Source organism: Epinephelus lanceolatus, chromosome 6, assembly GCF_041903045.1.
Source record: "Epinephelus lanceolatus isolate andai-2023 chromosome 6, ASM4190304v1, whole genome shotgun sequence".
In the NCBI taxonomy this organism is placed as follows: domain Eukaryota; kingdom Metazoa; phylum Chordata; class Actinopteri; order Perciformes; family Serranidae; genus Epinephelus; species Epinephelus lanceolatus.
The window spans coordinates 33033744-33105832 of record NC_135739.1 but is presented as its reverse complement, the minus strand read 5'-3'; the positions used below and the strand labels follow the sequence as shown (position 1 = coordinate 33105832).

General features: G+C 41.8%; 1 protein-coding gene across 1 annotated transcript; it reads left to right on the top strand.

The window, feature by feature from the left end:
- Window positions 1–40710: 40710 nt before the first annotated feature.
- On the top strand, window positions 40711–68987 carry LOC117253817 (desmoglein-2-like protein). Its single transcript, XM_078168987.1, has 14 exons — window positions 40711–40878; window positions 44720–44848; window positions 49282–49437; window positions 51346–51487; window positions 55200–55369; window positions 55504–55638; window positions 56634–56819; window positions 57385–57851; window positions 59570–59712; window positions 59921–60142; window positions 60842–61096; window positions 61493–61614; window positions 63085–63387; window positions 66163–68987. Exons 1-14 carry the CDS (start codon window positions 40831–40833, stop codon window positions 67042–67044), a joined length of 3360 nt encoding a protein of 1119 aa, XP_078025113.1. The 5' UTR covers window positions 40711–40830; the 3' UTR covers window positions 67045–68987.
- Window positions 68988–72089: the final 3102 nt, after the last annotated feature.

Sequence of the window (72089 nt, the reverse complement as noted above, 5' to 3'; positions counted from 1 at the left end):
ATCGAACCGTTGGTATTCATTCCTTTTCACCTGCTGTTAGCCCTAGTTAGCATATAGTGCAAATGAGTCTCCGTGGAGTCACTGAAAGTAATTGCCTCATTTATCCAGACATCCGTTTCACTTTGATATTGAAATCTTTTCTCACATTAATATGTAAACAGATGCATACGCACATGCTTAGGCTCACACACACACACACACACACACACACACACACACATAATCCCCCATGTCTCTCTTTTGCTTGTTGAGCATTAATCCAGTAAAAGCTCACATTAGATGTCAGACCAGTGCGTCCAGTAATGTCTCTCCCCAGTGGGCATCTAACTCTTTATTTGTTCACATCATTATTGTTGATTTTTTCCTTTCAGCATCGCTTTTTATATTTCTTTGTCTTGGCTGGTAACATCTTTTCAATAGACGAGACGAGTAGTGAGATAGAGGCAGCTTCTGCTACTTATATACATGAGTTATATGCAAACAGGGGTAGAGACAGAGGGTACTTCTACAGTTACCACTGGGTATGTGAAGAGATTGTGGTGATGCTCAACTAATTAAAAAAAAAAAAAAAAAGATTTAATGTGATAAAAACAATATAATCCACATACTGCACTGAGTCAGCTGAACATGAAAGCTACAGTACATATTGCCATTAAGACTATTTTATTAAGATAAAAAAAAAAAAGTTAGGAGGCGAGTAGAGAAGTCTCCAGAGGTCAGAGGAGAATGGCCAGACTGGTTTACGCTGATAGAAAGGCAACAGTAACTCAAATAACCACTCATTACAACCAAGGTCTGAAGAAGACCATCTCTGAACCAACAACACGTTGAACTTGGAAGCAGATGGGCTACTGCAGCAGAAACCAAACCGGTTGCCACTCCTGTCAGCTAAGAACAGGAAACTGAGGCTACAATTGGCACAGGCTCACCAAACTTGCACAATAGAAGTTTAGGAAAACGTTTCCTGGTCTGATGAGTCTCAATTTCTGCTGCCACATTCAGATGGTAGGGTCAGAATTTAGCATACACAACATGACAGCATGGATTCATCCTGCCTTGTATCAACGGTTCAGGCTGGTGGTGGTGGTGTAATGGTGTGGAGGATATTATCTTGGCACACTTTGGGCCCCTTAGTACCAACTGAGCATCCTTTAAACACCACAGCCTACCTGAGTATTGTTGCTGACCGTGTCCATCCCGTTATGACCACAGTGTACCCATCTTCTGATACTACTGATACCTGATAGCATGTCATAAAGCTCAAATCATCTCAAACTGGTTTCTTGAACATGACAATGAGTTCACTGTACTCCAGTGGCCTCCACAGTCACCAGATCTCAGTCCAATAGAGCACCTTTGGGATGTGGTGGAACGGGAGATTCACATCATGGATGTGCAGCTGACAAATCTGCAGCAACTGTGTGATGCTATCATGTCAATATGGACCAAAATCTCTGAGGATTGTTTCCAGCACCTTGTTGAATCTATGCCATAAAGAATTAAGGCAGTTCTGAAGGCAAAAGGGGTCCAACCCGGTACTAGCAAGGTGTACCTAAATTAGCCGTACAGTATATTCCCATTTTATGTTCCTCAGATGTATTTGTGCCATTTTTATTTGATTTGTATGTGCTGCTGTTGTTTAGTAGAATTTTTGTACATTATCCTTTTTGTCATCAAAATGAATAAATAACTTGATGAATAATTAAATATATAAATACATTACTAAATAGAAATAAATAGAAATAAAACTCTTCTTTGAGCTTTTTGGGGGGCATTTATTTTTTCTTTAGTTTAGTTTAGTTTAATTTGTTTCTTTTCTTTTCTGTAAACTTCACTGATCAGTTACAAGAAATCCAAATGAGTGGACTAGTCATCTTCTGACTGTGTTTTATTTGAGTATACTTGTACTGTGTTAATCACTGTATTAATGGGAAGAATAGCAGCAGCAAAAGAAAACAATCTACAACAATATACAATACTTTACAATCAAATGAACATGACTACCACTTTCTTAAGGCTACAGAGGGGTATATTTAATCCGAAATACAATGTAGAATTTAAGGTGTTAACACCTGTATGGCAATATTAAATGTCTTTCTTAGTTTGAGCACTTTACGCTTGTAGCACAGAGCTTTATTTGAACAGTGTGTCCTCCATGACATTCACAGTTCTGTGTTTCTCATGATCAGTAAGTCTGCTTAATGTTGGAGGGTCTCATTACCCACTTCCACTTCCCGCTGGTTGGTTTGGGATGGCACTCCTCCTTGAAGAGGATGTAGGGGGTGCTTTGGGAAAGGCTGAGACACTTTAAGTAGCAGTGGTATACCACTGCAAGCATGATCAAACCAATCTAAATATTGACAGTTAAAGTGTATGAAAAAATACCATTATAATATCTAGTGTTAATGGGATAGTTGGACATTTTGGCAAATTCGCCTATTGCCGTAATCCCTATAGTCATATGAGTAGGTACATTACCTTTAATTGTCAGTGCCGGCAGTTTTGAGATCGGTGGGACAGAGCTGCCCGCTGAAATGGAGGTGAACGGTACAGGTCCCTCTCTCTCCCTCAAAACTAATCAAATACACCATCAAATGATTCCAAAACGCTCTAGTGGACAACACATGGCTTGCGCATTCCCCATGCTATGAAATAATAATGTATAATTAAGTAACATTATGACACATGAAGCAAATACTCGGAACTACATTCTTGAGTAAACCACTGGGTGGAGTGACACAGTGCGTACCTGAGACAGTGCCGTAGTTATTGCTTGCAGCCTTGCATTTGCTGTATCGTCAGCTGGATGCAGCAGAAAATTTGAGTGTTGTTGTAAATCATGGTTTACAACAAGCCGAAGACATGGAGCAGAGTGAAGTTTCACGTAGTACCAACCAAAAATACGGACAGGATGAAACAATGGCTATTTGTGCTAGACATCGACCCCAACACGCCTGTGGAAACGGTCCGGAAAATGTTTGTGTGCTCCTGCCATTTTTTACCAGAGGACTACGCTGAAAGGATGGAGCGCAGAAGCTCAGGAATGGTTCAAACTCCTTTCTTGAGAGACACTGTCATGCCATCTGTCGGCATCACTAAACGAGCAGACGTGGTAAGTGATCGTTGTGTATTTTGCTCAGCAGTCCCTCTGCTGTAATACCTCCATGTTGAGTAACATTAGCCTACAACCCAAGCATGGTAAATAAGGCTAAAATGCAAATGTTGTTGTGGTTATGTTATGGATAAGTGCTTGCCCAGAGCATATAGTGAAGTGACTGGCATTATTTCTCATTGTTGGGAATATGTTGTTGTTCCTTCAGGAGTTGTGGTGATTTATGAGTGTGGAGTTAGCATGTTCTCCCCGTGTTCCCGTGATTATTTTGAGGCGTACTCTCGTCCCATCCCACCATCAACATATGTATGTAACATACAGTCACTGGCCACTTTGTTAGGTACACCTGTGTAATCTAATGCAATCCAGTAGAACGACTATACCATGATTTTCCCCCCGAAGCTTATAAATTTTCAGTTATTGTTGACATTGTCTAGAAAGTGATGATTCTACTTTGTTTATTATTGAGGTCATTGTGAATGGTGGTGGTGTACTGGGGTGGCCTCCTAATTTTGTCTAATTGAGGGGGACAAATATTAGGAACACTTTTTAATATATTGCACTCCAGTACACCAACACCACACACTACGACCTCAATAATAAAGTAGAATAATCACCTTTCTGACAATGTCAACAAAAACTGTAAAAGCTTTGTAAACGTAGAATGTGTGGCAGAGCTGTTGTATTGGACTGTATTAGATTGCACAGGTGTACCTAATAAAGTGGCCAATAAGCCCCACATTTACACCACCAATCCATGGCGGCTCTGGGTCTCCCCTCAGCCCTCTCTCTTCTTGCTCTCTCTTCTTCCAAAACCTGTAACTCTTCCTCTGTATATTCTGGCTTCTTCTCAACAAACTTGTTGTTTTGATGACGGGAGTAACTGCACTAAACATACGCTGTTTGAAATCACTCTGCCCAGCAAGTACTGTATGTCTGGAATGTAGTTCCGGCTGTGCATTTGGCTTCAAAACAAGTCTGTCTCGTAATATTACATTATTATTTCATAGCGTGGGGAATGTGTAAGCTACAAGTTATCCACAAGAGCGTTTTGGAGTCATTTGATGGTGTATTTGATTAGTTTTGAGGGAGAGAGGGACCTGTACCGTTCACCTCCATTTTGTGCGCTGAGCAGCAGGCAGCTCTGCCCCACCGATCTCAGAACAGGCACTGATAATTAAAGGTAATGTACCTACTCATACTATGACTATAGGGATTACGGCAATAGGCAAATTTGCCAAAATGTCAAACTATCCCTTTAAATATAGCAAATTATGTTAAATTCCCTCCAGTTTAAATTAAATTAAAATCTATGGGAGGGGTGATAAAGAGTTAAGGTATATCAGACAAAAAAAGGTTTAGGAACGACTGCTATACGTCATGAAGGTAAAAAAAGGACAAAAAGGTGAGTGGGGTTTGGGGTTGGTGCATGCAGGTTTGGGTCTAAGAAGATACACCAGGGATTTTTTGCTGATGCATACAGTTTGCATCAACTTCAATTATCTCTCTTATCTCCACTTTAAGTGTGAGTATAGTGTTAGCTGGCTCATTTACATTTCACACAGATGTTGCATTCACCGAACCTTGGAACATATTTTGATATGGAATTAGTGAGAATGGAACGTACATGGCTGAACATCTGAACACAGCACATTTAACTCGGAAATTTTCAGCAGTTACGTGTCAGTTGATTCGCTTTCTGAATATTGATAGAAAATGGATGCTATTTCACCCCAGTGTCCTCTATGGTCGAGTTCAGCTGATATGAGATGATGAAATTTCACATCGAGGCTTATAATGGTGGCCATGCCTATCATCATAACTGGAATTCCTCGGGGGCAAATACTGAGAGTGTGTGGTTGTGCTGCCAGGTGTAATTGTATGTAAGTTCTGCTGCAAAGGAGCATGTGTGCTCAGCAAAGCTTCCCTGATTTAAAGGTTATCTTAATATGAAGATAACATCAAATAATCAACATTTTGCAATTTTTCCAGTGTGCATACTCTACTCCTTAAAATCATTTTGCAGAGTCAGGTGATAAGGGAGTAATTTGTGGTTCCCTGGGCAGTGTGGCCTATCCAGCTACTGCTCCTGATATGATGCTTTAATTTGCCTCTAAATGAAATGAATCATTTTGCTTTGCAGCTGTTCCTGAGCCACTCTACCATCTCCTGTCCCCATTTTCTTTCCCACATGCTCTTATTTGTTTTGCAAACCAAATGGAGCCAGCCAAGTGATCAATGCACTCTTCCTTTAACTTTTTTATTCACAACATCTGCTGCTGGATTCTGGGGGCTTTTGGCAGGTCATTTGGCTGGAAAAATATTCAGTGTCTCCATTGCCGCAAGCTCCTGGAAGAACCTCGACACCCCTTAGTTGTATTATTCATTCATTTTCCAAACCTACTTCTTCCTGTTCAGGGTCACATAGAGCAGGAGGCACATCCCAGCATGCACTGGGTGGGAGGAGGAGATACGCATGCAGGTGCCCAATTCGACACTCAAGGCTCAATTTCACACCTATGTGCAATCTTTTATTTCTTATTAATATATTATTGATGTCCAATAATTCAAGTTGGCACTGGGCAATTGTGAAATATTCTGGCCTGTGAAGGTTTTGTCAGAGCTGCTCCACGCCTCTGCCCAGTCACCCTTGTAATGAAAACAAACACAGCCTCAAGGTGTTACTTATGAGACCAGATTTATAAAGCAAGGTCAGACCAGAGAAGAGAAAACAACAGTCTATAAAAAGTGATATCAGTATTCATGTTTCCTCTGGCTCATCTTTGAATCATTCTAATATTACAGGCATACAGGTGCGTTCTTATTTCAATTTGCTCATCTTCCAAGAAAACACTAGATTTTCCTGAACTTCTCTGCTTTATTTATTATTTCTCAGGATTAGTTAGACAAAAAGCCTCCAGGCGTGCAGGGTCATGCCATGTGCTGGCACCTCACACCCGACATCATCACCTCACAAACGCTCATTGCATGAAACGGATACCTCGTAAAACAGCTGAGCTTGTGCAGCTTGTGAAAAATCCCAGATAACAAGCAGTAGCTCTCGGATATTAAGCGAGTGGTGCTGTGTATCAGCTGGACAGTTAAATCTGACTCTTTCACTCTCCTCCTCCAGAGACATTTAATGGCCCTGATAAGAGGGATTCAGCTCTTTAGGGATTCCTACAGATAGCGGTTTTCACTTCCATTTAGCTGGTATTAATTACATTTAAGTGTCTGCCTTATACTACAGTAATAACTGTATGTAAGCTGGAATCAGAGAGGCGTAACATCCATTTAAAGCAGCTAACTGGTATGGAACAACCTCTATTTAATACTTATGCCTCTATATGACCTACGTAAGCAAACAAGACCATCAGCCAGAATAGTGGCTATTTCTATGTAGTTAAAAGGATCAGGTGGAGATTTTTCTTTTTTTCTTTTACATTATTTTGTAACTACGTCTGATACTGGGGCAGGATCGACAAAAAGGAAAGAAAAATGACCAAAAGGAAAAAAGCTAAAAGCAACAGTGGCAAAGCGTGGGCAAAGCATGAGTCAACCTCAGTTGGTCATTTTAACAGATGGAGAGAATTGCAGGATTTGAAAGGATTCAAAACTGATCCTGAATTGACACTCTTTCTCCTAGACAGGTATGTTATATGTCTGTTTGATCTATGAATCGCATTAGTTGTGGGCCTACATGTGTTTGTTTCACCATAGTCATATTCAATACATTCTCACTCCAACCTCAGCACATATTGACATATTGACATATGGACTTTCCATGTCCAGATACAACATGCAGTGTACCCTAGGCACATTGCTGACATTCTGGGACACCGTATCAAGTTCTGCTGTTACATGCATTGTCTTATTTCAAAATACACTTCCGTTTCCACAGGAAATGTAACATTTACTTTGCTCTGCAGCTAGGCAGTGATCGGGTTCCTCTGCCAGGTCCGCTCTCCGCCAATGCCTTGGATGGTCATCTCCTGGGGACCGTAACTCACCAGACGGTGCCCATCCGCATGGTCCTGTCCGGGAACCACCATGAGATCCTACAGTTCCACATCCTGCCCTCCCCACCATCTGCTCCTCCTTGGCTTCCCCTGGCTTCGTAGACACAACCCGCACATAGACTGGGCCACTGGGTTGATCCTGGGGTGGAGTCCGTCCTGCCATCAAGTCTGTCTGAGGCAGGCCTCCACACCACAGCCACCTGCCAGTTTGAGCTCCACGCCTGACTTGTCAGGGGTTCCCGTCGAGTACCTGGACTTCGGGGAGGTCTTCAGCAAGGCCAAAGCCACCTCTCTGCCCCTGCATAGACCCTACAACCGTGTTATTGACCTGCAGCCGGGCACCACTCCACCCAGGGACCGCCTGTGCTCCCTGTCCACCCCGGAGAGAAAGGCCATGGAGCAGTACATTAATGACGCTCTGGCAGCAGGCATCATCCGTCCGTTCTCATTTCCAGCTGGGGCAGGTTTCTTCTTCGTGGAGAAGAAGGACAAGTCACTCCGCCCCTGAATCGACTACCATGGGTTAAATGACATCACCATCAAGAACTGGTACCCCCTGCCTCTCATCTCGTCGGCTTTTGAACTCCTGGAGGGGGCCACCGTGTTCACCAAGCTCGGCCTACGCAACGCCTACCACCGGATCCGAAAGGGGGATGAATGGAAGACAGCATTCAACACTCCCACCGGCCACTATGAATGCTTGGTGATGCCCTTCAGCCTCACCAACGCCCCTGCTGTCTTCCAGGCTCTGCTCTGAGATATGCTGAACAAGTTTGTCGTTGTCTATCTGGATGACACCCTGATCTTCTCCCGTTCCAGAGATGAGCATGTGCACCATGTCCAGGCAGTCCTCCAGCGTCTCCTGGAGAACTCAATCTTCCTCAAGGCTGAGAAGTGTGAGTTCCACGCCCAGTCCATCTCCTTCCTGGGATATGTCATGGGGAAGAGATTCATCCAAATGGACCCTGCCAAAGTCTCTGTCATCACTGCTTGGCCTGCTCTGGACTCACACAAGCAACTCCAGTGTTTCCTGGGCTTCGCTAACTTTTATCGAAGGTTCATCAGGGGCTACAGCACAGTGATAGCCCCGCTCACGGCCCTCACCTCTTCCAAGGTGCCTTTCCGGTGGACCTCTGCCACAGCCAAAGCCTTCCAAGCCCTGAAAGCTCGGTTCGCCTCAGCCCCCATCCTTCAGATGCCTGACCCAGAGAGACAGTTCATGGTCGAAGTGGATGCCTTCGACACTGGGGTTGGGGCTGTTCTGTCCTAGAGGGCCGCCTCAGACCAGAAGCTGCACCCCTGCGTCTTCTTCTCCAGACGCCTGACCCCACCTGTCATCCAGGGATCCAGCATACCAAGGAGGTCATCCAACAACGCTTTTGGTGGGCCTCCCTGGATGAGGACACCTGGGTGTTTGTCAATGCCTGCTCAACCTGTAACCAGCACAAGCCATCCCACCAGGCCCCTGCTGGTCTCCTGCACCCTTTGCCTGTACCTCATCGCCCCTGGTCCCACATCTCTTTGGACTTTGTTACCGGTCTGCCACTGTCCAGTGGCAACACCACCATCCTGACGATGGTGGACTGGTTCAGCAAAATGGTCCACTTCGTGCCTCTGCCCAAGCTCCCGTCTGCCAAGGAGACAGCCTACCTACTCCTTACCCATGTAGTTCATCTCCATGGCATCCCTAGGGATGTAGTCTCCGACCGGGGCCCCCAGTTTGCCTGTCCTTACATGTTCCACCCCCAATCCAATGGCCAGAACAAGCGCATGAACCAGGAGATGGAGATAACTCTTTGCTGCATGACATCACAACACCCGTCATCCTGGTCCGAACAGCTCCTGTGGGTAGAATATGCCCATAATACCCTGACCAACTCTGCCACAGGCCTGTCTCTCTATCAATGTACCTACGGGTTCCAGCCACCCCTGTTCCTGGCCCTTGAGAGAGAGACAACTTGCCCGTCCGTCCAGGCTTTCATCCACCGTTGCCACAGGTCCTGGACTCGAGCCAGAGCTGTCCTCCTCTGAGCCACAGGTGGCTATGCACCGCATCCAACCGTACCGACCCTTGACAGCGCTAGCTCGAGCAAAATCTTTCAACCCATTCTCATCCAAATTCAACAAATACTGCAGCTTCGTCAGTGGACCTAAACATCAAAATATAACACTCTAGGTACCCATTCTGCATTGGGTTTTGGAAGTTCACAGACAGCATCTCAATTGTCACTTGTTATCTGCATTGTGTCTTTTCAAAATTAATTTCCAATTTCAGAGAAAATGTACAGTTTCTACTCTTTACATGCATACAGTCTTTTTCAAAATAAACTGACTACATAGGTAATGCACTTCATTTTTACATTTATTTCCTCAGGTTAATGTCATGTCATGTCATGTCATGTAATATACGTCATGTGACATATGTCAAATGACATACATCACTAGTGTAGAATACACACATGCTAGCATACTATGTTGTTATTAAAATAATTATATCGACTTTGAGTTCAGACTAGTAACAAAACAGCGGGCTGCAGGGTAAAAGTCCTGTGTTTGTTTGAACCATTCACTCCCATCCGCCCTATACAGGCTGTCTGCTCCTTACACTATAGTAGTCGCTGGTGGGGTCAGAAAAAGCCACTGCCTGGTGCATATCATATTGCTGCGAAAAGTGTCTCTGTACATGGGTAGCTGACACCGCAATCACTGACAAAGTGTCAGTATTTGATGAGTTGGGGTTGAGGCCAGCGGCATCAGAATTAGCTGCCACCTCGTGTGTATCATACTGCTGTGAAAGCTACCTCTGTACATCAGTATCTGGTGCAAAAATCTCTGACAAAGCAGGGGTATTTGACGAGTTGGGAGTGAGAACTAGCTGGATCTTTATTTTGTTCTGTGCAAAGTGGTGGTGCTCATGGAAACAGTATCGCTTTTGTCCACAGGGGCCGCCAAAATAAAGACAAAATGAAAGTTCTTTGTGGTTGCTTTAATCACAGCAAGACGATATCCTCACAGGTGCTTCACTGAGCCTGGCTTTTCAGTAACTGATGATTTTTCTGCTTTCATTCAGATTGGAAAGGTAATTTTGTCCTTTTTTATGCATTCATAATCCAAAGGGAAACTCTTTCTCATTATATCTAAGAATAGCATTTCATTTTACCTTTTTAATTAAAGGGTTGTTTCAAAGGAATTAATCAGAGTCTTACCTGCATGTTACTGCAAGGCAGTGGCTCTGCTCGAGTCATGCTGACAGAAGAACAATTTAAGACAAATAATACTCGTCATCTTGATCTTCTGTCTGTCAAATATAAAATACATACTCTTGGACAGAGTCAAATGAAATAATCTAAATTTAGATACATTTGTTCTGTCTGCCTGGTGCTAAAACAAAAGCATACATATATTTTTGGGCTATATCCTAGGTTAATGTGGCCATTGTCAATTTATGAAATTCCGATATCCGTAGTGGAGAAAATTGAAAGGTCGGTTAGCTCCCATATTAGGAAGTGGTTGGGTGCTCCTAGGTGCCTAAGTAGTGTTGCATTGTATGGAAAAGGGATACTTCAGCTGCCAGTATCTAGTTTAACAGAGGAATTTAAATGTACCAAGGTCAGGACAGAGCTCTTGTTATCTGGGAGTAAGGACGTGGTAGTTAGGAGTGTGGTTCCAAATCCAACCAAGGGGAGAAAGTGGAACCCAAGATCGGCAGTTCAGGAGGCAGAGGCAGCTCTTAGGCATGCAGAGATTGTAGGTAATGTTCAGTTTGGCCAGGGAGGCCTGGGGCTTGGCTCAGGCAAACCGGTATGGAATAAAGCAGGTCTCAAAGATAAAAGAAAGCTGGTTGTAGAACAGATACGTAGACAGGAAGAGATGCTAAGGGGTGTAAAGGTAGTGGCCCAGGCTAAGCAGGGACAGTGGTTGAATTGGGAAAGTGTAGAGAAGAGGAAGCTTAGTTGGAGGGACCTGTGGAGTATGGAGGAGAATCGTATTAGATTCCTGGTAGGGGCTACATACGATGTGTTACCAACCCCCCAGAACCTAAAACTGTGGGTAAATGAGGACCCATCATGCCCATTGTGTTCACGTACCGCAACCTTAAAGCATATTTTGTCAGACTGTAAAGTTAGCTTGTCACAAGGCCAATATACATGGCGACATAACCAGGTGTTGAAATGTTTAGCTGCAGGCATCGAAGGGAAACGAAGACAGGTGAATTCAGAAGGTGTTAAGGATAGGAGTTTAGTAATTCAGTTTGTCCGTGAGGGAGAGAAACACAGAAGAGATAAGTTAGTGAGGAGGCAAGGGTGTGGCCGCCTAGAAGGTGCTTGTGACTGGGAAATGCAAGTAGATTTAGGGGGAAAGCTTGTTGTTCCTCAGGAAATAGTCTGTACCAGGCAGAGGCCTGACTTAGTGTTGTGGTCAGTGAGTCAACGGATAGTTTATTTCATTGAGCTGACAGTTCCTTGGGAAGACTCAGTGGAAGAAGCCTATGAAAGAAAAAGGAAGGGTAGGTGAAAATAAGCGTTAGCTTTAGCCTATGCCTTTTCGGTTTGGTTATTTTCTAGTTATACTGATATTTTCTGTTAAACTGTGTATTTTAATGACCTGACCGAAATAAACATTTTCATTAATTTTCACTCAAAAAAGCTTAGATATGCAGACTTAGGAGCAGAAGCTGAGCAGCGAGGATGGAAGACTAGGATTTGTCCAGTGGAAGTGGGGTGTAGGGGATTCATAGCAAGATCAGCTGTCTCGCTCCTGGGGGAACTTGGAGTGCGGGGACAGAGTTTGAGGAAGACAGTGAGGGAAATGTCAGATGAAGCAATTAAATGTAGCCAGTTTATCTATAAGAGAAGAAATAATGTCAGTTGGGGGCCAGCAGGGGGAACTACTAAACAGGGCACATAACTCCTTGAGATCAGGTGGAGAGATCCACTTCCTCTCAGGAGGAAATCCAGGAAGAGGAAGTATTTAAGTGTGGGAGTGGCCTATTTGAATCCATTTTGTTTGAGGCCATGCGGCAAGGTGAGTGTGCTTGCTGATCCTGTAAGTTCATTTAGCTCCTTTAACTTTAGCTTATATTGTAGTTATGCTATGTAGCGTGTGAAATAGAGTATGGTGAATGTGCTAGGAAAGGTAGTATCAGCCCTGTTTCTACCTGGAGCTCGCATGATCGGAGCCTGGGTTTGGTTGAAGATGGCAGTGCTGTTTGGGTTGAGAAAGCCATGTGTAAGTAGGGAGGAAGTCCAGGAAGAGGAAGGTTATTTAAGTGTGGGAGTGGCCTATTTGAATCCATTTTGTTTGAGGCCATGCGGCAAGGTGAGTGTGTTTGCTGATCTTGTAAGTTTATTTAGCTCCTTTAACTTTAGCTTATATTGTAGTTATGCTATGTAGCGTGTGAAATAGAGTATGGTGAATGTGCAAGGAAAGGTAGTATCAGCCCTGCTTTTACCTAGAGCTCGCATGATCGGAGCCTGGGTTTGGTTGAAGGTGGTAGTGCTGTTTGGGCTGAGAAAGCCATGTGTAAGTAAGGTAAAGGAGGTTATTGGGTTGGTGCAGGGAGGGGAGCAGTGAGACCTGGCATTAGGGGAGTGTCTCTGGGACGCTAGAGATCACTGTCTAGCCTCCTGGAGGTGTCGTGGGACCAACTAGAGGAAACACTGGTGAAAGGAGGTTCCCACCCGATGACCCCAAAGACATGCTAGTTATCACTGCTCATTAGTTTGTATAGTTAAGGCTTGCCATATTAGCTTATCATAGGGCTTAGGTTTTTCACTGAGTGTTGATCCTTTCTCTAGAGCACAAACTTCTTGTGTTTATTTGAACTTTAAACCAAATTTAAGAGTCTGGAGCCATGCAGGCTCTACTTAAAGGGCGGAGGCTAAATACTAATGTCAGCTCACTAGTGTCATGCTCACAAAGACGATGCTTATATGCTGATGGTTAGCAGTTGTAATGTTTACCATGTTTGCCATCATAGTATAGCATGTTAGCATGCTAACACTGAACATCTCAATTTACAAACTGTCATAATGTAGAAAAGGAATAGTATGAAATTTGGGGAAATAAGGTTGTTAGCTTACTTGCTGAGATTTAAATAAAGATTCATATTAAGATTTTTCTTCTCATTTAACTCAAATAAGCATATTTCCCAAAATGTCAAACAATTTCTTTTAGTAAAATTTGTAATATAAAGTTTGCTCCCACCTCTTGCAGAGAGAGTGTAATGTAAGAACTGGCCTCAGGTGGGACTGTATTTTGTAAGCAAGCAGAGTAGAGACAGTCAGAAATTAGGGATACAAAAACACACCTACACAAGCTGACAGAAAGACAGATGCCCAAACAGACATTTCTAGGAAGGATAAACATAGGCCTGGCATCCTGAGCAGATGGAAACTGACAAGGTTTGACATGAACCCACAGATGACATTGACTCTGCAGGATTCTGCTCATTTGTCAGCTGCAGTCCGGCCTGGACATCTCCGGCTAACCTGAGGTGAATATAAGGAGGACCCCCACTCTGCTGAGAGGCAGCTCCTGCTGGGCAACATCCCACCAACAGCTCCAGTCTTATCTAATCTTCTCCATGGATGAGCAGAAGATTGGGATAAAATAAATGTTTCAGGGTGGAAATGATGAGGAGGTTCTATTGTTGATGGTGAGCTCAGTTTGCTCTGGGTGAAACGGTTACTTTTACTTTGTCACCTCCTGTGACCACAAAGATTCAGTATAAAAGGGTATTATCATGGGATTTAGGCTCATGAAAGTGTATTTGAAAAGAGTTTTCAATAGTTATTTAATTTTTTTATACGAGGGGAAATTCAATTTTTCTTTCATGTTGTCAATTACACAAAGGTCTGAACACACACATGCACAAACTGGACCTATACATGCGCTAAGTGGAGACATGTCAGAGTGGGCTGCCCATGACGGGCCCTCCGAGCGGTTGGGAGGTTCGGTTCCTTGCTCACCGGCAGTGCCAGGAGGTGAACTGGCACCTCTCCAGCTACCAGTCCACGCTCCATATTTTGGTCCGGACAGGGACTTGAACAGGTGACCCTCCGGTTCCAACCCAAGTCCCTATGGACTGAGCTACTGCTGCCCCTACATCTGGACATGTAGTTTTTTCATTTAAAGGGCCATTCCAACAAAAATAGAGACTACAACATAGAGTCCTGTAAAACTTAAATTAATCACCCTGGCTATTAATTGAAGTATTGTGGTACACTATTTATGTAATATTCTTCTACATTGCTCTAATTTATCTTAAAAGGGCCCATGCGAGCTTCAAATCCATCTGTGTTGATCAGGCTTGCTAATGCTACACTGTAGCTGCTACATTATGGATGAGAAAACCAAAGTGGGGGCCACGGTTAGCCATGGTACTGCTATTAACAATGTATGCCAAAATAATGTATATTACCATGCACAGAGTTAACAAAAAAAGAGTTCCTCTTTAGGCTCCATTACATTAGTATGAATTAATTGCATGATCTGTAAATATTTGTTGCTGTGAACACATTAATGGTGGCACAGTGATGCAGAGGTTAGCATTGTTGCCACAAAGCAAGAGGGTTCCTGGATGGGGGGTTCAATCCCTGGGATGGGGGAGCCCATCTGTGCAGAGTTTGCATGTCCTCCTCATGTCAGTTTGGATTTTCCCTGTGTACCCTGGCTTCCTCCCACAAACCAAAGACATACAGGTTAACTGGCTACTCTAAATTGTCCGTAGGTGTGAATGTGAGCATGAATGGTTGTCTGTCTCTATGTGTTAGTCCTGTGATAGTCTGGTGGCCTGTCCAGGATGTACCCAGCCTCTCACCCAGTGTCATATGGGATAGGCTCCAATGCCCTGCGACCCCAAACAGGATAAGTGGTTATGCAAAATGAATGAATGCACCAAAATAATGTGAATGACACCTTTCAAATGAACATTTAACAAGAGGTTGATCTGTGACACCACCACAAAGGTGAGGGGTTTGTCAGAAAAATACAAACATAAATTTTCAGTGCTCCAATGTCTCTAACCCAATATAATGGAAATTCAGTTTTTAGTACCACACTACTAAAATATTACATTTTAAACTTCAGCAACATGCCTTTCCAGGAATAACGCCTCAGTAGTTACTCTGTTAATCAATAGACCTAGCTGTGAACAGTTTCCATTGACTTTGTGTCACAAAAATATTTCTGTGAAATCTGATGAGTGTGCTTTGATTATTCAGAGTAACAAGGCACACTGTAAAGACATGCTGGTACCTGGGGAAGAAATGAAAATTTCTAGTGGACACTTAAATCTCAGGAATGTATTTCTCTAAATCTAAATCTAAATCAGATAAAATCAAAACGTCTTCTAATGGCATGTCTGGATGCCACCAGTGTAAGAAAACTGTTATTTTGGTGAACTGATTTGAACCAAACATAAAGTACAGTATAAACCAGAGTCTGGAGTGTTTTCCTCGGTCGTAAGGAGAAGGGAATGTAAGTGAAATTGAGGCTACCTTGACATACTGCCCCATCCTCCCATTCCTCCGAAGGATTTCAATTGAGATTTACTGTAAAATCCCATTTCTACCAAAAGAAAAGCTCTCTCTATTCCAGTGATCTCTCTGTTCTTAAGTGATGGATGGTGTGCTGGTGTTTACTCTGAGGGGAGGCACAGAAAGCCGAGAGAAGGGTCATAAAGTTTACCTGTTTGTTTTTTTTATTTATTTTTTTAAATCTGTGAGCTGTAATGCTTTTGGTTTTCAAAGACAGTCATCGGTACCACTGGGATGAAGAAAGCGCATTGATCAGAAGCAGGAAAGGGACTGGGCTAAATTGAAACAGACTGAAAAAAATCTCCTGTAATTATAACTGTGTTCAATTAGCCTTAACAAGATTGCTAAAGGGACCAGGTGCTTTGTGGTTCAAGCAAGAGGAGCTCAAGCGTGACGGTTGTTTCTGCACATACTGTAGATTGCACTTAGAGCTGCATGTTTAAAGACACCTCGGTATCAGAGGAAAAACACTGGGGCAGGATCTTTTAGCCTGGAGCTTGACAGCAGTCTGTCACTAGAAAACCTGGACTAGTAAGCGTTTCACTCAGCTGACAGTGATCTTTAGTGAGTGAGCAAGAGGAACACATGTATTGCAGCACTGTCTGAGCTCTGAGGATGAGCTGAAGCTCTCCAGAAAGCTGCGGGGTATTGAGCGTGTTGTGGAGCGTGATATTAGGGCCAGCACCTCCCACCGAGAGGTCTACGAGCCATGACGACCTGCAAGCATCACCAGTCCAGCAGCAGCTATGATAGACAGAGTCTCTTGGCCGGAACAAGACATGGGATAGGATAGTGGAGAGTTAGAGCTGCTGTCTGAACAGATAGCCTTTTTAATTCTGAATTATGTTTACATGAAACCATTCTGGATTTGGGAATTATATTCACTGGCTACACTCTGTGTCAGGAAAGTTTAAAAAGAAACTCTTCCACACTGGAGGAGGTCAGAGTTGTGCCTATGGAACTTTTAACATGGATGTAAGAGGAGCTATTGCACGTATAAGTCCTTATTCTCACCAGGTATGTTGGTTCCAGTTAAGTGGCAGTTCCTCTTATCACACTGGGTGTGTTGTGAATTGCGTACTTTTTCTTTTTACCTTTAGTAGGTACTGCAGCTGCCCTTAATAAGCACGTACTGTTGTATGCAGTGTGCTCATAATCGGGACATACCACTTTCTCATAACATTACGCCCTGAACTTTGACCCTTTTATATTCATTACCTTGAAGATAAAACACCACTTCGGAGTTCGCCAGAGACGAAGATCAACCCCGAGAGATCTGCTGTTGTTACTTTGCCATGTTTAACTATAAAGTTAAAACTGTACAGATTCCAACATATTATAAATGCTACAGGGAAATTACATCTGCAGTTCTGTCATTGTTATTTTTATGGTTATGTCCTTTTGTTGTTTGTAATATTTAGGATTATTTTGTTTACTGATGCGCTGATGCATCATTTTGACTTCTGACAGCTGTCAATCAAGTGTCAATGCATTGTCAAGCTGTCATGTGTTTGCAGCTTAGTCAATGTGATGTATTGCCCGCTGCACAAAGGATTGTGGGTAAGAATAGCAAGAAAAGCATGCTGGCTTCCATACTGCAAAACTGGAGCAGATGGAGTAGAGCGTCCTGGTATTTTTGGCATAATGCATTTGACATACTATGTAGTGGGACATAATCTTTTACTGGTATACAGTATTGTATGGTAGTATGGGTACTGAAATGCACGGACTGTGGTGAGCAGCAGCAGTCTAATTTGTGCCTCAAACTAACCATCACAATGGGGCAATAGACATTAACAGCCCACAAGACGCCACACACGTTGTCTTCAGTCTCTCTTGAATTGTGAAATTTTGGATTCATCCATGAAGACACTTCTCCAAAATGCTAGGTGCAATTGAAGGCGAGCATTTGCTCACTCATGTCTGTTACAGTGACAGGCTTGCTGTCAAATCAAGACCCTGCTGAGGACGATGGACACACAGATAAGCTCCCCTGAAACGATTTCTGATAGTTTGTGCAGAAATTCTTTGGTTAAGCAAACCAACAGTTGCATCAGCTGTTCGGATGGCTGATCTCAGAAGATCTTGCAGGTGAATAAAGCTGGATGTGGAGGTCCTGGGCTGGTGTGATCACACAATGATCTGCAGTTGTGAGGCCGCTTGGATGTACTGCCAAATTCTCATTCTCATGACACTGGTGACATTCAGTTCACAGACTCTGGTGGACATTTCTAAGGTCAACATGCTAATTGCATGCAGCCTCCAAACTTTTAAGATTTGTGGCATTTTGTAGTGTGATGAAGCTGCACGTTTCAGAGTTGCCTTATATTGTGATTGGCCCACGGCACACCTGTGTAACAATCATGCTGTTTAAGCAGTGTTGTGATATGTCACACATGTCAGGTGAATGGATTATTTTGGCAAAGTGCTCATCAAAACCGATTAAACAAATCTGTTATAAACTTTGTATGCACAGGAAAGTCTTAAAGCTTTTCTTTATAAAAAATGAGAGCAAAAACAAAAGTGTTGTGTTTATTCATTCGTTTATTTTTTGGTCAGTCTACAACTGCTTTCACAGGCTGAAAAGTACTTGTCATGACGAGTAAATAGATCTTGATGTGTGTAGCGTCATGGTAGAAATCAAGCTAGATTTTAACCCCTAAGTGATCACCCCTGGACTAACTTTAGGAGCAGCACAATCATCTGCCAGACAGAAGACAGACAGGGTTATTGTCTGTGACATCATCAACTCTGCCCTCCTCTTTGTCAAGAGTAGTTTTCACTCCAAACCAAATTGGTTGTCTCAGGCAGTGATAGTGCTGTATTTTGAGTAGGAAACACAATTATGCGCATTTTTGTCACAGTCATTTCTAATAATGTTATTTCCCTGTAACCCTCAGTAATGAAATAACTGCTTGCAGTTCAGTTGATCTCAATGCATTTAATAATGCCACAGGCTATGTTCTGCTAATCAAATGATGTTTTCACTCCAGAAATATAATTTATTTTCTGTTTCTGCCCTCTCTCGTTTCTTACTCACCCTCCTGTCCGTGCCATTTTCTCCACGCAGCACCTGTCTGTTATAGCGGATACGTCTTTAATCTTAGTCAATCACCTGCTGACAGACTGAGGACCAATCTATCACACAAACCTACAGAGACAGAGAGACAATAAACATACCTAAAGTGGGTGTGCGACAAGACATTTGTCCATTTAAAAGGTCACATGTTTCAAATTTCCTTGACAACCAAATGAAAGCTGTTAACCCTAGTTCAAAGCAAGGATGATATTTCATAGATGACAATTCTGTGACTTTCTGTGACGAGGTGATGAAGAACCAGGTTGAATATTCTGCAGTAGATGACTAGATAGATTACAGGTGTGCGTCTTGGAGCAGGTAAGTATGCTGGAAGCAATCAGGGAGCTGGGAAAGGGGACAGAGTGTCACACCCACATCACAGACACATACAAACACATCCACACACACAGAAATATATGGAAGCACAGGACACACAAGGGAAGGGGAAACACATGAAATAAATAGAGGCATAGCCACGGCCATTACACAGTACTATAACAATAAAAAATTAGACTCTGTATATCCTTTGTATTTAATCTTTTAATTATTGCCGTAGGTACGTCTCAAGGTTGTTTCCTCTTACACACCATTTATACTCTTATTTATACCGTTTTCAGTTTCTAGCTTTTCGTAACCCTTCTTAACTTTATTTTACCTGAGAGTCTCGTTTTTATTTGGATTCAAAATGCTGCATGTCCAACTAAGTCACACACATCCATCTCCAGGGTTAGGGTTAAATATGGTGAGATAAGGAGCTAGGATTTTCCATTACAGGGTTCTCACGTGGCAGGTTCAAAACTAGAAGCTGCCATCCCAATCCAGGCCTTTCACGCAGGGTTAAGGTTAGAGGGGTAGGGAATCAAGAATTTTAATTCTGTCACTGGGAGCCCTTAGGGTTTATAGTACCTAATTTCGATATCCAGATTCTTTCTGCTCTCCCACTTCGGGCCACACTCCATCTTGGGTTACTTTATTACACTTTGGCTTCAACAGAATTCCAGCCATGTGTGAGAGTGTGTATTTGTCTTTTTCAAAATATGTCTATGTTCGATGAATCTAACTGAATTTGTGCTGCAGTTTTGCACACGTATTGTACACTACAGTGTTTAAATGTTAATAATTAGACACAAATTGTAAGTCACAGTTTTTAGAGTGAGGGCTCCCATGATATTTAGTCTAAAAAACTTTGTTGTTATGTTGATTTTGCTATCAGGATTGGTGCTGAAAATAATCTCAGTGACTTTAAGGTTATGGGTTCCACAGTGGTTTGACCTTGGCTTTGACCAGGTAATCTTTCAGATTACTATTTTTTCTGAAAGCTGCAATGATGCCGTGGTCCTGCAACAGTTCAGTTCCTCTTGTGAAATTAGATCACTTCGAGAAGTTTCACTGCTGATGGACAGTATGTGTAATATAAGGCAAGACAGAATACGTTGTCTCTGGTCTTGTCTGCTGAAATGTTTTAAAGCATTTTCTAAGTAAAGAACTAGAGTACCATCTAGTGGTGAAAGCTGAAAAAACACCAGTGGCCTGTTTGAAATCGTATGTAGGGTGCATACTCTGTGGAATCTAATTGTAATTTAACCAGTCAGGTGTAAATGTACTTGGATGGTACCTTGTTTTGTTAAGTAGAGAACGAGTGTCTACTCCATATATTTCTTTTTTAAAAAGACCAAATAAATAATTGCTTTTGAGTTACACTTTCTTTCTGCAAATCGAATGCACAGTTATGGCCATGAAATTTGCTCCTGCATATGCAGACATTTTCATGGCTGAATGGGAAACCTAAGCTTCAGCAGCATGCATAAATATGTTGGGGTTTTTTAATGATTCTGTGAATGACCTAGGCCCTGAGCCCAACATTCAGATCATCAAAATACTAATTATTATGAGGTAATTATGTTTGTTTTTTTCTATTGTGGTGAGATGTTGTAAAATTTGAATGATCTTTTGGGTGCCACATGACCACACGACAGTATGATGCTCAGGTTATTTTTCTTTCTTCCTCTTCTTCTTCTTCTCATTATTATTGTTGTTAATAATAATAATATTTCACACACACAAAACCACATAATCTGGAGGAGCAGTAGCTCAATCCATAGGGACTTGGTTTGGACACCGAAGGGTGAACAGTCCCCGTACAGACCAATCATGGAGCAGGTGCCAGATCACCTCTTGGGCACTGGCAAGGTGCCCTTGAGCAAGACACTGAACCCCTAACTGCTCGGGGCGCATGTCCAAGGCAGCCCCCCCGCTCTGACATCTCTCTATTTATTAGGTCCTGTTTTGTGCATGTCACGTGTGTCTGTGTGTGTTTCGGGCCTGTGTGTGTGTGTGTATATGTATATGTCAACGGAGTGAAAAAAAATTGAATATCCTTTCAGGGATGAATATCTTTTTCTTTTCTTCTTCTTCAGTTCAAGTACTTTATGAATGTTAACTATTTATCTACTAACTACACACTCAACTTATTAGTAGCATACAAATTAAATGAATAAAAGTGATGATGAATGAACACAATGACAGCGATGAACAATTTATGGATGAAGAAGGACCACATATACCAAATAAAATCAGTGCTGGATGTCTCTTCAGTAGCTGAGAGTTTGGGAAGCATAAGAAAAGATTTTTGAAGCATTTCAATATACATTCTATTTTGACTGGAGAGTTCCAAAGACCAGCAGAAAAGGTGCGCTGGAGAGAACAGGAAGCCTCAAGCAGTCTCTGGTCTGCTTGGCTTGGTCCCACATGGCTACTCTGCTTGGGCCAATGCATCTCTCACAGCCTGCAGCATAATGCTAACATCTTTATAGAATATATGGTGCTCATGTTTCTGAGTTTAAGGCCTTCTCAACTATGTTGAACCACAGATAAGGAACAGGAAGTTTTACACTATGTGTTGTTGTCAAAGTTCCTTCCAAGTCATGAAGAGTCTGAAAAGGTGCTCTCACTTTCAAAGTCTGTTTTTAAAGTTGGACTGAAAAAGATACACTTTTTGAGAGAGCTAAAACATTTTTTCTGGTTATGTGAATATGGATCAAACATGAATCTGGCTGAGCAGGAAGTTTGGAGTATTTTTTCACCTCTGCACCACCCAGATGCCATGCAAATTTTCTAAAGTTAACTCTCTAGGGTTGCATGTCCCAACTTGCTGAGGGCACCAACAGAAACTCACTGACACAGGCAAACACTTTGATTTACTCACAACACATCTCATCTCACAACAGATCATCAATCATGGTCAGACAAACTTGCAGTTTACACCACACCCTGCTACACTGTTTTCTGTCAACTACTGCAGTGCAACACACACACACACACACACACACACACACACACACACACACACTTAATTGCAAGGTCGAAACTTATGTTGGTAGGAAGACATGAGTTTGTTCCATCATCTGGGATATTTATAGATATATACTGAACAGTTTGATGATGATCACAAGATGTCAAAGTTAAAAATACAAGGAAGAGGTGGTGAGTAACAATGCTTCAAGATAAATCCTTCTTGGAATAAAAACAATCTGATGCACATGTTTTAAAGCTGAAACTGTAGCAGTTAAAAGGGGATGTTGTGAACAAATAATATTCATCAAACTGCCTGGTTTTTAAACTGAATATGGTGATTAACTGTCTGTGTGCCTCCTCACCTAATTTAATAACAATTTGGTAATCCAAATTCTTTCTACAAAAGCATAAATGCTCATGATAATAGGCTCAGAATCTAAGACAATGCCTAACAAAGTGCTGTGAAAAATAAGTACAGAAACAGCGTATTGTTAGCTCCAACAAATTTAAAATACTTAACATACTTATAAGATTCAGTGTTTCTGTTACACAGGCTAGACACAGCACTGAAGGACTGTTTCCAGAACCGAACTCCACAAACTAGAATTAAATAGATATGACCTTAGTCAAGAAAGTCAGTGAGGGTATTGTAAAACCAGAGTAAAGTACTCCAGACGCCCCCCTCCCCAGTAATGCTTTGAGATTTATAATCCCTCTAGCATGTTCAGGGTCTAACTCGTGGCCTCCTACCAGTTGGATGTACCCAGAACACCACCAACAGTGGGAAACCAGGAAACATCCTAATCAGATGCTTGAACCACATCAACTGGCCCCTTTCGAGGCAAAGGAGCAGCGGCTCTACTCCAAGCTTCCGCTGGATGTCTGAGCTCCTTACCCTGTCTCTAAGGCTGAGCCCAGCACAGGGATGTTATTAATGCTAGCTCAGCAGAATAAACTGTCTGTCATGACAAAAGCACTGAGAGCAATTTCTTGACTCTGGTGAGTCTCTTTACAGCCTAAAATCCTGAGAAGTTTAGCGTTCAACAACAAACGATTGTTTTGATTTTTTGGTTGTTTTTCTGAGTGAATAATTTTCAAACTTTGTTTTCCTGGTGCAGATGTTTTTAGTTGCTTCTGGTGCACTGAAATGTATGTGAATGTGTTTAGCTGAATCAGCTCTATGTATTGTGTTTGAGATTCATTCAGATTACGATGATGGCAAAGGGAATATTGACTACTCTATAGAAGGCATCGGTGCAAACCAACATCCCTTCCATGTGTTTGTAGTCGACCAAGGTGCTTGACAGAGAGCTCATCGATGCGAGTGATGACCCATTCTGTTCTATTCTACTGTACTTTTTGACTTTGATGCAACTTTTCCCTTTATGAGATGCAGTAATTGGTACTTTCCATATTTGGCAGCCATTTCCAGGGGTTAAAGCAAGAATAAAGTTTGTGCCTGAAATGTGAAGCACGGAAGATTTGTGTGCCTGAAATCTGAAATCTTTTCTGGAGCAGGGGGCTTGGTGTTGCGGTCACAAAATGAAGAAATAGAAATGTATGTGTTGCAAAGGAACGTGTTTCTTATCAAAATGAACAAAAAGATCATAGCTTGAGTAGTGACTTTTCAGATTAAACTTTTATAGCATAATAAGTTTATAAATAAAGATTAAACTTTCAGTGGTTACCAGACTTTTTGACTTACAGCTCCTACATCTATTTTTTGCCTTAGTGCTATTTATTTTTAGAAGCTAAATCATTTAGACTGTTTGCAAAATCGTATCAAGCTTGATGTGAATTAAACAGGTAGTTACGTCTAAGTTTCGTCTCTGGGCAAGCATATCATTGAAATGGATCATATAATGTTGTGATGGTGACTTTAAAACTTCAGCATAGAGGACTTTTATTGCAACTTTCGTTTCTGTCTGGTTTCTGTTACCTTACCTTCAAAATTACCGCTGGCTTACCGGAGCCTCTCCTGCTCCGTTTGGCGCTCTGTGTCTCAATGTGACATGATGTGAAAGCATGCACAGGCGTCAGTGTTGACTGGCTATCACTTGTACCATGTAACCAATCAGAGGGGGTTGTAGGTGGGACATTGTTACAAAGCCCAGTGCAGTGGGGACTGCAGGCAGGGAGGGAGACAGCTGTATCAGAGCCAAAGGAGCGAGTTTTAAAATACATTTATTTGATCGGTTATTGATGAAAAAACGTCCGATGCCAATTATGGTAAACAGTAGGTTGTGTTTACTCACACACTGTGCGCCTAAATCATTTTCCCGGTTCGCATATATATATATTTTTAGGGGCAAATGCAAGTGAAATGCTTGCACTGCAGAGCCCTTCTGCCCGTGCCAGACAGAAACTTCGCCACGCTGGAAATCCGGTGCTGTGCCCGAGAACTTTAACCCCTGCATCCATCAAATTGAATGATCCCTCAACCAAGGGGCCAGTAAAGATACTGAGAAGTGCTTTTGTCAGCTTACCCAGGATAGGAAATCTGACATTGTCCCCATGGTTCTTCATGGATATGATGACACTCCACCAGTCAACATCAAGCCGGGCTTCTTCCTCAATACAGGTCTGGACATGAGCTATCAGGTCCCCATCTATTTGGTATGCTTGTACCTCCTCATCCAGCAGACCAATCTCTTCTGGTTGTACAACATTAGGCAAAGCCTTGCCTAATGTTGTGAAGGCTGTGCTGACCGATTCATTTTGAATCAAAGATGGGGTCAATGCAGACAGTGGAGTGCAATGCAGAATGGTGGAGTTATTCTGGGGAAGATTTTTCGAAATAAACTTCATGTATCCTTCCCTGAGCAAGGTGTACACATTTACAACCTATTCCTTCCCGTCAACGAGAGCCTCATTCATTGCAGAGTAGGAGTATCTCCCGACAAACAGCCGTTTGTCAGGGAGCTGCAGGTCTCTTCTCCAGACATCCATCTTCAGTAACTCTGTAGCACCCAGTGGGATGGCCTCAGGCTTCAAAAATTTCGAAAGCAATTCTCTGACCAGGACCACCATCTCAGTAAATTGATTCCTGAAGCTTTTTCAGGAATCCCTGAAAGGTTGGAAGGATACCTGTAAAACACACAAACAAATTAGTAGTGATTATTTTAATTTATATAAAAAGTAAACACTGCATAACAGAAATATGTAATACCCCTCTCAAAAATGTAGCAGCCAACAGTCACAATCACTTTTAACTTATTTTTTCTAACTTTTTCCAGCCTATCAACAGAAATATTAAAAAGATGTAATGTCTCAGTTTGTCCAGAAGGGGTGCTCATTTGACTAACATGGATCAGTGAAATTCTTTCCCAATTCAGGCCTAGTCCACACGAGCACGGGTATTTTTAAAACCAAACTTTTTTGGCCTCCAGTTTTAAAAAAATCTGTGTCCATACGAGCAGTGTAATAAAAATACCTCCATCCAAATGACATCACAAATTCCACTATCAAGCAATGTAATACACATGCCAAAGCAGTAGGTGGCGATATAACTCCTAACTGTAAGGCCATTGTAGCCAATCAGAAGGCAGTAAAACGTAATTACCGGACCCCCTCCCATCTGCCCCCCCCCCACACCCTATCAGCCTCCCTACCCACTGCATTACGCTTTTTTAAAAAAAAATAAAGAATCTGAATTTAAACTCAATTTGTCTGACTTACATTTATCTCTTTCATATCATGAATGCATAGATCTATGCTTTTGATGTGATATGCAGCCTGCCTGACTACATACAGAGGCCCTGGACCTGCTGCGCTCAGAGGTGGAGCAGCGTTTTGATCAGGAAGGACTCCGCGTAGCTGCAGGGCGAGAGCAGGCAGTTCTTGAGGCGGCTCGGGGGAAACGAGTGGATGTGGGTTCCCCGGAACTGACCCCCTTTCCACCAGAGCAGCTAATAGAGCTTAGATCGGGCCCAAAAAAAAAACCAGCCCGACTCGGCCCGAGCCCGTGCACGTTATGTCCGGGACCGGCCCAGCCCATCCAATTAACTGTAATTATGGGCCCGAGCCCGATTAAAACCGACATTTTTCAATAAGTTGGCTGTTATAATTAAGAGTATTAAACCACAATTCTTGTTATTTGAATGACAGAAATATAGGATCTTAATGAATGGTGCAACACAGAAGCATGATTATGTAATAAAACAGGTGTTTATTTTGGGATCCAAGTGGTGAAGGGCTGTGCATGCACAATGTTCCAACAGGGGACAGCCCTCCATTCCGAAACCCTGCCGTTCCAAACAACCCCCACTCCGAAATTGATTTTCAAGTCCATATCGAGATTTCTGCATCAAACACTGCCGCCCGCTCTCCGTCCGCACTTGCACAATTCTGAAACTCGTTGTACTACAAAAGCTTGAAATGAACGTTCAACTCATTGTTTTTTATTGAAAATATGTCACTGTCTTCATTTCTTATGTATAATTTCTCTAGCAGCAAACACATTTAAAGGAGACACTTGTCAAGTCTTTGTACGCGCGCTGTCCGTGGTACTGAAATCCCCGCTGCAGCTGCCACTCCTGCTGACAGCAGACCGGGGGAGAAAAAAAAGACATTTCTTTGCTCTGTGCTTTCAGAAAATAGTCCCACTGTGTTTGCAGGGCATATCAGGCTGTGTGATTATGCACAAAGATTGGTTTAACACCTTGGAGCAATTTCATACAATTGCGGTCATTTAACATGATAAACTCATTTCAGTTCAACATGGTCATTTGCTTAGAAGATTCAGCTGAAGCATAATGAGTGTTACATGTCATTAAGATGAAGTATTTGCTTGTTTTGTGGTTAATTATGCGCATGATCCGTTTGACCCCATCATGCAGACGGGCAAAAGGATCAATGCGCAGTCTCCATTTCCTTTCTGATTGCGTCCGTTTCGTTCATTCAAACTTTGTAAACACTGTTGGGATTTGTAGGGGACATATGTATGCTGCTCACTACAAAATGTGTTTACTATAAATAAATGCATCTCTGTGCAGAGAGAGCTTAAAATCTTCATCAGTAGGTCAACATGAGAGAAGGTCCACTTTTGGAAATAGATGAAAGCCCAGAGTTAGGAGTGCAGACCTTTCGTTTTTTCATTTAAGGTTACAAATAATGCTGTTATGTTCCTTAAATGGCTTGATTTAGTTATCAAAGTTTAATTTTCTTAACAATAAAGATGTCGTGTTCATCCATTCTAGTTCTCTTATAACTGCATGTTATTATAAAATTACTTCAAATCAAATCCTTAATCATTGATAAGTGTGCGTGCTTCCCCCGCCCCTCCTAACAAAAATCCCGCCCCCCCTCAGAAAATAGTTCCGACGTCTATGATGATACAGCCACAAAGTGCTGATATGCTGCTAAATAGCAGCAGTATTTTGTTTAGGTCCATCCTCAAATTGTCTCTCGCACACACTGGATCGGGTAATAACACTGCTGTTTTCTGTTTACGTCGCACACTGTGACGTCATACAATGGAGATGAGACAAAATAACTCCGGTTACCCTGTCCACACATGACTGCTGACACCGGACTTTTCCAAAAAGTTCACCCTGGACTCCGATTACAAATAACTCCGGTTACAGAGGCCCAAAACTGCGGTTACGTGTGGATGAAAGGCCAAACCGTGAGCAAAGAGTCACGGTTTTATAAATAGCCGGGTTGGTGTGGACAGCCCCTCAGTCATAAACATAAAAACCCATCAGGTTTTCTGTCAGGTGTGTGCATAAATTGCCTCTAACTTATGACATATTCTAAATTTACAGATGTTGCTACATGATGAGTCACTAGTTCTACATTTGTTTCAATTAACTTTTAATTAGTGATGCTTTAATTATTTAATTTAGCTTAATTTAATATTTACTGTTTTCAATCACAATCTTTGTTTTGTTTTCCTGATGGAGAGTCTTTTTTCTAAATTATCTTTATTGTTGTTATCTTTCAATTTTTCGAAATGAAATAAACTCAAACTCAAGATACCTCTGAACAATTTGATCGGTTATCAATGAAAAAACGTCCGATGCCGATTATGGTAAACAGTAGGTTGTGTTTACTCACACACTGTGCGCCTAAATCATTTTCCCGGTTCGCACATATTTTTAGGGGCAAATGCGAGTGAAATGCTCGCACTGCAGAGCACTTCTGCCCGTGCCGGACAGAAACTTCGCACGCCGGAAATCCAGTGCTGTGCCGGAGAACTTTAACCCCTGCATTTCCTACAGATTAATATCATAGGCTATTATGTTTGTAAATGTACCTGCTAAGACAGATGATGAAGCCATTTGAGTTTTCTGTTTCAGCTGTCAGGTGTTGATAGGCACAAAGATAGCAGTTATGCAGATGAAAACATTTTCATATGATTCAAGGTTGTAGATGAGAACAACAATGCTCCTGTGTTTGGATTCACCAGGCCGGGGGAGGTGAATGAGCTGAGTGCTAAAGGTTTGTGCTTCGGCTTTTGTGTACAATTCAATACAATGTGTATTCGGCAAAGTCACGCCTCCTTATTCATTAGAACTCATAAAACACAATTAGGTTTGGCCCCTGATTATATCACTCACTTTACTTTACGATGAGAATGAATGCAGCTGACCCAAGTGGTAAACCAAGCCAGCAAGTTCATAGGTAATAAACAATTATAACCCCAGAACCTGTACAACTGGTTCACCCAGGTCTATAATGACCACACTCAACCCCTTCACCCAACATTCCAGCTGCTGCCATCTGAGAAGAGACTCACGGTAATGCCCCTCTGTTTGATGATGTCATACTGTAGATGGCATTTCATAATGAAGTGGAATTATGTTCAAAAATTTACAAAAAAAGAGTTCCCTTTTTGTCAAGGTTCCTGAAAAGAAAATGATTTGAAAATTAGATTGACACACGAGGAATAGCTTGATCTTTTAATATTAGTGACATTATTAGGTGTTTGTTAGATATCAAACAAGTGAATCCATGTTTATTGAATCATAAATAATACAGTATATTGTTTTACCAAACATGCACATATTATAAAGTCAAGTCTATAATGTCCTTCTTAAATCACTGAATCTGGCATTATCTACTTATCTGAATGGTTTATGATGTTTATATATGCATATATATATATATATATATATATATATATATATATACACATACACACACATATATATACACACACATTATTGACAATAAACTGGACTGGGTTAAGAACACTAACGCTCTCTACAGGAAGGGCCAGAGCCGTCTCTATTTTCTGAGGCGACTGAGGTCCTTCAACATCTGCCGGACTATGCTCAGGATTTTCTATGAGTCTATGGTGGCCAGTGCTATCCTCTATGCTGTTGTGTGCTGGGGCAGCAGGCTGAGGGTGGCGGACGCCAACAGACTCAACAAACTGATCCACAAGGCCAGTGACGTTGTGGGAACGGAGTGTGACTCTGTCTTGGACAATGTCTCACACCCACTCCACCATGTGCTGGTCAGGCACAAGAGTACTTTCAGTGGGAGACTCATACCACCAAGATGTACCACTGAGCGCCACAGGAAATCATTCCTGTCTGTGGCCATCAAACTGTAAAACTCCTCCCTCTGAGTGGCCCTGAGACTTTTTCACACACTGCAATAATTTAATTTAACTTGTGCAATACCATTCACCCTGACTGTATATATTTTGTTTGTGTAAATAATCTTGTTCAGTTTACAATATATATATGTATATATATATTTATTTACGTTTATGCTTGTTAATAATTCCTGTTTATTTAACTATATATATTTGTTAATATTATTGTTTAAATTTCTTATATTTTCACGTATCTTTCCTCTCTTGCAAGGAGCACCTGTAACATAAATAATTTCCCCTCGGGGATCAATAAAGTATTTCTGATTCTGATTCTGATTCTGATAAGAGGCAGACACCAGCTATTTTGTGTTATTATGCTTGGTTCAGGAGATATGAAGCAAAATACATCATTTGGTTATGGGAGACAGCAAAATGGCTGCCATCGCCCCCATGTGGTGTTGTTGTGATGACTCCATTTCTGAAAGCATGTTCAGGGCCCCATTCTGTACAAGTGCGCCAAGGTCCTTGCTTTCATGAAAAAGTGATCATTTCACCACAAATATATATGCCTATAGTAATAATAATAATACAGTAATATAACATCTAAGGCAGCATTGGGGAGCCAGGGATACTCTTCTAATAACCCTGCATGATGTTGACATTTATCATTTATCCCACAGTATTTTAAAAGGCCCAGTTTTCATAAAATTTGAAGGCCACATTTCTGTATGATAGATGAATATGCTGAAGAGGAAGTTATTCTGCTAACTCAAACAGAGCTGATGTGCAAAAGCAAAACCTCTTAATCAGCTCACAGTTGGAATAGATGTCCAGTGACTTTATCCAATCACAGATTCCCTTCTTAATGCCCTTTTGTTATTTATTCTGTAAACAAGACATGATGCCAACATTAGTTTTCTATTCTGTTTGTGTGATCTCTGTCATTATTACCATGGATACCAGTCTGATTTTGAACTCACACGTTCCATACTAGGCATAAAGGTTACACCAAGGCGCAACACATACAGGGTTAAAGTCTCAATGGTAAACTAATTATAACATTAGTTTGGTCGTAACTTTGCAGTTTTCGGTGGAACTAATATTACACTCAGGTGAACGCCCACCTAGTGCACTTGGGAAACTCGGGTGTTGACTGACATGATATGCCAAAGGCAGAATGGTGTCTGATTTGCATACTGCAAAGGAATTCTGTGGTGACTGTGTTAAAATGTTTGTCAAAAGGTAATGACACATCACATTAAAATGTTCAGGGAGTGGTGACGCTGACATTTGCAGACATCAACAAGTTTTATAACCTAAAACAATGAAGCTTAAAAATATCTGCAGGGCCAGCCACACAAACCAGACTTGCACTCCTTCGGTACAGGGACTGGATGGCCCTTAGCAAGGGGCCACCAACCCCATACTCCCAGAGCACCCCCCACAGGATGCCCCTGGAGACACGGTTGTAAGCCTTCTCCAAATCCACAAAACACGCGTGGACTGGTTGGGCGGGCAGGTTCAACTATCAACCAGACCCTCTTCTCCGGCACCCTGGAGTAGACCTTACTGGGTAGGCTGAGGAGTGTGATCCCCCTGTAGTTGGAACACACCCTCTGGTCTGCTTTCTTGAAGATGGGGACCACCACCCTGGTCTGCCACTCCAGAGGCACTGCCCCCGATATCCACGCAATGTTGCAGAGGCGTGCCAGCCAGGACAACCCTACAACATCCAGAGCCTTGAGATATCCAGGGCAAATCTCATCCACCGCCGGGGCTCTGCAGCTGCGGAGTTGCTTCACTACCTCAGCAACTTCTGCCCCAGAAATTGGATGACTCGCCCCCAAGACCCCCGGCTCTGTTTCCTCACTGGAATACGTGTTGGTGGGATTGAGGAGCTCCTCAAAGTATTCCTTCCACTGCCCGACAATGTCCCCAGTTGACGTCAGCAGCTCCCCGCCCCCACTGTAAACAATGTGGGCAAGTTGCCACCTTCCCCCTCTGAGGCACCGGACGGTTTGCCAGAACCTCTTTGGAGCCAATCAATAGTCTTTCTCCATGGCCTCACCGAACTCCTCCCACGCCGAGTTTTTGCCTCAGCGACTGCCGCTGCTGCGCTCTGCTTGGCCCGCCGGTACCCGTCAGCTGCTTCCAGAGACCCATAGACCAACCATGCCCTGTAGGCCTCCTTCTTCAGCCTGACGGCTCCACCGCGACTGGCCCCAGCGGCCTTGCAGCCACAGCTCGCCACAGCCGCCTCAGCAATGGCAGAGCAGAACAAGGCCCATTCGGACTCAATGTACCCCTTTGAGACTCACTAGGTCTAATTCAGTTTTAAGTAATTGAATTGGTGGAGGCCTGAAGAGGTTAAATCTGTTCAAGCTACACTTTATAAGTCTATACTTAGCCTTATGTAATTATACCAGAGATTTTCTTAAAATGGAGTCAGTACCTTTTAGAAGAAGGCGTGTATCCTCTGGACCATTAGTCAAATTTCTCTGCTATCCTGATTTGCATATGTGCATCTCACAGCATGTTCATGCATGTGACCACCATGGGAGGGTAACAATTACTACGCTTCTTAGGTTTGGAAAATTGCCAGAAATTGAAACTCCATGTAATTTCCTGTCAGTTTATTTTTCAGTGTTGCCTGGAAATTCCCTTGAGCAGTTGTTAACCTGAACTTCCTGTGCAATTTACAGTGACGCCTACCAATGAAAATCCCATTTTTTATGCAGTAGCATTTAGATGATGTAGTAGTGTACAGATTTGTGGCCAGAACATGTGCAGAGCATCCAAGCCCTGTTTGACTGCCTGGCCTGGGCAAACCTCACCATTATCTTGGTATTAGTCCATACCCATTTGTAGCTTTGTCACCCTCTACCTATGCCAATCATCAATGCCTATGTGCAGTTTCACATAGATTGACAACGTCAGTAAGTAGAAAAACGTGGGATAGACAGAATGACTGACTGACAGAATGACACACTGACAGTTTCCATGATTATGTAGAGCATACCATACCATGACTTAGTCATACCAAAAATTAGAAAAAAAAACAACAACATTGGGCCACAGGGGGAGCCACAGCGATCAGTCGCGTTTTAGCCATTTTTAAGCCATTTTTCTGTTGTTATAGCGCCACCCACTTTCCAATTAGAGTTAAATTTCTCCAGTCACCTTGAGGCGTCCTGTTCTACATATCTACCAAGTTTAGTAAAAATCGATATGGCGGTTAGGCCTAGATGAGAAATTAGCTCTCTAGCGCCCCCATTTTGTTTGATGGGGTCAATAATGGAGGGGTCCCCTCAGATTATGTGTGGTCATATGCCTACAAAGTTGCATGGTGATGGGTGAAACCCTTGAGATGTTATACACCTTTATGTGATGAGCCACGCCCTCCACAATATTCATTGCCTTATAGAAGCTCAGTTTTAGTAAGTTTTCCAACTTTTGCCAAGAGGGAACTTTAGATATTGGTCCCTAGATTATGTTCACCGAGTTTCATGCAGATTGGTCAAACTTCCTAGGAAGAGATCGATTTTAAGTGTTTTTCAAAAAATTCAAAATGGTGGAAAATCTGTAAACCGGAAGTTATGGGTTTTTGAGGCAAATTTGTTCCTCATGAGGAGAGGCATCTCTGTACAAAGTTTCATGTCTCTAAGACATACGGAGCATGAGATATGCCCATTCAAAGTTTGCAATTTCAATCGGTTGCTATAGAGCCCCCCTTTGGCTAATTGATGTAATATTGCTTCATTCGCATCCTCCCATGACCCTCTACCACTGTGCCAAATTTCACATGGATTGACCAAGTCTGTGAGGAGAAAAACGTGGAACAGACACACCCAAAGACAGAGTTTTCATCATTATATAGTAAGATAGCGTGGGTTTGGTAAGGCCAAGCTGACATAGTAAGGTGGTTGGCCGTAAAGTGCGTCCTGTACTGTAACAGCAAAAGCTGAGGTCAATAAGAAGTTTTGTCTTTCCACTACAGACGGTAAGAAGGTTTTGCTGCAGTCAATGGTAGCATGCACTGATTGGATACGTTGATAAATATCAGCACAAAAAGTGACAGTTGACCTGTTTTTAAAGTTTAGTGTGTCCACTGCAAAATTATACAGATATTGTTATTTTAATGTGTCCAATATGTATTAAAGCTAAAGCTAAACAGGATACACAGGGCTAAAGAAGTGACCTTTGACCTCTCGTAGTAAATGTGATTTGGACTGACAGCAATAATGTTGCAAAAACTAACAGTCCGACAACAGTGCTGGGATGTAAAAAAAAAATCAGCATTTCAATACATTTTAAATGGGGCCAGTACCCTACAGAAAATGGATAATGACATTATTTAGATTCTTTGATATTGATACCTATGAAGAGATTATTGACAATATGAGTAAGTGAAAGTACAACAGTATGGAAACGTTAACAAATCTGTAAGTAAATGCTAAAACAAATTAAAGTCAATGCATGAAAATTCATGGCATTAGAGTCTACTGGAAACCCCTATAAGGCCTACAAAGAACCCAGCAATGTTGTTTCCTTTGAATTTGTGATTAAAATGTTTTCTATAGCATGAGATTAAGCTCATCTGTTGAGCCAAATTAGCATATTAAGGTAATTAATCAACCACAAAAAGGTAATCTTAGAGTTTAAATTTATGTTTTTATGTCCAGAAATCTATATTTTACCCTAACTAAATTATGCAACCTTTCCTCAGTAGCATAATTAGTAGGTGTGTAATGGTACACAAGATGACACTGACAGTAATGATAGAACAGTGACATGAGACTGAATGCATGTTTCACGGTTTTGGTCTAGGTTGCAGAACTGGTACACCCCTAATAATTAGGTTTTTCTAACATTAGCCAATGTGTGAGAAGATTTGTATGACAGCGATGCTCATATAAGCAAAGTTGCTATGACAAGTTCCATAATTCTACAAAACTCAGTGAGTTCTGAGTCGTGTAAGCCAGCAATCAAAGAGTCTCTGAGATTTGTGGATGAGTTAGATGAGACATGGGCTAAAAGGGATGTAAGTTGTGTTGTCTCAGAAGCAAATATTTGGCATTCATGTGAATACTGCGTGAAAAATAGTGGTTATAACTGTGGACAGTTGTGAGGCTAGTTGTCAGGCTATATCGTACAGATGACATTTCAATTAAAGTTCATTGGAAACTGGGGCAATGAAATTTCCAGTAGAGTATTATGCCAGCGCCAAATCTGAATGCTATCTGTGCCAGCTTTACACAAAAGGTAGGCCAAACATCTCTGTGTGGGAAGGAGCCAACTCTTACTCTTGCTGAACTACATTCTAAAACAACGTATCCCACACCTAGTTTCACACTGTAATAGAATCACACTGTTGTACCTCAGGCTTGGACAGCATCTGTTTTTTAATGTTTTTCATACTGTCCTGACATAGAATCTGAGCTGCTGGTGATAGTAGTTATTCTAGCATGTAACTGCCCATCAGCCTAATTCAAGTTTCTAGAAAAATAGTTTGTGAGACTATGTGTGGTGGAAACAAAGACTGTCTTTCCAAGTTTTATTGTCACATTTGCAAGCTGTTACAGTAACCTTACACAGAGTCTCAGGCTGAGATAGGGAACTTCTTCTTCCTAATAGCACGTTAATACAGTCGAGTTCACCTGTGACATCAGTTACTGCAGCTCTGCTGCTACACGAAGACTTTCTTGATGATAAGCTTCAAGACTACCTTGCATTGTTGCATAATAGGAACACTGCACACTTGCTTAATGAGAACACTCTGGCTATATGCAAGAATATTAGGTCACTTGCCCTGATCATGAAAATACACCAAAGTTGCAATGAGTAGTTATGTGCACAAGCCTTGAAGAAAAACAAAATTATCAAACCAAGCTGGATTTAGTCAATATGATATTTCTACACGCTGTTTTTGTTGGCTAAATGTCAAAGCAAACTTTATAGAAATGAGGTTGGCAAATCAAGCATTTATACTGTATTGCATTCATGGAAAAGTGGGATCCATTTTGGAACCGGTGGAGGAGGCGGAGGCAAGGTTGGTAGTGGGATTTCATAGAAACTTCTAGATCCCATTATCTCACATCACACACCACCCACCAACAGAGATGTATGGCTCTTACACATGTTCGTAATATAGTACCAGCAGTAAGCAGCGTTGTTTAGAGCTTTTAAGGTTTTTTTTTTTTTTTAAGTCGCATAGTTATGTATATAGGTTGTAGGTAACACTGTCAATGTGATCAGCAAGAAACGTGACACCCTACCATAGAAGTAATCCTATTCCCCATTTTTCTCTCTAGCCAATGTGGTAATGGAAGGCATCCATTGTATCAAATAGTGCCAGTTCTGTTTTACTCGTTAGTGAAGAGATTATTCAGATTTGGTTCCATTTCTTATGTTTGTTAGTGGAATGTAAGACATGGGTGTGGAGCAAGTTACCAACAGCCTGCCCAAGTTAGTGGCAAGAAACCACGAACATGACTCCCACATACCTGATAATCTTGCAGTCCTAATACACCTGCTGGATAAAACACAATACTTGTAATCACATGCCATGTTCATATTCACATTCATACAGACAAAACTTCCATTTTGCTCTCCTCCACAAACAATGTTACACAGACATTGTGACAAACCCAAAAACTGTCTTTTACCTGTAGCATGCTAACCTGATTTTGCATGGTATTCCTTATCTGGGCATGATCTCCTTGGCCACGACCCTCACATCATTTTTGGCAGTAGAGAAGGCTTCAAACCATTCAGAAAACACATTAACAATCACAAGACAATACTTCTTTCTCTCACTCAATGTTAAAATCAATCTGTGAATTACCAGAGGGTTTGTTAGCTAGTGGGTTAGCGCTGAGAGGCATTTGCTGGCCTCTATCAACATTGTAAATGGTGCCACCAAGCACTTTAAACACAATTTTTTGGAGTAATTTGTGAAACCTTTTGTAAACCACTGTCTTACAATACCTGCCTGCATCCCATCCCTTGACAGATGGTCATGACCATGTGACACCTTCACAAAGAATGGAAACTAACACTTCAGAAGACACGATTTATCATTAGGTCCAAACCATATGCCATCTTTGACACAGGCCTGTGACTTTTTCCAGAGAGCCTTTTCATCTTGTGTGGCTCTGCTCCGGAGTTCCTTCAAATCAGACGTAGGTGTAATCGTGTCAGTCAAAAGTGCAGAAACAAGTTGTGGTTTAAGAAGTTCCTGTTTGGTGGCAGCTGCGTCTGCTTTTGGGTTCCTTGTAAAACTGCATCAGCTTTGTTTGTGTGAACATTATATTTGCATACAGCCTCCAGTGATTTAGCCACAAGCTTGTGTTGAGATATGGGTTTGCCTGTGGATGGCAGAACTGGTTCTGCTTCCAAAGTGTGCCAAAATTGTGTATCCATTCAAAAGTATAGAAGCTATCTGTATAAATGTTAACAGTTTTGCTATCAGAATGTCTGCATGCTTCTGTTAAAGCTTTATGTTCTGCTGCTTGTGCAGAGTAGTTACATGGAAGTGGTAAAGCTACAATGTCATGTTGGGTCACAACTGCAAACCCTGCCTGCAGGGCTGCCAACTTTTCAAAAAACCTTGGAGTGAGATTCAGCGGGGCCGAGCACAATTTCGTTGTTTAAGCCGACACATAAAATTTTTGTTTGTCAACTGATTTGGTAGATGCGATCCTGATCCCCCGCATCCTAACAGATTTTTGGGGCGCCTGCTGGAGATGGATAGGGCCTAAAACCTTACATACAAATACCATACAGAGAGAGACAATGGTGGTATGGTGCTTCTTTGGCTGCTGCTACAGCTCTTGGGCACCATGGCAAAACTGATGCTACAGAGTCAAGAGTCAAGAGTCATTGTTTACCCCCATGGTCGTGTCACAAAACAAATGTTATGCAGCCATTTTTTTCATCCACTGTCTGAGTGGGTTTAGTCATGTGTGGTTGTCCATGTAGTTTGCAAAGGAGTTTATAAGTCAACACAAGGCTTTCTCAGCTTTTTCCATCCAGGTCACCTGGAGTTATAGAAAATGTGGTGTTTCTAATTTCTGCCACCAGTGGTCTTCCTCACACTCCTTCACTCATAGTCCCTGGTTCAGTCAATCTGTATGCGGAGCATTGGCCAAAGAAACTTGGATTTGAGCAATTTACACTGAAAAACTCCTGAAGTTTGTCTTGTATCTGTACACCAACAGCAAACATTTCATCATTCGAGTATAACTAATCTGTTCCTAATCTATCACTTTCCTTTCCTCTAAACCATTTCTATCCATATGCATAATCTAACCCTAATGTGTCACATTAGCTGTACAGTGTAGTGAGGCTGCATTCATGAAGTCAGTAACTCCCTGTGTCATGTGCGTGTAAGCCTAATGTAGTAGAAATCTATTTATAGCTCCAGGTCCTGTGTCAGCCAGCTCCCACTATTACACACAACAGTTTTGCCTGTAGCTCCTACTGTTTTCATGTATCAACCACTTCATTTGGGTGTTGGAGTAAATCAGTACAGTGAACTGTTGATTCTGTAGCTCCAGAATCAACCAAAAATGTTACTGTCTGTCCTGAGATCTTAAGTATCATTGTAGGCATGGCCTTATATGCATCACATGATAACATATTAAAAGTTGGCACTGGTTTTGCACTTTGTTAAATCTCAGTGGATGTTGTTGAATCTTTAATTAATTGTAATTGTGTGTTGGCTCACTACTGTGTGTGTCTGTGTGTGGTTTTGGTGTTCTCACGTGTCTGCTGTCTTCACCTTAACTCCCACTTATCTCTGGCTCCACCACTAGTCAGTCACGGGTTGGCTTGTTCGATGATTGATTCTTTGGGCAGTTGCCACAGGTAAAGCATCCATCAAAGTTGATGGATGCTTCACGTCCTTTGCCACATTCTTTGCCACATCTGCGTTCCTCATAGGCTTGTATTTGTGCCATCAGTACTCTTTCAGCTGCCTCTTCTTAGGTTCTTCTGCCATTAGCTTCTCTGTCGGATTCTTTGCTGCAGCCTTCCTGTGTCACATTCTATGCAGTGAGTTCACAGTGCTCACTGACATGAACTTAAATTTCTGGTCTAAGTCCTTGGACGAATCTGTCTCTCAGATGTGCTTCCCATGGACTCAGTGGTACCAGTCTAAGTGCATTTGGCTGTCGTCAGGACAGACCACTGTGTGTCAGGGGTGCAAGGTAATCTGCAACAGTCTCTTCCAGACCTTGCTTGCAGTTTAAGATTTTTTTTTTAAGATGCATAGGTGTCACAAATAGCTTTTCCATTCTGCTGAACAGATCCTCCACCTGGGTTCTGTATGGGTTGTCTTGCACCCAGCGATAGCTGAGACTATATCGGGGAAGTTGCCTTAGACTTGGCTTCAATACAAACTTTCTTGGAGTTATTAACTCTCATTAACTCTTGCGTAGTTGGCATTAACTGATGTAGCAGTATGCTTAGCTTATGACAGTCTCTTCTCCTCCTACCTTGTCGATCTTTGGGAGGCCCTGAGCAACCTTTGTCATGTCATTCAAAGCCCATGGTCTTGTCCATGTCCATGAGAAGGTCAGGCTGGTGAGTTGAGGTCGCTGCTGCTGCAGATGTGGATGAGGAGTAGGAAGGCTCCAGCAATGCTTTTGATCAAGTCATCCAAGTTGCTCAGTCTCTATTGCATTTGACACCACAGATTGTGAGAGTCTTCCATTGCTGCTGCTGCTGCTGCTGCTTGGTTTTGGGTTGGAATGGCTGCTGGTGTGGAAGCTGAATTGTGGCTGGGCTCTGGGCTAGAGCCGGTGCTGTATGCAGGAGGTGGAGCGCTGGCTGCCGGGTTTGACACTGCCAGTGGAGAATACTGTGGTCTGCTTGGCGGCCCTGATGTAGCTAATGCTGATGGAGGCAATGCCACAAAGCTACGAGGTGGAGGGGAGAGCAAGTCAGGGTCACCTGAATATGTGACACTGAGAATACATCGTAGATTTCTCTGTCCCTGCCTGTCTGCATCTGTCCCTGCATCTGGTTTCTTCAGTCCAGTCACCATACGAATTCTTGTCAGATTTAAAGGGTACATACCATTTCCTCTCATTTCCTTTTAATTTATCCATCTCCCCTTGACTGGTCTTTTCCTTCATTTCTCACCTACCTTTTAATGTTTCAACTGTCTGGGATTGCATCAGTTTAAGAAAAGAGTTAAAAAAAAAATGAAAAAATCATACCCTCAGAATTTCTAAATACCCTAGTATACCATAATACCTTCATGATAATAATATTAATAAAACATTTCATTCATAGAGCGCATTTCATGGTAATCAAAAACACTTCATATAATTTAAAATGATCATAAAAACATGACACGAAGGTTTGCACCAGGTTTGTCACATGTGAAGTAGTTTGTATGAGGGGTTCTCCAGAAAGCTGTAAGCAGGTATACCACAGGTTAAACCATCAACCGGTTACAAACAGGCATGTTTTGAAACACCAATGCATTAGTTCCATGAAATTCCAGGACTCTGGTGTAAACAGTGACTTTGGTGTAAATAATATTGGCCTAGTCAATAGTCCAGTCCATAGTTTGGCTTTAGGGCTGGAACAGGTGAGAATTTTGCTATCTTCCTGAACACAGTAAAGCATTTAGCAACTGAAGAGACAGATATTTCTCTAAGGAGTTGGTAGACACCAAAAACAGCACTAAAAGCATGTGACTTTGGACTCAACGTCATCAGGTGAACACAAACAACATGTCAAATGAATTATGTTTGAACCTGTTTGCTCACAGGTTAGTCACATCAACTCTATAAGGAGATAATATGCAAATGTTTGGTTACAGTTTGTTCTGCTGCCACCGATGGCCAATTAATTAATGCAGCTTTTACGAGCTCAATTTGATGAGTGAAGTAATTCATTTACATGTTCTGAAACAGTTCTGACTTGAATGATGACTAACTTTCATCTATTTTATTAAAAAAAGTAACATCTGTAAGATGCATGTAGACTTTTGCCGGTGTGTTCAGTGATGGGAGAGGAGTGAGTGTGGCAAGGCAGGTTGTGAGGAGGGAGGAGAACAAGAGGGCTGACAGACAATAAGAGAGCAGGGAGGAGCAAAGAGGAGACAGATCATCTGAGGAGAAGGAGGAGAGGATGATGTGAGGTAAACTTGTTGATATCAGGAGCCCTAACATCACAGTCTGCGTGGAGGAACAGTATTTACCTAGTGTGCAGCTTCTACCTGAGACATGGCAGGGTTGTCAGCCATCATATTACTGCTTCATCTGTCTGTTCTGGTGAGTTCACAACTGTCTGTCTATGTGTGTGTCTGTTTGTATGAAGGGAGGGGGTCCTGGGAAAAAAAATTATGAAAAAAGGCTTATGAACTAAAAACAAGTAAAAAGGTGTGGAGGTGAAAATACTTTATTTCACTCTTTAAGTTCACATAGCCCTTAGGTTGTACAGTTATAAATTTCCTCTTATACTGGTATTAGGTCACAATAGGTTCTGCACATTCTGCGATCACTTGCATCTAATCTTCTATGAGGCTAATCTCCATCCTAACCCTCACTGTACATTCAGCCACACTGAACCTATACCTTTATGGCTCTGTCTGAGGGTCACAGTAAGGCGCCATCATAGATCATGGTCACACAGTGGCCCACAGAGGGTCATCAAAGAGTCCTGCCAAAAGGTGAAAGACGAGATGAGATGAGAATGTCAGTGAACAGATTTTTTTCTTTATCAGTAGTTCCCTCAAGGCGGCAGTGAGTGGTATGTATGTGCAGTAAATCATCTTGAAAGAATTCAAGCATGCAAACCAACTGCTTCTTTGTGTTTCATATCTAAGGAATGTGACATTTTCAACACGACTGACAAGGCGAGAATGCTTCGGTGGCCATAAGCCAACACACACACACGATGTCTGTGGCATGGTTCGGCAAGCGTGGTGTATATGCAAATCAGAAAAACTTGATTGTTCATCATAAGGAAGGAGTTTGCCTTTGTCCTTTGTCTTTTTGTAGCTCATTCATAAAACAGACTGAAAACTTTGTCTCATTAGATAAAACAGTTAACAAAGTTTCCCTCTGGGGATATAATTTGCAGTTGAAAAAAGGTTATATTGTGATTTAAGTAAGATTGTAGTGTGGGATCTCTGGTGATTTCCACCCCTAACAGTGTGGGCAGTTTTGAAACCTGAGCTGAGGTCTAATCAGATAGAATGAAAACAGCTGCTGCTTTGTGGCCTTTATCTTTGAAAATGTTTGACCTCGCTATACATTATATATTCACAACTATTTTAGACAACACAATGACAAATCTCCCACGGGATGGAAGGATAGCTCTAAATCTAATAACTACATTCCCATAAGTCTTAGCTGCAGATTGAGCTTCATGTTAATATGTTAAAAAGCTTTTAATCAGCAAGTTAACATGATTAACGTTAGCATGTGAACTGAACCTGCGGAGCATGTTATGTTAACGAAGAGACCAAATCTGTACTCTGCACTGACTCAAACCTCTGTAGCTAAAATATTAGGTAGTAAAATTTGCTAGTTGCTCTCATTACCCAGAGTTTAATCTAGAGCATAAACATTTGTATCAGAAGGGTCCGTTATACTCTATGTTACAGGAAATAATACTATAAAATATGAAATGCTATGGTGGATAATAACTCCTCCTCGGTCAAGAGATGCAGTTTACCACAGCAGTGCATTTTGGTAATCAAACATATCCAAATTACAGCACCTGTAAACAAGACAGGCTAAATGAATCCAGTAGGTAATGGAATTGACAGCATATAATAGTATGCTAAGGTGTGTACTGTATACAACATGAACTACTGTGGCCAGCTCACCTTTAGAAGGTCCAAAATAATTTGCTAACAAAGAACAGTCTCACAAGTTATAAGGATATAAAAACTTTAAGGGAACAATGAGCCAGGGTTAAGAAAGGTGATGACTTGGTAAACAGCAATATCCACTGCCCAGGAGAACTGGTGTGGTTGTTCGCCCTCCCTACAAGATAAAGCCTTTTTATTTTAGGACCCCCATGTCCACAATGTCACACTCAGTTCAAAATGTGAAAATACTTTATCATTAGTTTGCTGATCACAATCCTGCTCCCCAGAGGAAGAACCCTTTACATTTAACTGACCCCAAAACCTTGCTTTTAGCACCACCCCCAGGACAACAGCACACCATCTACACCACTGTCAGCATCATGTACTGACAGGGTGTAACACTTTAATAATGGTGAATGAACACTGCAGGATGTATGAGCTGCTGAAGGAGTGTCTTATCGATACTTTTTGAGGAAGAAAAAAAACAAATTAAGAACATAAATTGCTTTATCTTCTCAATTCTCATTATGCAACAAAATAGTTTTTTAACAAAACATTACATATATTACATAAACATTGGGTACCAAAATTGGGACCCACGGTACGATACCAGTGAAAGTTTCACGGTTCTGAGTAGTATCACAATACCACAGCAAAAATGAGGCAGATGTGCCTTTTGTCATTTATAAAAAGATAAATCACTTTTCTATAATACATCAATGATATTTCAATGGAATAAATTACTTATTGACTTATTCATACTTCAAAAACAGTATCAATAAGTGATTAACATAGGGGGGATCAAAATAAAATAAATAAATGAAATAAAAATCAGCCAGCCACCCTCCTCCCCTGACAAGAACAGTCCCTTCATAAGTAAAGAACAGTCCCTAAAGTGCGGTGAGGTTTGTGGACCGTTACTGCCACAAAGAGAGAAATGTGAACGGCTCGTTTCCCCTCTGACACGCCACATATACCTTTGTGCCGCCACGGCTGGGCTCGGCTGTTCAGGTACTTCTGGACAGTCATGACATCAACATAGAGGAAAATATTGGACCTGGAGTCGGGCTTCTCCGTCGCCGGTAAGCCGTTACCTTGCACCGCAGAGCACTATGGCTGCCGTATTTGACAGGAATACGTATTCCTGTCTGTGTCTGTGACCCCCGTTCAACCCACAACCGACAAGATTTGCCTGCTGCTGGATGAAATCTGTACTCGCACAGCGTGCTCCTGAATGATTTCTTTTACTTGCACAAAACTATTTTTAGTCGCAAATGCAGTAAAATGCTCGCACCGTAGAGCTCTCTCGAAAACAAATCACTGTAGCATATATAAACAAATCTAGCCTGCAAGTAAAAATATTAGGTATTCTAGGTATGTTAGGTATTCTAGGTATTTTATATGGTGATGTAACATTAATCACTATGGATATATAGACCAGAGCCCAGGCTATCATTATGGTTATATTCATGTATTTAGAAGTATCTGAATAATACACAAATAAAATCCCAAATCTGAAACCCTATTTAGTAAATAGGGTCACAAAATAGCTAATGGTTATTAACTCCACGTGTTGGCTGCTAGCATAATGTTACAAACCTGGACTGGACGTAGATGAACTAGCTGTGATAGGGCAGTCAAACACTGTACATCTTTCTTTCTGAATATGATGCACTTTCGCAAGGTGTTTTGACAAATTACTAGTGTTGCCGCCCTTACACCCAAAACATTCGTCACACTTGTCACACGCGCTGTGTCTGCATCAACTCTTGTAATGTAAAGCCACACTTTTGACCGTTTGGCTCTCTCCGCCATCATTATCTATCTAAAGGTAGGCTACGAGCTTGAGTTGGTGTATGCGCTGTCTTGTGTGTGTGTGTGTGTGTGTGTGTGTGTGTGTGTGTGTGTGTGACTGGAACAACAGCCCCGCCCCCCTGCTCTCCACTCACACACAGCAGGCAGCCAGGGTGAGCGAGACAGATCTCTCGTCTTCAGGGAGAATAGCGAAAATTATGATACAGTGACGGATAATTGATGGAGTTGGTGAGATAAATGTGCAAGATAATGTTTATCTTGTAAAAAAAAAAAAAAAAAAACGCAACTGCTCCAGTACCGACAGCAGAACCGTTATGGTCAGAGCTTATCAATACTGCGTTCTTGAAGAATGCAGCCCCGGGGCTCGTTCAATACCAGGGTTCGGTACCCATCCCTAACAATAACTGACCTGAAAACAGACACAAAAAGTTACATGTATAGAAGCAACACCACAGTCACATGTCCTCTTCTCTCTGCAGCTGTGGGGGTGTTTGGGAGACAATGCAGCCAGCGTCCCACAACTCAGACGCCAGAAGAGAGACTGGGTTGTCCCAACGAAGAAGCTTTTTGAGAATTATGTCTATCCTCCAGACCAGTATGTTGCCAGGGTAAGAATGGGATGAAAAATGTGCTGAAATTTCAGACTGTGTATTAAATGTGTTGTAAACACACAACTAATAACAACTACAGATGCATATGTTTACATGTTGATTCAGTTACTTGTACAGTCTGTATTAAAAGATGTATTAAAGGGATGAAGGGCCCAGATTATTGTGCAACACCACTGCTAACAATCCTGTGGGCTTCCTCATGTGTTTGACTCAACTGAAGCTCTCAGTGAGGCGGTGTTACAAACATATCTTAAAAATCATTTGAATAACATCATTGGTTAAAAACACTGAACATGTCCTCATGCCAAAAGCTTGAGTGTTTATGCATCTCTCTATAATGTTCCCACACTGACTCACTGCAGGACTTCACCGAGGTAAAATAACACTTAAACCTGCATGACAGATCTTGCTTCATTATAATACGGCAGGAGACCTGAAATAAACTGAACAAAGGGGTAAGGAATCGGGGTACAACAGAGAGAATTTGTGTAGGTTGGAGTGTGTGTGTTTGTGTTTATCTGTATGTGGGGCGACAACATAAGTGTGTGCTCGGCACGCACACGCTAGTGTAGCACCTGTGAGGCTAAACAGCTCTATAGGACCAGAGACTAGGTTAGGAGGAGCAATTAATGAACTGACCAGCCAGGCAACTAAAGACCACAGACCAGGAAGTAAATTTAAATGTCGGCTTGTTTATAGAAGATTAGTAGTAATAGAAAAACATACATTTGGTACCATAATACACTTCACTATTTAAAGAGTCGATGCTCACAGAGGCCGCCGCAAGCGTCGGTCGCGCTGCCATGTTTTAAATGTAAGGGTAAGTGGGAGGAGAGGTCCCTACACATACATACATACATACATACATACATACATACACTCTCCATTAAACCCTTTCTCCCCTTTTTGAGTTAACTCTGTTCTTTCAACCTATTTTAGTATACCTCGAGGTGGTTTAATCTTACTCTAGTTATTTCTCTTACTCTCAGTTTTGTTATTTGTTTACCTTAATCAGAAAAACAGTATGTTCACAGTAACACACCAAACGGTATCACCGATATCTCAATACAAAATAAAACTTGACATCAAATTTACACTCAAAATCCACTTGTTCAAGAGCACAATCAATAATTCTGATTTCACAAGAAAGAAAATAGTCTTTTAGTTAAGGCTTTTTAACAGTCCAGTACATCCACTGCAGCAATCAGTGAAGCAAATATCCCAGTCCTACCACTTTTCCGGTGAAACAGAGCATTGTCCTTATCTGTGGGGTGAAGTTCACTGAAAACGCTGTTGATCCAACGATTCCTCCTGTGGGTGGCTCGCCATCTTGTTTCCACAGCGTGGGAATGCAAGACCGACTAAAGGTTCATTCTCACTGCCGCGATATGGATTTGCAGAATATTCACGCAGCACTTTTCCGCGCTCAAACCATACACACAGGCGCGGTACGGACACGGTGCGGAATTTTGCGTTGTTGTGTTCCAATTCCGCGCAGTGTGAACGGGTGTGGGTGAACATGGACGAGAGTAGCAGCAGCAGCAGCAGCGAGCTAGCAAGCTAACGTTTAACAAGCGTCAACATCAACTTTCTTTAGCACTTACCACTCTCACCGCAGCCACCAAGCTGGACAATGGACTGCCAGACGTTGTCCTTTAATTCATTGTTCATAAAATCATCCCGAAACGAGGTTTATCAACCTTTCTCCCATACTGTCCTGCCTGGCTGGATTTCGGACTCTCCCGGGTCTGCGCAACCAGGGCCATACGCAGGATTTTTGAAATACTGAGGTCATTTAGTCGTGGTGCACGTGGGGGGGTCAGAAATTTTTGTCAGTTATATATCAAAAGCATTCAATCTGGTGTACTTTGACAGCCAAATTAAGAGGCTACATCTATAAAGAACTACACACATCATATTAGATTAATCCCATCTTATCATGTTTCTCTTCCCACTTCATACTATAGCGAAATTGCCTTTCACCAAACTTTGTTTGTGGGTATTTATAATTATGTTTGAACCACTTATTCTTTAGCAGGAAGTACTTCTCTTCATCTGTCAGTTGTCAGTTATATTAATTTTTATATCAATGAAAAAAACAATCTGTGTGACTAAATTCTTACATTTTTACATGTATCTCACCATAGCAAGTTGGAAGTTGACATATTCTGCCATATATGAAGAGGGGAGACTCTCTGGAATCTGGCATTATAAGAACCATGATGCTGGGACATTCTGTCACTTCACAGTTGTCCAAAACATGTGGTTTGTGCCAGGCGGACATGATTGCCAGTATTTTTTCATTATTGCAAGAAATTCCATTGACTCATTCACAAGTCAAAAATGTGTTTCATTTGAAATAAACATGCAATATTTACATCTAAGATAACAGAAAAATAGTCAACCAAGTGAAATGATGTCCTCCAAGATAATATTTGCCACTTTGCAGTAAAAAAAATTCTGGACGTTTTCTTGTCGCCATGATCTTGACTTACTTCTCTGTGCTCTGTGCTGCTCTTTGGCCTGACCTGAACATTTTTTGTTGTTGTTTTTCAGTTTCAGTTATATATTGGGGGAACATTTTGGGCATTGGGGGGGTGTCCCTCAATGTATATGGTAACTACGGCCCTGTCAGCATGCATAATTAGGCTGCAGTTGTCTGGGTGCGCAAAGGTGAAGTGCACTGGTCTTGTCATACAAAGTTTGATGGAGTGTCAACTGGACAATATGGAGATATTTGCATCTTGAAAGCCGGACTACAAACGTGGATAGACAGGGAGAAACACATGCAAGCCTAAGACGTGGTAAGATACGATATTTCTCACTATATGAAGTGACTGATAACAAGATCTGTATAATGGATTGTAAAGAAATTTGTCAGGTTTTTATTACCATTTCATTTTTTCACCGCACAAATGAAATGGTTTATTTTTATTTTCATTTTATTCATTCATTTAGGTCGGGAAAAAATACCGAGGTCATGACCTCGGTGTCCTCAATGGTAGTTACGGCCTTGTGCGCAACGTCACTATAAACAAACAATTTCATTGGCCCAGCTGTGTAATTCTGCTGGGAACCCATGAAATCAGCTTTTATATTTTTCCGCGAGAATAATCCGCACGAATTTTCGCCCTCAATGAGAATGGACTTTTGGTCTTCAACCCGAAAAAAATGGCCTGTTGTTTAACAGTGCAATAACGTTATACATAAAAAATAATTAAATCATCTTCCTGCTAATTAGCTCAACTGAAAACTTCTACCGCTAAAATACAGGCTTTAGGATACGTTTCACACACACACACACACACACCGCATAATGGCGGAGTAATCAGATTACTACATAGCTGATGCCATATTAGCTTGTTATATGTAGCTTCTGCTTCAATTTCCAACAACATTTACAAACACAGGATTCACAGCTTAGCGTTTCCACCGTAACTTGGTTATAAGGAGATAAATTGAATGGTTTACAAGCAAACAAGTACCCAACCGACGACACAGCAAAAGAAACAATCAACTCACCAAGTTCCGTTCAACCCAACAACATAAAATCCTCGGCATGGAAACCGTGAAAAAGGTAAAGCAAATTGTCCAAAAACTTGGAAAGAACAATGGTTACAGCATCCAAATCATTCAAATCTATCAGTTTTCTTCTTCTTTTATCTTTTATTCCTCCTCGATGAACAGAATCGCTGTGCTCTTTCTCTCTCTGCTGTCTCTGACTATCCGCTACGTGGAGCTCAAGCTTACCGACTGGCTGTTGCAGTTACATTGTTAAAGGAGCAGTACAACTATGTTTAACCTTGTGAACATTTTTAACATCACATTAAACATGAACTTAAATTATTCATTTATTTATTAATTAACTTAGAGCAGGTTTTTTTTATTCAACTTTCACATTTTTAAAGGGCTTTTAGTAACCTAGGTTACACTAGTGTGTGCATGTTCATTGAGTGGAGCTGGTGCAATTAAAGTCCCCTTATCGATCATCACTTTAGATCATCAGGGCACAAAACAATAATATTCAATTACTCTTAATTTAAAAAGGTCAGATGTTTATGTTAAATCAAAACTCTTGGACTGTGAGCAGATTATGTGTTTGTGGTTTTGTTTAAATGATAAAGATGAAGACATCAGAGGTCTTCTTAAGAAGTTATCAGTGGTATTACAATGTGCAACAGTTTTAGCTTCAGTTAAAAATGTACACCCATCTTTTTTTCTATGTGTTGTGGTGATAAACAGTATGGCTCACTTTAGTTTTAAGTCACTTTGAGCTCTGGAAGCAGAAGGTCATACTTTAAGTCTTGTAGAGGTTTTAGTGACGTTTGGATTAAATCACTATTTGACCATGTGTGAAAGACAGCCTTGATTGTATTGTGATATCTTTTAAATGGCTTCATTGTTGTAATGATTGTTATGATAATTTTCAGATCAGGTCAGACTGGGATTCAGAGCGGAACCTGCACTACACTCTGCTGGGTCCCGGGGCCAGTCAAGAACCAGTAAACCTGTTTGTTGTGGATGACGTTTCTGGACTTGTGTATATCCGAGGAACACTGGACCGAGAGGAGAGAGAAACCTACATTGTGAGGACACAACTCAGCACACAGCTTATTACACATCTTTCAATCCAACACTTTACCATTCTACTCATTGTAGCTTCACATGGCAGCAAATTAACATCAGCAGTTGTTGATGGCAGAAGGAGATGAATAGATTTATATCAGAATGAGACACACAGGCATACAACACTAAACTCAGACAACTGGTAGTGAGTGAAAGCATAGAGATGTTAGCAAAGCTCCAGAGTCTTTCTCAAGAGAAATATTCTGCATTGTATATTCCATTTTTGCTTGAGCATCAATGGCAAGTCCCATTGCAGGGAGAAGGCACCTTTCATCAGTTGTTGTCTCCTAAACCCCTGCAAGAATCACCTCACAAGAGGGTGGGCAAAGACCAGTTGCCAAAACCCTTGTGGCAGGAATAAACAGCTGCTCTGTACACTTTAATAGTGGCATGAAACAGCCCTCCACCCAACAAACACTTCAAAAAAGAAACAATAGAACCACCTGCACACGACAGGGGGTCTAGCCTCCTTTCCTTGCACCAGTGTTGGAACCCTAACCATGTTGCCTTGTAGCAGCCAGTTGGGGATCCCACTCTTGCCAATTGTATGGTCCGCACAACCTGCACAAACAGTCCAGCTCTCCTGAGCCTGTCTGAGAGGTTGACCCAGAGTGGACAACGCGCTTATCATACCCACCTGCTAAGACAGAGCCCTCCAGAACTGAAGCATGGTTCAGGGCTGGGCCATCATGCATCACCGTGGCTTTCCCATAAAAAATGCAGCAGCTGAAAGTGTGTCATTGTGTTTAATTCCTCTCTTCTCCCATGGAGATTGGTGAGGGAGAAAAAGACATGTGTATTCTTTCTATATGTTATTCAGAGCTGTTTTATCAGGTGACGTGTGTCTTCTGACAACATATACTGAGAGTAAAGTGCTCATGACTGGACACAGCACCTTTAATTCCCTTTGTCTGCTGAAAAAGTGCTATAATAATAATAATAATAATAATAATGAAAATAATGCAAGGGGCAGATGGTAGCTCTCCTCCTGTAGCCGATTGAAGTGCTGTGTGACCGATGAGGTCGATCTGAGAAGTCCTGCCGTTAGGATGGAGCAAGTCCCACCCACATGTGACAGGAGCCAACTGTGGCCAGACATCACACAGCCCACTGCAGAGGCAACACCTTGACAAAAACCATGCGAGCTGGATGAGCTGGACCATAGCAAAGATGACTTACCAGCCTGGGTAGGATTGGGGTCTCAGAGTCATTGATCTCAAGCTCTGGTTCATTGTCACTGCACTGACACATTGCATGGCGTCTAAACTTGGGGCAGAGCCCAGCAGGCCTCACAGGGTGATGGCTGCTGAACACCGCTCTCCACATGGTGTAAACCAAGGCACTGATGGGGTTCCTGAAGCAGCGGCTCCATCCTTAGGAAAAGCTTATCATCGCTGTCGCTTAAGAGAACAGGATGGTAGACAGTGTTGTCTGCTGCCTTTTATACTTTGGTGTTTGCACGTATTCAGATTGACACATCCTCATTGGCAGGCTACTTTGATGCAAATTACAGTGGGCAAATGTGTGCATGTGATTAGAGAAAGGAATTACCCACAGAGTCCAGTAGAGGCTGGAGCCTGTGTGAGACTGAACATAAATGACAGCATACACAATAATACATCAGTATTGATTATAATTCTACCTAACTTTGTAAGTTTTAGTCAGTGTAACTGCTAACTTCCTTTTGTATACTTATTTAAGAACTGCAATTCAGGACTTTCACCTGTTGTGGAGCATTTTTTATTTTGAGTATATCTTAATGTTTTCTTTGCCACTGCTCCGCTCCGACATGGAGCCATGAAAATCCAGCGAAATCCCATTTAAAGATGTGTGTGTGTGTGTGTGTGTGTGTGTGTGTGTTTATTCAGCTGACAGGTGTGGCCACATTTAGTAACGGCAGTACGGCCGAAAACAGAATAGACCTGAGATTCGATGTGGAAGACGACAATGATAATCCACCTGTTTTTGTCCCCGTACCTCCAGCTACGGTCCAAGAGTCCAGTCCAGCAGGTAAAACACATTTTCTGTCACCAAAATACAAGATTCAGAAAAAAAAATGTTGATCACCTCAATTTGCTCCTGTTTGATTGGTTGAGTGGTGTTACAGAGTGAGAAACATGAGTGTGTTCTGACTCTTTATGTAGCCTGGCACCCTAAAGTGCGTCCTAGAGGGCAGACGTTGGTACTCCTTATGTAGGACATGAGGGTCCAGGGCAGTTTTATCAGGCAGTCTGAGGGTATGCTTAGTGCAGCTGTTTAGGAGTTTTCCACAAATTGATCCACCTTGCCTGATATCAAACATTCTTGTGGAGCATAGCAGGTCTTTGTTCAGATCTCCCAGAGCCATGACAGGTGGAAAAACACTCTGTCTGACAGTATCAGCTTGTTTCAGCTCTTCACTGAAATTAGCCTATACTGTACTCTGAGTTTTATGGTTACACCATTCCCTGTAATGGAAATATTCTTGATGTCTTGCTCTCTATCTTCCCTTATCGCTCTGTCATGTTTGTGCCATGTAAGTGACACTGAACAACAGCTTATACTCAAAAGGGCGCAGACTAGTGAACTGTGGCCACAACATTGATGTCCTTTTAAGAGCGATCAAAAAGGTTCCCCTGTAATGCTAATGGAGTGTTTGCAGAGACCAGTTCCATGTCACAGCCCTGTCCTTCAGACTCACTGTTCTAACCTGACTAAATCCTCACATGGGCTGACAAATGAAAGCCTACAATGTAAAAGCAGCACCCATAATTATTAGACATGTGTGGACATTGAAAGGAGGTTAAATATTTGAGATATGATGTGAAATATCCCAGACAGCTCACATACATCTGGCCGACGTCGGCCCAATGTATCAAGTTTAGATCGTTAAGACGTAGCAGGGAGAGCGTTTGCTCATTGCCAAGACGTCGCTGAGACGTCGGCCTTTAATCGAAAATGACCACTACGCGACGTTCAAACGATCAATAAAAGAAGCTGCGCTCAGTGGGCACTCCTTCATTAATATTCATATGCTTTGTACGACCTTTATTCATTTAGGTCGGACCTTTCAAACTACAGATATTTCACCATTCAATGTGAGAAATCAATGCTAACATTCAAAAATAGCTGACCCTATTTCGTGTGTAAGTGTGCACAATGAAGAGACAAAAGTCAATTTGACAAACTTTATTTTCAAATATCCACAAACAATATCTGATGGCCAGTCCGCTTCTCCTGGCAGCCTGCAAGACACAGAAAAGACGATGAGCACATAACTTCAAAAAAAAAAAAAAAAAATCCCAACTTCACCACTGTATTTATTTATTTTTTTTGTTAGCATTTCAGCTGTATTTTAGCCAGATTGAAGGCTTTGAGTCCGTCACTCTGCTTAATTTATTGTTGAAACTGTTAAATAATGGGATCCAGCGTTAACTCCATTAACTGTTAACAGCAGCTCAACAATCAGTCCTTCATCTCGGAAAAACTGCGCTATTACCTGTAGCCACCGGGTCAGTTTGCTTTGCAGAGGAGGAGACCTTGACTGATAAATTGCCCATAAAATCACATTAACAACATACCGAAGGCATCCTTAAACTTCACTATTTCACCTCCGCGCTCCTCTCCGTTCCTCTCACCCACACTTGAACACCTGTCCAGGGCCCCAGAGGTCAGGCCGGGGGGCTGCGGGACCACGGGTGGCAGCTCCGGGCACTTCCACTTTAACCCAAAACGAGTGCTCACAATTACCAGATGAGCAGATAACATCAACTAGGGAAAATAAAATGAAAAAAAAAAACACAGTTGTAGCCTGTTAGCTAATATGAGCTAAACTAGCTAACAGCTAATGAAAGATAATGTTAGCTGGTGGGGACATGTGCTATACACCCAGTTGTGCCTCGCCACTCACCAGGAACCTCTTTTAACGGTCACAGAAGAAACAAAATAGCTATTTTCTGCCAATTTATTTCAACCTGAAACCAACTGCGATGAGATGCAGTGTCCTGCGAGCTCAGTTCCAAACAAACACCGCAGAGATGAAATTCCGCCTCTGTAGCGACTTCCGCATGTGGGCAGACATTCTACGGCACTGGGCCGACCCAAAGCCAACGTAATAGAGACGTTTTATGAGCTGGGACAAAAGAGTATTAAATTTAAAGATATCCGCCCATGCGGCCAACGCTTGACAGACGTTATAAATTCGGGTCCATGTCTTTGGTCCGACAGCCCACTGGTTCGACATCCAATTAGTCTGACTGTCCGCGGTGCTGAACGGCTCGCGGCGGGCGTATGGTGCGCCGCGACCAGCTCTGGGTCAGCTGGGAAAGGCTTGAGGCGAAGCAGGCTCACGCCTTATGTGTTTGTCACTTTCCTTTTCATTTTAACCCACACCATGATCTTTTCCTGACCCTAACCAAGTGGTTTTTGTGCCTAAACCTAACCAGACCTTAACCACAAGGCATCATGATGATTTCGGAACGGACTTCGGAACAATGAGTTTAATATGGTCGGAACAATGGGCTGTCGAACCAATGGGCAGTTCCCATAAATGAAGGGCCGATGTGTCGTCCTCAGGCCGACGTCGGCCAGCACACCTGTGAAGTGGAAACCATTTCAGGTGACTACCTCTTGAAGCTCATTGAGAGAATGCCAAGAGTGTGCAAAGCAGTAATCAGAGCAAAGGGTGGCTATTTTGAAGAAACTAGAATATAAAACATGTTTTCAGTTATTTCACCTTTTTTTGTTAAGTACATAACTCCACATGTGTTCATTCATAGTTTTGATGCCTTCAGTGAGAATCTACAATGTAAATAGTCATGAAAATAAAGAAAATGCATTGAATGAGAAGGTGTGTCCAAACTTTTGGCCTGTACTGTATGTGTGCTATCTGGGATGTTGTTTATATTTTGTTTATAAAGTGTGAGACATGATTGCTGAAATTTTAGCCTTTTTTTTTGTCCTTTTGGAACGCTCTAAACACTGGTACCATACACACGTGCATCAAAAATTAAACAGCAGCTGGTCCGACTGCGTCAGGCCTCTGGCGTTACTCCACATTTATGGAAACAGCTTTTATGACATGTTAGTAACTGTTAGCGCTTGTTCCAGCAAGAATGCAAAAAATGGCAAAGCTATATAAAATATATTTTTTCCATGCCAATATTTCCTTTTTCAGTTCAAGTTTTGTTTATGATGGTGCTTTTTTTTTTTTTTCAAAGCCAAAATTTACTGTCATTGTCCTATAGCTCCATACACAAGACAATTGTTAGTTGCTGCTCTGTGCACACAAGAGGACACCACAAGCTACTCTATTTTTGTGACCACAGCGGCACGGCCATATCACAATCAAGTGCAACCTTGCTTAGAAAGGATCACACTTTGACACACACACACACACACACACACACACACACACAAACAAACACACACAGTAGTGTAGTGGAGGGTATACATGGGTATACCAGCTTTCTTTTCAGGCCTTTACGGTATACCCACCTATCAGCCAAAATGTCACTGGGATAGAAGAGTATACCCACTTCCATGATCACCTGCCCATCTACCTAAGTAGTACACTACATCACTGCACACACGTTTCAGACTCAATGTATCATTCAAAAAATGCCATATCTTAGTCCACTCTGAAAATTCTGTTTTAGGGACAGTCCTCATGGCAAGATAGCAGAATATTACAATAATGTTATCTATCAATTTACTAAATGTAGACTTCCCGTTTCTTGTTCAGGGACTCTGGTTGGTAGGATTACAGCTACAGATGCAGACAAGGCCAACTGTTCCCATTCAAAGATCGCCTACAGCCTTGTGAAGCAGGAGCCCTCTGATGGCCGAAAGGTCTTCTACATAGACAGAAAAACTGGATCCATCTACGTCAAAGAAAACACCATAGACAGAGAGGTCAGAGGCATTACTGTGGTGGGAACACCATATGACTTACATCAACTATAATACATTTGTAGACGGTTGATAGGATTGTTGAGCTCTTCTCTTATTGAATTATAAACCTGTGTTGGTGCTTCTGTTGTCCACAGATACACAGCTCCTACACTTTAACAGTTGAAGGAACTGATATGGATGGAGCTCCTGGAGGCAACACAGGCACTGGGACAATTCATGTCAAAGTAGTGGACATCAATGATAATGTACCGGAGCTGGAAAAAGATGAGGTACCTACTGTGACTTTGTTTCCATAGAAATTATTGTAATATATGCTTTATACATGTATATAAATCATATATGTTTTACTATTACATTTCAGAGGGAAATACTGTACTTTTTTTAATCTCATGATGTGACAGATATAGTTGCCTCTCAGGTGATGAAACTACTAAGGAGAGGTGGGGCTAAAATCTAAGAATCGTTTATATTGAATATCTTTTGGTTGGGAGCAGTAACTTTGGGGTGTCTCTGCTGGTTGCCGGGCAACTTTTTGTGTAAATTATCAATATAAAATGGTAAATCTTGAGCTTTAAGGGTGCTGCAGGGCCGGTGTGGGGAAGTTACTGTGAAAGTATACATATAGTAGCTTTACAAGCTACCAGTTATGGTGCACTGGAAGAAACTGAGCAAATCTACACAGGGAGAAATCTATTTTGGTAAGCTAAAGCTACTTAGATGTAGCAGCTCAAACTACTTTGTTAAAAACAAATTGACAACGTACATATGACTCAAATTTATAACAAACTGTAATACAAAAACAATTGCGTACCAGCAAAAAACACAAAGCCAATCAACTGAGTTTACTGTCAAAAGTGCCCACTTGTTCACGAATCATTAAAAAAAAATAAAAAATGAAAACAGATAAATACTCCATTATTCAGATGAATGTGCAGGAATGTTAACTCTGGTTTTGTAGATAACTACACAGAACATGGAAAAATGGTAATTTAGTTACTCAAACTGCTCAAATCACTATAAATAAGGTTGAACCACCAGCAAGCTGTAATTGAAGTTAAACTACTACTTTAATCCATGATAGAGGTATGCCCGTTTACAGCTTTTGTGCTAAGCTAACTTGTTTATATCTAAAAGATGTGAAAGTCACACTGGTCTTCTCATCTCTTTACCCCACAAAGCAAAAGAGTAGATTTCCCCAGATGTTAAACTATCTCATAAAGCTATTCAAGTGACAAGAGTAAAATGAAAATTATTTCTTGTTTAGTATGCAGGCAGCATCGTGGAGAACACAGCCCAAGTGGAGGTCATGAGGTTCAAAGTGCTGGATGATGATGAAGAGAAAAGTGACAACTGGCTGGCTGTTTTTGATATTGTCACTGGAAATGAAGACGGAATATTCAGCATAGAGACTGATCCCAAAACCAACGAAGGTGTTCTGATGCTTGAAAAGGTAAATCTCTCTCTATCACAACACCTGAACATCCTCAATGCAGTATGCGAGTTAGAAATGAAATGCTCTAGCATTATTAGTTGTATGGTAAGATGGGACATTAAAGAGGTAATGTGCCGCAAGGAGTCATTTTGACTTTAGTTATCTGCATATTTTATAATTCATATATTGCATACTATCTCATCAACAGCATGTGTCTGGATTTAAGAATGTATTTTCTACCCGAGAGGTCTGTCCACCTCCTAATCAATGATGGTTTCTCTCCACAGCTTCATAGAAAATAACTAACATGTAATTACTGTAATTAGAAATGTATAAATGCACAAGCTTCAAGTTTGTTATAAAAACATGTCTGGTACTAAAATTGAAAGACTTAAAGACATCCAGTATCTTTGTCAGTCTATGTTTGGCATATATTGCTGTTTTGTCTTTTAATGCCTGATGACTAAACAACATGTCAAGAAAATTTGCGGGCAACAGTTTGTGGTTTATGAACAATGTATTCATGTTAAACAGTGACCTGTGAGAGTAAACTGATGTGGCTTTGTTCTGTTTTCCCTTCCAGCCTGTTGATTTTGAGGAAAATCCTGATATAAAGCTCGGAGTGGTAGTATCCAATGTTGCCCCAGCTATAGGAGATGGAGACGATGATGGCGATGGTCAAGGAGGAGGAGGAGGAGGAGGTGGAGGAGGAGGAGGAGGGGGTGGTGGTGCAGGAGGAGGGGGAGGAGGAGGTGGCGGAGCAGGAGGAGGAGGAGGCGTATCTATTGACATGGCAACTGGGGCAGGAGCTGGGACTGGGGCAGGAGCTGGTAGCACAGTTACAAACCAGTCCAATAAAAAGAGGCCAATCAAAGGCAAACTTTACCCAGTGAACATTGCAGTGGTGAATGAACCTGAGGGGGTCGCATTTAAACCCCGAGTAAAGCCTGTCTCTGTTTCGGAGAACCCAGAGGAAAATCCATTAATGGAAGTGATTGGTGTCTTTGCAGCTACTGACAGTGACACCGGAAAGCCTGCAGAAAATGTTCGGTGAGATGAATTTACTTTACTTTTAACTTAGAGGCTCTATAAATTATTTTTCATAAAACATCTCAGATTATATTGTGGACATCCTGGCTTCTATGTTATGAATTCTGTTTGGCATTCTGGTCAGAATAGAAAATACTCAATATTTTTCTTCTTGTCATCCAATCCATTAAAAGACTAAAACCAACGATGAATGTATCTACTGACAACTATTGTGTGTATGTGTAAAAAAGCCTTATACTGGTATATCTTCTTCCTGTGTGCCATAGAGTTCCATTAAAACACACCAGTAAGCCACATTGTTGCACTCAGTGACATGTTTTTAACATTTGATAAAAATCACAGTTTATTTAACAGCCACCATAGGGCGAGCACATGCTGGGACTGAAACCAACTGGAAAACGCGTAGTCAAGCGCTTGGTGCTACTCTTGTGTCTTTTCTGTGCCAGATTTCAAGAGCGTGGTGGCAGGTTGCGTCTGAGGTTGCTAAGTAACCTTAACTGTATCATCATCAGATCATAGCCCATTTACCTGAAATCCTGAGTGCAGAGCTGATCTTCTTCCAGGCGTTGTTTGTGTGTAGGTCTGTTGTCTGTGGGACAGATGTAAAGTTCTGGTAGCCCTGCATTAAAATGATCAACTTCTTCCTCATATCGGTGAAAATTGTCAGTCATCCACATCATAGTAATCAGTTCAGTGCAGTGCTGCACTGCACTGAACTGAAGAAGCTTCTTGGATGAGAAGCAAAACATTTTCAAGAAACGCAAGCAAGTCCAGTTGCCTACGATATAGCACTTATGGTTCTTCCTTATATTTATCACAGACTAATATTTACGGATGAAGGGAAAGATGTCCATCGGCTGTGATTGGTTGTTCCTTGTGCTGCTGCGTTCCAAAAGTTGAACTCAGTTTATCTCAGGGTGCAGCTGTCGTGCCCTGAAAAATAGGTGCTTGTGAACGTGTGTACACTGCTGCCAAGTGTCTTCATTTAAAAAAATGGATTTAAAGAAAAATGCGGCATGTGCACGGCCCCACTCTGTGAGGCTGTAATGCTTATTGTGAATAAAACCAAACTGTTGGATACATAACCCAAAATAGTGGACAAATTAAAATTTCAATCTGATGATGGTGCTCAATGAAAAGTCAGCAGATTGCCAAAGTTCCCAAAACCCACAAACATTACATGGTGATCTATCCAACAGTGAAGTGTGTTCCTTTTGGTGCCGTTCGGGGAAAAGTCAGAGGATCATTTGAGTCAGTGAATTAATCCTCTGGGCACCATGAATGTCTGTACCAAACTGAATGCCTTTCCATCCAGTGGTTGTTAAAATATTTCAGTCTGGACCAAAGTGGTAGACAGACAGACAGACAGACAGAGATATCTGAAGATATCTGTGAGGTGTTTTCAAAGCTCTACATTGTCACTAGGACCCAATGAGTTTAGTGCTGAGGGCCACAGGCAGAAAGTCAGAAAGAGATTGACTAATATGTTGATTTTGTCTTTTCATTGGATTTGTTGACAGTAAGAAAAGTAAAGAAGAACATCTTTAAATAGATTGCACAGGATTTGCTTAGTATTTAACTCTTTGTATTTTCTGTGAAATTTAGCAGCGGAGAAATTATTATTGATGAAATCATTTTATAACCACTAACTTTAAACATGTGACTGCTTTAACTGTTGTAATCTAAAGAGTAAACATTGCTGCACATTGTTTCCACAGATATGCTAAAGGCTATGATCCTGACAACTGGCTATTGATTGACCCAGAAACAGCAGAGATTAGACTTCAAAAGTTCCCCGACAGAGAGTCCCCATTCTTGGTTAATGGAACTTACTACGCTGAAATACTGAGTCTGAATGAGGGTAAGCTCTGATTATGGATAGCAGGTGTAGCCTTCAATTTAGAGAGCTGAGCTCAAGATGGTTTGGGATGCAGAAAAATTTCATTTTTCAAAAGTTTCATTCAGACACGTTGCTTTAGTTTTCTAATAGACAGTTCACTGTAAAAGTTTAGATTCCATTAAGTTTGTACTTCCTGTTGTGGATGACTTATGTTTTCTAATTCCCACAGACAGGCGTTTTGGGATTGCCACTGGAACAATAGCGTTGAAGGTGGGAGATGTGAATGACGACTGCCCCACACTGACCAACCACGTGGAGTACATCTGCTCAGACACTGAGGTGATTAATGTTACGGCAGTGGATGAAGATGGACATCCAAATTCAGACCCTTTCACCTTCCTCCTTGTGGAAGAGGAGAGCCGAGGAGATTGGAGGGTTGAACCTTTAAATGGTACGATACTTTATTTCTATTATTGCCAGTTTGCATGATCATTGTTTTGTATCAAATGGTTTAATCTTTAATTACCTTCCGGAGGAAGTAGTGATTATTTATAACAGTGGTTAGAGTGGCTGGCAGCTCCTACTGTTTTGATGAACATTTTCAAAAAAATAGTGAATCCTTTCCTAGTGCCCCAGCTTAGAGTCAAACTCGGTGATGTTGGTCAGTGGTGGTACAAGGTGAAGCTCAAGTTTAAATTATTCCCCAAGGCCAGATCTTTCAAGTGTGGCACACAACACTGTCTAGTCAAATGACTCTGCATCCAGGGAGAATTTCATTACTGATGATTTTTGTGTCTGTATTGCAAAGTGATAGGGAGCCATGGCTGGATGCTGATGCTGGGGTCCTTGTTGGGTTTTAAGAGGAGTGAGATGATTGTGGTGTCTCAATTATTCTTCTGTTCTGTTATAAAGGGGTTACAACACAATCCAGAAATGTTTGCAGAACTCAGCAGGGAAGCCTGGTAGTTTATAAGTTGGCATTTGGTTGGGGGAACTTTCCATTTAGTGTTTTTATATTGGCCAGACAAAACCAGTGTTTATGACCCAAGGGAACATTAACAGTAAAAAAAGGAAACATTAAAATCTAAAAACCCACTAGTTATTCATGCACTGGAACAGTAAGACTCCTCTCATTCTTTCTTGCTATTAGGTACCAGTGCATCCCTCAGGGCTTTGAAACCTCTTTGGGCTGGTCACTACCAGGTCGCCTTCATCATCCAGGATCAGCAGGGCCTCGCCTGCCCAGACCCTCAGTACCTGGACCTACATGTGTGCTCCTGTGAGAAAGGAGAGACCTGCAGACCAGCAGGTATAGATGGTCTAACAGCGTCTCGCAAGGAATCCTCATCAACATTTGGAGGACTGGGAGTGGGGGCACTGATCCTGGGACTTCTGATGCTGCTTGGTGAGTATGAGTTATGTTAGCATGACTCAGGAATGATGCCTATAATACACCTATATAATCTAGGACTGTGATTCAACCAGAACGAACATTTAAAACCTCTTAAGAAACAGTATCCATGGGCGGGATTCCTTTGGATTACACTTGCAGTAGTTAACTGTTATAGCATATAACATTTTACATCTTCTCCATCAGGTGGCTGGTCTCAGATATTTAATAATTTACTTGCTACTTTATACCAAAGAAACTGATCCTCTGAAATGTGTTCACAGTCAGATTTGTGGTGTATTCAGAGTGACTCACACACTTCTTGAGCAGGTACTTTGAGTGTGCAAGAAAACATTTTTTGAACCTTAGAAATTTAATATTTCCGCCTTCTGTTGTGGTTGTGTTTTTCAGCTGTAGGTGTCTTACTGATAACCTGCTCATGTGGAGGAGAATCAGGGAGCTTCTCTGATTTCCCTTTTGATACCACAGAACACTTGATTGTCTATCATACAGAGGCCCGAGACGAGAACAAGGTAAAATATACAGTGTGAAGCAGACTATTCTGTGCTCAGGAGTACACAAAGACTGAGGCATGCAGTGCTAAAGTGCTAAAAATGAGTTAGTTGTACATGAGGCTTGACAAGGTGTTTGTTTGAAGTTTGTTATTGCGGTGAACAAAAAGTCATAAGATTGAGCATGACAGCCACATCATCTGCATTCATCACTAACACCGGAGCACCACAAGGTTGTGTGTTAAGCCCATTCTTGTCCACACATTACACCAATGATTGCACCAGTTCATCACCTATCACTACTTACCTCAAATACGCAGATGACACTGCTGTTGTGTATGCTGTTGTCTGATAGTGTACAGTGTTGGGAAAAGAAGTAAAGTAAAAATGAGCTGATGTAAATATATTTACCAGCCTGGTCCAAGCCTTAGGGCATTTTCATATTAGTTACGATCAATTCATACCATGCCCAACAAGACCAACGGCATAGTGAAATGGCTTTGCAGCTCTACTAGACAACAGCTACTCATGCTAAATAACAGTCCACTCCTGTGTTTTGGCACATTTGGTTTTCAAACCTAATGTGAACCGTACCCAATTACACATTAAACTTACTCTAGACCACCTTTTCAGGTGGATTCTGAAACAGAGCAGTATACAGTGCAGTACACAATGTTCACACTTACCAAATGAACTTTACTTTGTGGTTAAGTGTACTCAGATTCAGGCCCAGGTCCCCGATGTGAAAGCCTTCTTGGTCTGCCAACAAATACACTGCAATTAATGCTTATTGCCATAGGTGCCACCCAAGAGAATGAAGCATAGAGATTCAAGAGTGTAACTTTAATAGCAATACAAATGGAAACCTTTTAAGAAAAAACATCTGTTTTCTTACAAATGAAAAGTTGAAATCATAAGAAATAGAAAACACACCCTGCAATACACTCAGGGAATGTATCGTTATAGCCTTACTGGCATGACCAGTAACTTATCGTGGCTAATGTCAGCTAATGTCAGCTGATGTCAGCTGATGTCAGCAACCTCTAAATAAATATCGATGTGTAACTGACATAACTGATTTACTTCACTGATGTTATGACTCTACTGTTGCAGTGCATTCCAGCATGTCATAAATTAAAAAAAAAAGTAAAACAAGAAGTGAGTTGGGCTCAGTGATCTAAAGATTTGAACATGTCTGTATATTGAAATTGTGATTTAAATTATGGGGTGTAAGGAAGCAGTTATCAGTTTAGTGTTTACATCTGTGTGCGGACATTAGGCCAGTGAACGTTGAAGCATACATACAAGACATATGTAACCTAAGGTCATCCTGTTTGTTTTCCTGAAGGAAGAGTGTAAATGGTAAGATACTTAAAGATTTGCACTGCTTGTCTAGAGCACCAAATGTGCTAGGTCACGACCTACTGCAGCACAAAAATAAATATGTCTATTCACTTCCTGTCCTTCCTGTCTATTCACTTCCTGTTCCAGGAGGTCGCTCTGCTTAGCTCTCCAGTCCAGACAAAGTCTGCTGCCGTAGCTAAATTATCAGCCAGCAATGGAGCTTCCAACACCAAAGCAAACACAACAGCTACCTTAGGGAATCTTGAGATGGGCTCTGCCAACAAAACCTACACGTCGAGGTATGGGGCTGATAGCAGAAACTGGGAGAGCTTTGGAGAATCTAGAGAGACCCAGACAGAGTTTTTCTCGATGGAGGAGGAACTGTTACGGTTTGGCAGCATGGATGACATTACCCTCTCTGATGTGTTTCTGCATCAGTACTACTCTCAGGTGAGGGACCATCGGCCTGATGCTGTTTTATTGTAACTCTTATCTTCAATAGTTCTGTCATTGTTAATAATACTAAAGTAACCAAAGTCATTGCTGGGATGCAGGAATTTGGCGACATGGTTGTACAGTACAGGCCAAAAGTTTGGACACACCTTCTCATTCAATGCGTTTTCTTTATTTTCATGACTATTTACATTGTAGATTCTCACTGAAGGCATCAAAACTATGAATGAACACATATGGAGTTATGTACTTAAAAAAAGGTGAAATAACTGAAAACATGTTTTATATTCTAGTTTCTTCAAAATAGCCACCCTTTGCTCTGATTACTGCTTTGCACACTCTTGACATTCTCTCCATGAGCTTCAAGAGGTAGTCACCTGAAATGGTTTCCACTTCACAGGTGTGCCTTATCAGGGTTAATTAGTAGAATTCCTTGCTTTATCAATGGGGTTGGGACCATCAGTTGTGTTGTGCAGAAGTCAGGTTAATACACAGCCGACAGCCCTATTGGACAACTGTTAAAATTCATATTATGGCAAGAACCAATCAGCTAACTAAAGAAAAACCAGTGGCCATCATTACTTTAAGAAATGAAGGTCAGTCAGTCTGGAAAACTGCAAAAACTTTAAATGTGTCCCCAAGTGGAGTCGCAAAAACCATCAAGCGCTACAATGAAACTGGCACACATGAGGACCGACCCAGGAAAGGAAGACCAAGAGTCACCTCTGCTTCTGAGGATAAGTTCATCCGAGTCACCAGCCTCAGAAATCGCAAGTTAACAGCAGCTCAGATCAGAGACCAGATGAATGCCACACAGAGTTCTAGCAGCAGACCCATCTCTAGAACAACTGTTAAGAGGAGACTGCGCCAATCAGGCCTTCATGGTCAAATAGCTGCTAGGAAACCACTGCTAAGGAGAGGCAACAAGCAGAAGAGATTTGTTTGGGCCAAGAAACACAAGGAATGGACATTAGACCAGTGGAAATCTGTGCTTTGGTCTGATGAGTCCAAATTTGAGATCTTTGGTTCCAACCGCCGTGTCTTTGTGAGACGCAGAAAAGGTGAACGGATGGATTCCACATGCCTGGTTCCCACTGTGAAGCATGGAGGAGGAGGTGTGATGGTGTGGGGGTGTTTTGCTGGTGACACTGTTGGGGATTTATTCAAAATTGAAGGCACACTGAACCAGCATGGCTACCACAGCATCCTGCAGCGACATGCCATCCCATCCGGTTTGCGTTTAGTTGGACGATCATTTATTTTTCAACAGGACAATGACCCCAAACACACCTCCAGGCTGTGTAAGGGCTATTTGACCAAGAAGGAGAGTGATGGAGTGCTGCGGCAGATGACCTGGCCTCCACAGTCACCGGACCTGAACCCAATCGAGATGGTTTGGGGTGAGCTGGACTGCAGAGTGAAGACAAAGGGGCCAACAAGTGCTAAACACCTCTGGGAACTCCTTCAAGACTGTTGGAAAACCATTTCAGGTGACTACCTCTTGAAGCTCATGGAGAGAATGCCAAGAGTGTGCAAAGCAGTAATCAGAGCAAAGGGTGGCTATTTTGAAGAAACTAGAATATAAAACATGTTTTCAGTTATACAGTACATAACTCCACATGTGTTCATTCATAGTTTTGATGCCTTCAGTGAGAATCTACAATGTAAATAGTCATGAAAATAAAGAAAACGCATTGAATGAGAAGGTGTGTCCAAACTTTTGGCCTGTACTGTACATCAAAGTCAGATTGGTTGACACAAACAGTTTATTAACAGTTTATTCAGATGATCAAATTCACTTTATTTGGAGAACAAACTGAAATCCATTCTCACCATTATGTTAATGGTCCTTCAGGGCTGCTACAACAAGCTAACTGTTTCGTGGGCTAACATGGCTGGCTACTGCTCGATGAAAATAGGGAATCTAAAAGAAAGGAAATTTGAACTGTGCTGAAAATGCCTAAAAATGTATTTTTTAGTGATATGTTTAAAAAAAAGTTTGCAATTTGCTCGTTATTTCTTTTCTAATATGGCACTGTATTAACCTATTGCTTCTATTGTACTGACATACAATACAGTGGACGAGAACTGAAGATGAAGTTTGGAGAGTATCACTGGACCAGTGTGATATTAATATTGTATTCTGGTTGTTGATTGGTCAGGGAGAGCGTCCTCCCTTTGAGTATCATTTTACGTATTTTGGTCAATCACAGAATAGCATGGGGAAAAAATTTACATATACACACTGATTTAACAAAACCCGCCCTACAGAGGACAGCAGGAGCCCATACTCCTCTGCCCCACACCACCACTTCACACAGGCTGCCCTTCCCCCTCTTGCTTGCCCTGCAGATGTCGCTGTTGGAGTACTTAAATCAGAACTGTAATAGTGGATATTTTCAGAAGAACAGAGAAAACATACTGAATAATTGACACCGGGATTAGTTAATGCTTTATTCAAGCCAGTTACTCTTTTTTTACATTTCGATCCCTTAGTTACAATAAAGGAGAAGCAACCTCATCTGCCTCTGTGGACCAGCCTCCTCTGCTGGATACTCTAAACTAATGTCAAATGAGTGAACAATGACAGTGAACCTTCATGTTTCACACAGGTGTGCAAGCATTCATAAAAACCCACAAAATCTGTTTCTATAAATTTTATGTGAACTTTTCAGACAAAATGCTTTGTGTCAAACAACTTTCAGTGTGCAGATTATTTAAGCTGTGCTGGAGTAACATGTCTTTCATTGTCTCTGTCTAAATATGTTGCAGAAAGCAAGATGTGCTGCAAAAAATCAAGCAGCAAGAGATTGTGTGCTTGAGTATGAGTATGAGGGCCAGGGCTCCCCTGCTGGCTCAGTGAGCAGCTGCAGCCTCCCAGACTCTGACAAAGACCAGCACTTCCTTGATGACCTCGGACTGAAGTTCAAGAAGCTGGCTGACATCTGTTCTCCTCCTCGACCTCCGACACCTCTAAGTTTTGTCACCCAGCAGGTGGATAAAGTTGACCACATTGCTGTGCCCTTATTGGAGAGTAAACCACCCAGCATCCAAGGCAAGATCCAAGAGCAAACCCAAAATGTCAGCATCACCCAGTCACCCACCAGTGACATCGGCTTGAGTAGGACCTCCACCAGCAGCACCCATGGGAAAAAATCCATGAGTGTCACAGGCTTTGATGGAACAGCTTGTGGCAGCATTTACAGCCAGTTTTCACACATGCCTCATTTACCCCATATTGGTCCTGTTACCACAGCCATGATGCCCTCTGTGGCTCAGATGCTTGTACTACAGCAGCAGCCAGTCTACTACACCACCACCCCTATGATGCAGCCAATGCATTACATAGTCCAACCACAACTTCAGAACACAGTGCTTCTGGCTGATGGGCCTGTCAGCAACCTGCAGATACACGGGGGAAACACTGCTGGGACTTTCAGTCTGGGTAGAAGAAGAGGCAACAGAGTGATGGAGGATAACCAGGGAGTAAAGACATGGACATTTTCTCATGGCCCAGGAGTAGTGATGGGTGTCAGGAAGAGTGGTCGAAGGATCAAGTCAGAGAGTGGAGAGGCAGCTGAGACATGTCATAGTAGTACAGGGATGCAGACAGGTCGATGCATCAGTTTGGGAGCAGTAGAGTTTCCTGCGTGAACAGCTGTTCACGCAGGAAGGAGACATGAGAAGAAAGTCGACAGCATCAGCAGAGGCAGTTTTCATTTATTAGTATTGACCCCAACACCACCTGGCTTTTTAACTGATGATTGCTTAACATTGTTGCACCATATTAACATTGTTGAAAAAATGGAGCAGGGTATTACAATCATGAGAAAGGTCTCCTCCAGTGTAACACTATCAATTCAAGAGAATCAATCGCTTTCTCATCTAGGGTGCTGCAAAAAATGTATATTTTGAAGCTCCAGCTTGCACAAAATAACACTGAAAGAACTAATGTCGCAAAGATGCACCACAGTCTGGCACGGTATACTGCTGAGGAGAAATTTACCGACAGTCTTCTCACATTTACTAGAATTGCAATCCTAGATGATAAACTGAACAGACAGATCTGTTGTATAATCACCATATTACACAGGTCACCATGGGTCATCTTGTTCTCCCTAAGCCTAAAACAAATCAACTTAAAAATGCCAATGGATATTAGTTCCTACAGAAATTACACAAGTCAGAAGCAAATATTTATTTAAAAAAACACTCAAACTGTAACTGATGAGAGGGACCGCACAAAATCAATAATGCTATGCTGTTTTCTTATGGGATCTCAACACACTACTTTGTTTGATAACCTCTATAATTTTTATTTCCTTGCTTTTATTTAAAATATGTAATTTTGTTTAAGTGATATTTTGATTACTTTGATTTCCAGTATGTTATTTTGGGCTAAACTGATAGTGTCAGTCTACATTTGTATGTGTGCGTTATGTCTGTGTGCTGTCAGTGTTTGCATTACTTTATGTGGACCCCTGGAAAATTTGCAACTGCTGAAAATATCGAGTTCTTTTGTAATTGTGTAAATAATCATATGTAAAGTATTGATGTACAGTAAGTACAAAAATAGACCTGTGCGGTTTTTGTGTACCATCTCACTGTGTTTTAGTGCAGTTAAGAAATATACACTTCTATACTACTATACAAGTAGCGATTAAAGAGTCTCACAAGACTCACATTGAATCCTACAACGAATCCCATAATTATTGATAATTTAATAACAATAATAACTTTATCTGAAAATCACAGAGGTTGTTCATCTACACTGTACACTGAATTAACTACTGAACAAGGAGCACCTTGTTTGTGGTGAGTGCGATAGAGCAGAAAGGGATATCCTGAGATTTCCAACCATAAGGTGCCAGTTTATTTTTCTCACACTTGATGGCAGTAGAGAGGTACTGTTGTTTATCATGAATCTGAGGAGGACCATGTGTGCAGCAGAATAATACATTAAAACACTAGATGAAGCTGTTCACCTTGTTTACTCTGTCATGTGATACTGTTTCTGATATGTTGAAATACTGGCACTGATTAGCATAAATTAATCCAGCAGATGATATGGAGGACACACTGGAGACATTTTGCTCTTTAAAGGCTCATTGTTAACAGTCACTTTAGCACTTACAGGGTCTGGTGGAGGGAAACTAATAATAACACATCATAAGATGTACAGTATGTTTTAGGTTGTTGTAGGTGGTAGGTGTATGTATTTCAACATTAAAATATATGTTGCATAAAAAGGAGTTAAACTGTTTATATGCGTTTGTTATTTTAAAAAAGACAATTTATGAAGCTGTGCTGTTATTTCTAAAGCTATTTCAATGCATTATGGTTGACTGTCATTTTTTAGGCTGTGATCTGTGGGGCCATCGTTCTGTTACAGTCAGTGTTGACAAGGGTTAATTGTAACTAGAGTCTCCCTTTGCTGAAGAACTCTTCCTGCGTTTGGTTCAAACTTGTCTCTTTGCAGTGTCTCTGACAGCTATTTGAGCAGAAGCTCTGGCCTTTTGCCTAAGACCTGTCGCCTTATGTTGTCTTGTTCTTCTTGTTTACAACCCAAATGTCAATAAAGAAAAAATGTTCATGAGTCACTGAATTGGCATTGATTTTAATTTGTATGGTTATGTTATAAAAGAAAGTTTGTATTTTACTAGTAAGTGTATAGTGTATATAAATAATGATTAAGAATATCACCATTACATATCACATATATACATTTATTTCAGTTGATGGCAACAACCTTACAGTACATTCCAGTGATGCTGCATTTGTGTTTCTACATATTTCAAGTGTTATGTTTGTTTTTAATGGAAGAAATTAACACAGACTACAGCTAAAGCTTTGATGTGTAGGCTGCGGGAGTTTGAAAATAATGTAGCTGTCACACAAGGCTTTTTTTTATCATGGGTCGACCCAGAGACGGGATCAGGAAAGCTCACTATAAAATATCACAGGTTTGATCAGGTTCATTAAAAAGTGACAAAGCAGTGTTCTAAATAAGTTACTGATAGTCACACAGACATGTCAATCAGGATTTCTTTTCATGATAACAAAGAGCAACTTCAGGTAGTAGTGATATCTGTTTCCACCTTATTACTGTAATCGTGCTCACCTGAATAACATATTCAGATTCGGGCATATCCCTACCCAATGCAAAGTATGGATATGTACTGCATCAGGGTGCACTAAACGACCATCATCATCACTTGGTGGAAGGCAAAGAATAAAGTATTGTTACAAGACTGCTCACATTGAAAATCCTGGACCAGGAAGCCTCCTGCGAAGACGCAGGTGTTTCCCCCTCCCTGTCTGCAGTTGTGGACATTACATCAGCACTGACTACAGCAAACAGATATCCCATGTCCCTGTCCGTCATGAACACACCCCCACACATTGTCAACTTGTTGCACTCCACTTCCATCTTCACTCTAACATTGCACCCACTCTAACTGATTTTTAATTGATAGTTACAAAAATATCCACCTGAATCTAACACCATAGTGATGCATGGCCAAGCCAACATACTTGTTTTTCTGGGGTTTTTAAAAAACTACAATGACAGTGACATTAAGAAGACATGTCAACCTCTAGCAGTGTCTAACTTGTCTATAGCACTGCCATTGTTGCATTTAGACCTCACTAGTTTCAGCCTTCTGATTACAACGTTAAACACTAATCGTTGTCCACCCGCAGGGCTCATGAATGTTTTTCAACAGAAAAAACGTTGTTTCATGTTATGACTCAGTCAACTCGGTGGAGTGGGTGGATTCCAAGGTGCTAACCCAGGCAAGTTAATTCTGAATTTTTCCTGTCATGGTGAGATGTGATGAACTTTGAACGATCTTGTACGCATATGAGTACATACTTGAAGTTAGAAACCAAATGACCTCATAATATTCGCATGAGGCTCAGGTGGTTTTTCTGATCAGATTGTGTCGGAGGGTAGATGAGTTCCTCAGTTAACACTACTGGACATGTTTAAATTGCTAACGATAATAGACATAATCTGTCATCTTTTTTCTGTGTGTGTGTGTGTGTGTGTGTGCATGTGTGTGTGTGTGTGTGTGTGTGTGTGTGTGTGTGTGTGTGTGTGTGTGCGTGTGTGTGTGTGTGTGGGTGTGTGTGTGTGTGTGTGGGTGTGTGTGTGTGTGTGTGTGACTGTTAGTGCTGCAGGCCAGCAGCAGACAATTTTCTGTAGAACCGGTTTTCAGCCTGTACAGCATGAATAGAATCACTCCACCCTCATAATCCTCATGACTGAAAAAGACTGACTGAAGTCCTTTGTTTTTCTCACCAGCCATGTCTCATGTAAGAACTAACATGCGGCTGTACATTTGTTGATTAATGTAGTTACAGTGAGCTCCAAGCAACACAGCTAAACACTGATGTTTCTTTTCTTCTCCCATTCTTTCAACACACTTGATCATATTTACATTTTGGAGTTTTTACTCCTAAAGCAACATCCACCAATCTTCAAGAGATGATTCATTTAGTGTAAAAGTCCACTGGCATAAATGTCTGTTAGAACATATTCACCACCACATATTTATGTAACATTTGCTGTTTATTCTATTCTCCATTCTATGGAGTACACAGACGTACACGGTGCAGAGCTCATTGAAATTGAAAAGCGGACGAGGAGAGGGAAGGAGCAGTGTTACTTCGGTAGCACTCGTCTCGTCTCGTCGTCCTCCACTTATTCGGGTCCGGGTCGCGGGGGAAGCAGCATCAGCAAAGAAGCCCAGACAGTCATTTCCCCAGCCACCTCCATCAGCTCTTCCAAGGGAACCCCGAGGCGTTCCCAGGCCAGCCGGGCGATGTAATCCCTCCAGTGTGTCCTGGGGCGGCCCCGAGGTCTCCTCCTGGTTGGACATGCCCGAAACACCTCCCAAGGGAGGCGTCTGGGAGGCATCCTTACCAGATGCCCGAACCACCTCAACTTGCTCCTCTCGATGTGGAGGAGCAGCGGCTGTACGCCGAGTCCCTCCCGGATGTCCGAACTCCTCAACCTATCTCTAAGGCTGAGCCCAGCCACCCTGCGGAGGAAACTCATTTTGGCCGCTTGTACTCACAATCTCGTTCTTTCGGTCACTACCCAGAGCTTGTGACCATAGGTGTGGGTTGGAACATAGATCGACCGGTAAATCAAGAGCTTCGCTTTCTGCCTAAGCTCCCTCTTCACCACAACGGACCGGTTAAGCGTCCGCATCACTGCTGATGCCACCCCAATCCGCCTGTCAATCTCCCGCTCCATCCTACCCTCACTCGTGAACAAGATCCCGAGATACTTAAACTCTTCCACCTGAGGCAGGACCTCCCCCCCGACCTGGAGTGGGCAATCCATCCTTTTCCGGCTGAGGACCATGGCCTCAGACATGGAGGTGCTGATTCTCATCCCAGCCGCTTCACACTCGGCTGCGAACCATCCCAGCGAGAGCTGGAGGTCACTGTTCGATGGAGCTAGGAGGACCACGTCATCCGCAAATAGCAGGGACGAAATCCTCCCGTCACCGAACCTGACACCCTTCACCACTCGGCTGCGCCTAGAAATTCTGTCCATGAAAGTTATGAACAGAACCGGTGACAAAGGGCAGCCCTGGCAGAGTCCAACCCTCACCGGGAACAGGTCCGACTTACTGCCAGCCACGCGAACCAGACTCGTGCTCCTTCGGTACAGGGACTGGATGGCC

Coding starts and splice junctions, on each gene's coding strand:
- LOC117253817 (XM_078168987.1), top strand. CDS start 40,831: ATGGCAGGGTTGTCAGCCATCATATTACTGCTTCATCTGTCTGTTCTG. Junction 49,438..51,345: donor AGGAGAGAGAAACCTACATT/GTGAGGACACAA, acceptor GTGTTTATTCAG/CTGACAGGTGTGGCCACATT. Junction 57,852..59,569: donor AAGCCTGCAGAAAATGTTCG/GTGAGATGAATT, acceptor TTGTTTCCACAG/ATATGCTAAAGGCTATGATC.